The following is a 72089-nucleotide window of genomic DNA, read 5'->3' as shown; positions in this document are numbered from 1 at the left end:
ACCTCTGCTTCTGCTATTGCCTTTGTGGGTGGCCTTCAATGATTAGTAACACTTTCATTTTATGACCTAATTGTGAGTAACGTATTCCACTGGTTTTAAGTAATCAAACTGCAATTAAGTTTAGTTCATTTTGACAGCTCTCTCAACAGATGTGGGCCATCATTTGAAAAAGTGAGAATCACTATTATTTCACAAGGTTGTCATGACAAACAAATTACATTGTTCATTAAACCTGTTATACAAATTAATGAGGAGGAGGAGAATTGCCACAATTCCTTAGATGGTGAAATTCTTAATTTCCCTATTAAATTCACCCTTTTCCTTCTACTATATAGTGCTCATTGTATTGTATTCGTTGCTATGGTTACCAGCTATAGCACCATTCTAGTGACTTTTGTCAACTGTCACTTTAATTATATTTTTCAAGCTTATTTTTGCCCCTTTGTGAGATTTTCATGACTGCCAGGCACCCAGCATGGCAATCGGTACACTTCCAATGAACTGAGTATATTTTAGAAGTGTAACATTCATTGACTTTAATGGGGAACTGAAGGCTAAAATGCTTCTTTGATGGGTAGGGTAAATGTTAGACTCTACATTAACAATACACCAGCAAGACATATACTTGTTAAATATATTCTTTATAAGCAATCATTTCAACATCTACTCTTTGAAACTACAGGGGTAATTTTTTTCTTCTACACATATCAAGTAACATCTCTGCTATGCACTTGGAAGAGCCACAGACAACTAGAAAATTAATATTACCTTGTTATTCTGGAAACAGAAAATGTCCTTGAATTTGAGACATGAAAGAAATGTTGCTTCTCATTATCTTTAAAAATTTACCTGGCTCGTTCAGGTCTTTTCTATCCTATTGCTTGATATGACCACAAAGTAAGTCATTTATTCATGAATACATGTCCATGGGTACCTATGCAAATTTAGACTGATCATAAACAAGTATTGAGGCACATTACAAAATGAAACCAAATTAAAAACCATTTACTAGTTTTAAGACAAAGATTCCTGTTTTAAAATTAAGTGGTAAAAGCTAGGATCTAAATGGCCAAGCCTGTATTTCTTTCTGCTAGAAATATTTAACCTGTCCATTCAAAACAAGCATGAGTTACTTAAAATTTATATTTGCAAGTTAAGTTTCAGCAAAAGTTACCATAACTAAAAAGAAGTCCAACATGGGACTTCCAGTTTGAGCTTCTTCGGCGACAGACCGAAACCACGTCTCTGCGTGGTTTTGATCCATGCTCGCCACTGGAGCACCCCAAGCCGGCTGGTTTCGGGGCTAAGCCACCCTGTAGAGGTGGTGAAGAAGGGGGAGACTGCCTGCAGGGTTGAGGAGAGCCGCATCTCTCCTCCCCAGCTGGCCATTACTCCCTTTCCTGAAGACGGTTGTAGGGTGATCAGAAATGGCCACACAAAGAAGAACTTGACTGGAAAAGAATGTGCAGGAGGAAGATAAGAAGAGAAAGTTTTGGTTGACCGGGTCAAACAGCAAAAGCAACAAATAAGGTACCCTGGAATTGAAACTATTAAAAAAACCCAATATCATTGTTCCCTAAGAAGATTTCTAAGCTGCAAAGGAGAGAGAAAAAGGAAAGGATTTGGGTTTTTTTTTCTCCTTTTCCTATACTGACAGCTAAGAGACTTAAGCAAGAAATTGGAAAAAAATCCACTTTGACATTAATAGGCATTTAATGTTGAAAATAAAAAGTCAAAGGGATAATAAAGATTTCTGGATAATTAAAAGCTTTTGAAAACAGGAAAGGAGAGAAAAAGAATAAAACGGCAGGATCTGGAAGGGAGGAGACTGCCTGGGATTAAAAAGAACTTACAGCAAAATCTCAACAAGACTTCCAAAAGATACATTTTAACTGAAACATCACAACAAAATAGTAAAACCCCAGAAAGAAAAAGTGAAAAAAGAAATAAGAAGAAACAGCTTGGGACTACTTGGATTACTTGGTGATCTCTGGATTCTTGGTTATTGCATTTGAATGACTAAAATCAATCGGATGGTTGTTTAAAACTATTTAAAATGGCTCCACTTTTAGAAGAACTGAAAATGGGACTTAAAAAGTACAAAGAAGATGCACAAGAAGGGAGAGGTTCTTTTGGCTTCATATTTCAGTTCTTAGAAATGGAGATTTGGAACTATGAGAAACAACAAGAAATGCCTGCAGAACAAGAAGATTGGTACAAAGAAGAAGCCATCTTTAATGAACAAGTAATCTTAGGTGGGGGGAAAAAAGGAAAGGGGGGAAAGAGAATGGAAAGAGAATGGAAAGTTTAAGATTGGGAAAAGCAACCCCAAAAAAGAATAGAGTGGAAAAATAAGTATAAAATCAGAAAGCAACAGAAGAGAGAAATGCAGAAGAGAGAATTAGAAGTAGAGAGACAAGGGGTTAAAAAGGGGAGGGAGAAGAAGAGAGGAAAGAAAGAAAGGAAAAGAAGTTATAAAAGACAGAAACAAAATATAGAGAAACAGGGCTTATTTAGAGATAATGGGTGAAAATCTAATTGAAAAAGGGATTCTGCAAAGGTACATAAGATAGTATTGTTATATTAGAAATAGAAATAATTTCAGAAAATATGAAACAATGTATGATTAAAATGTTTGATAAAATAGTTATCGTAACTTCATGAAATGCTTGTCAATAAATAAATGTAACAAAATGAATATTTAATGATTTACAAAACATATGTGAAGGGAAACAGAGGAAAAATTAATTATGGAGATTATATGTGTCTTTAAGGAAGTATGATATTTAATTGAAAAGAAATGTTAAAGATGTTAAGACTTTAATGATTATTGATAGAACTGAATTGGAGTGGAATGAGGGTTTATAATTACATATATTTATAATCCTTTTTTTTTTAAAGAATATAGTGTGTATTATAAGAATGTACCAAGCAGAATTTGATTGGAAGTTATGTATTATGTATTATATTGAAGGTCATAACCTTAAGGTATATATTGAACTTTAAATAAGAGTTTAATGGATATAATTAAAAGATATAAAGATGTCATACTCCAATTAGTAACTACTGGAGAAAATTTGTTTAATGAGAAAAGATAATATGAAATTGAAACAGAACAGACAAACGAATAAATATAATGATTTGAAATGAGATGAGATAATCAAAATAAAATTGAGAAAATTAAAAGAGGGGGAAAAAACCATATAGAAAATGTAGAATAGTATAAGATATGGAATAGAACACAAAAAGGAGCATGAAATTGAGTTTGTGTCTGTATAAAGAAGTTCAACCTGGGACCATGCTATTTTCAAAAAGATGTTTTACTTTTATTTTGTGTGTGTGAAAACCCAAATAAAACTTTATTTAAAAAAAAGAAGTCCAGCATAGCTGTCTGTGGTGTGGAAGACAAGGACCAGTGATCTGTATGTTTGCTCAGTTAGCTGTCCCAGAGGAAAACTTTGGATGGGTATTTTTGACCCTTCCTTCTTAAGTCTTCTTATCTTGAAATTGGATTTGGACTAAAACCTCTGTATGGACTTTATCCTGTCAGTAGTTCCTTAAGTAGGACTGCAATGAGATGTCCCTTCAAACAGATGACATTTCTGGAATCCAACTGGAACTTAGGATACATAGCCATCCTATGTTTCTCAGATCTTTTCTCTTCTTCTTTTCTTTGCCAGGAGACCCTAAGTTGCAGGTGAAGGGCCTCAGATTGGAAATTGAAATGACCAAAGTCATGAATATCTGGACAAATCCTTTTGTCTCACATGGGACTTTTTAGATTTCCAGTCTTTTTGTTGCACCACAGCAGAAGGAGATCACTAATTTTGGGGATTCAAAGCCAATGGACCCCTGCCTGAGGTAGAAGCTGAAAGGATTGGTTGAACAAACCAAACGTTAGTGAAACTAAAGAACACCACCTTACAATACAGACAGAAAATTATTCACATATGAGGAAACAATGCAAGAAATTCAATGCAGACCAAGAGACATTCCTCCACTATTGGGCATCTTGTTCTTATCCATGGCAAATGAATATCCCCCAAATGATTCTAGCAAAGCCCAGCAAAATACGCTGTCTCAGAATATGATTGCTTTATTCAAAATTGCAAAATTAGTGTCAGCCATAGTGCCATATGCTCCATTCCTTTTCTTTGTGTGTATAATGACAGCCCACTGCAAAGCCTCAGTCCAGAGTAGGCCTATGCTGAGGTTGACACGAAGCAAGTTCTTTACAGCTTCTATGTAATTACTCATACTTCTAATTCAGCACATGTATTGCTTTTTTTTTTTGTAGAGGGTTATCAGATGTTTATGTAAGATGGCACGTCAGCCCTGTTAGCAGGACCAAAATAAAAAAAAAACAGACACCAAACAAACAAAAAGCTACTTTTTATTAGAACACATAATTGAATCTTGCAATATGAATATACTATCTACCCTCTTTTATCTTCATCAGAATTGGAGCTGGGGGCTTCTAAGATGTTTTTACAAATTACTTTCTTGGACTGGGCTTAAGTTTGGTTAATCTGATAGTTGCCCTGGCAGTCAGTCCTCCCTCCGCCTTTCAAGCCATCCTCTTTATTAACTATACAGTGGCAGCTTATGCAACACACATTTCTAGCACAGGTGGCTGGCCATGGAGAGGGAGGGAGGGAGGGAGGGAGGGGGGAGGGAGGGAGGGAGGAAGGAAGGAAGGAAGGAAGGGAGGGAGGGAGGAAGGAAGGAAGGAAGGAAGGAAGGAAGGAAGGAAGGAAGGCCTTGAATAGGGTATTCATCATAGCATAGTCAAGTTTAGACAAAGTGATCTACGTTTGGGATAGAGATTAACTTGATATAATACTCCTCAATTGACAATCACAATTGAGACCAGATTATTTTTTTGTTAAGCAAGGGGTTGTTAAGTGAGTTACCCCTAGATTTATGACCTTTTGCCATGGTTGTTAAGGAAATTATTGTAGCTGTTAAGTGAATTGTGATTTTAAACAAATCTGGCTTCCCCACTGATTTTGCTTGCTGGAAGCCAGCTGGGAAGTGGTTCATCTGATCTGTCATGTAACTCCAATCCAGTGGTGGATGAAATGATCTTCCATGAACTAAAGGGAATTTGTTATTGGATTAATTAGATCATTTTTAAGAGGCCTAAGACATTAAGATCTTTACATAAACCCATGCTTATTATTATTATGAATGCTATGTTGATCTAGAAGACAATTTGAAGAAAGGGTGAGTGTATAATGTGTGAACGTGTAAAAAAAAACGTGTAAGAGAATCCATGCGAGTCATAAGAGATACTGAAATAGACACACAGAGAGACATAGACACAGAGCACTGCAAGTGAAACAGTATCTTAGTACTTAACCTATTTCTATAAGGTCAAAATAAGATGGCAGGCAACATCATTCAAAAATAACCCTGACATGGGCTACCATTTAGGAATCAGTTGAAATGCCAACATGCAATGCAATTAGTACTTTTCTTGACAAAATAATGTTCCCTCTACCCCATTAAAGTATTTAAGCCCTTTCCATATGAATAAAGATCTTGGTGATGTAGGGAAGGAGATACAAAGCTAGTTCAAATGTAATTGTGTGCCATGTTATACAGCGATACGTTCAACTACGGCTTCTAATTCAGCATATTCACTAGCAGTGAATAAGCCAATATGTGATTGTTGAATTTTCTGCTGAATATTTTTAGCTGGGTTGTACTAAGGGCAAGTTCCCTCTGATAAAAACCGACATGTAGTCTAATCTTTAACATCTTTGGTGCTCTCACAGAAAGTGTTCTTTATATTCAACAAGGAACTTCATCCCTTTTTCCAGCCTGCCATATGCCGCTGCTAAGAATTATTCTGACCATAATTCAGAATATATCAGTTTGCATTTAAAGCAATTCTTTGCAGCACCGGAGCTATATTTTCCATTTTTCAGAATAACTGAACAATGATCCAGGATTACACGCTCTAATCTACATTGCAGATGGAATGTTCAAATTAGAATAATTCTTTCAAATGACCTCCTGATCTTCTTTAGATGCTCACTTATGACTTTATAAAATACAGGTGTTCATTTGAAACAAGAGCAGCCAGGCATAGCCACAAATAGGAATTCCACTTCCTGGCTTGGTCCCAATTTTGGATGTAATAGGAAATTCTGGTTTTCTACACCTTTCCACTCACAATTCATGCTCACATGATCAATAGGTATAGCAGCTCCTTTGCATTCTGATTAATTCGTTATTCAACCAGTGGTGGGATTCAGCCAGTTCACACCAGTTCAGGAGAACAGGTTGTTAACTTTCTGAGCAGTTTGGTGAACTGGTTGTTGGAAGAAATCATTAGGGCAGAGAACCTGTTGTTACATTATTTGAATCCCACCACTGGGGGGGGGGGGCAGTCATAGAAGACGGGTGTTCTGAACCAGCTCCCAAACACGACAAGTACACTGTTTTTAACTAAATGTTCCCTTTATTAGGAGCACCAGCAACCCTGGCAAAGAGTCTGAGTCGCTCTCTCTCTCTCTCTCTCTCTCTCTCTCTCTCTCTCCCTCCCTCCCTCCCTCCCTCCCTCCCTCCCTCCACAGGCTAACGAAGTCTCTAAGTGTCTGTGGAAAGTGAACCTCACTCCCTTTCCCCCTGAACTGACTCCAACACATCAAGAGTCTCTCTCTCTCTCTCTCTTACCACACTCGTAATGGAAGTCCTGGAAGGTGCACTCGCTCTTTTTCCAGCAGTGGAGACGCACACACACAAACACATATACACGCTCCGAAGGTGCACCCGGCTCTCAGCACCACAGATTCCCAGAAAGAATTCCGAAACAGCTCCACACTGGAGAAGTTCAGCTCCACTCCATACTACAGAAGTTCAGACTATCAGTGGATGACTGACGGGGAGACGAATAGTTGTCTGCCACACCTATTTGTCTCCGCCTCCTGCCTTTTATCCCCCTTTTTTCCAAAACCCAGAAGTAAATGTTGGTTTTTGAGAAACACCTTGAATATCATGGTCATGTGACCATGGGACTCTGTAAATGTCTGTAAATGTGGGCTGGTTGTTGAGTGCTTCAAAATGACCACAGGGGAAGCTTCACTGTTGGAACTTTGGTTGTAAGAACCTTTTTGTACGTTCAATGAAACTTCAAATAGTTGCCAAGTGACTGGCCATAACTTGAGGAATACAGTATTTCTATTTTTCCAATAAATTGCTTATCCAAGTTAAATACTTCTATTTGTTTCATAATTTGCCTGGTGGTAGACAGTGTTGAAGAAAAGTTCGTGTTGATCTGAGGTGAGAGAAGAAAAAGAAGTAACTAAAAGGAACATTCCTGAGCTCAGAACTGGAAAAGTGATATGTTGAGGTTGGGGGAAAAGAGAGTTAAAGAAAGACAAGTAGAAAAAACAACAACAACAGGTACAGATAAACAACATATAAAAGCAAGAACTTGATTAAATCTTTTTGGCAATGTCTCCTCTGTTAGCCTAATTAATATAAACTTCTACTTTATTCACATTTTCATTGCAATGTGAATATATTCTAATTGTGTCTGCTTGTATTTTTTTACGATCTGCTTTTCTAATTCATTCTTTGACTTAAGAGCTGTTGTTGGGGAAATGATTTTTCACTGCTGTGAATTAAATAAACTCAGGTATGTACAGACACTTTTATTCAAAAACAAGGAATTTTATTATGCCGTCCATTCCTTTTCAAAACCATTCATGAGGGGAATAAACTGTATGAGATACCATAACTTTGGATAGATATTTAAAAATATTATTGCTTTTAAATTTTGTCTGAAAGAGACAAAATATGAATGTCTGTGTTTTTGTATACCCGTATTAAGTTAAATATTATATATATATATATATATATATATATATATATATATATATATATATATATATATATATATATATATGTTTTCTGAGGTTCTCGGGTATTTATATGTGGATCTTTGGTTGTTCTTTGGTTGTTTTCTCGCGGAGAAAACCCGAACAACCAAAGATCCACACACTATATATATATATATATATATATATATATATATATATATATATATATATATATATATATATATATAATATAGATAATTACTTCTCCTTCTGGATAAGAATGATGTTATGAAATCTCCTTATTGCTGTAGTCTGGCATAGAAATTCAATGTTTTTTTTCTTCCTAAAACTATTTTTATGATTCACTTATAAAATATTCATAAAGTGGTTTTTATGCAGAAGGGCTTTGTTTAGATATGAAAAAAATCATCTTGGAGTATTCAAGTTTTGAACAATTGAACAACACCTGAATGGATTATAGGTGCATGTGTCCTTGCTATGGCAAACTTGTACCTGGCTATATTACCCAAGAGATTTTTTTAAAAATAACCTTGTTCTTTAATCCTGACTTGAAGCACTTTTGCCAGTTTTAAATTAATAATCTAAAGCTGTGAAATGATAAGGAAGACAGAATTCAATTTGGTGGACAAACCCGTTATTTCTTTTTTCTGCCAAAATTATTTTTATGATTCACTCATAAAATATTCATACAGTGGTTTTTATACAGAAGAATCTCATTTAGATACGAAGAAAAATGTCTTCTGGAGTGCTCAACTTTTGAACCTTCACACCTGAATAGATTATATATGCAGGTTTCCCTGCTATGGCAAATCTGGTTGTATTACCAAGAGGTTTCCTTAAATAATCCTGTTTTTCAACCATGTCGTCAAGCATTTTTGCCAGTTTTAAATTAATAATCTAAAGCTGTAAAATGGGAAGGAAGACAGAAAATAGGAAGGAAGATAGAATTCATGCCATCTTTCTAATTACCTGCAATTAATTATCTAGTCTCTTCTATTAATACGTAACTATTTCAGAAATGTTGCTTGTTCTTCTCAGGACTTTTCTTCCTTTGCGTGGCACAACACTCAACAAGACTTGGGCTTTTTCTGTGTGCAGCAGTTCTTGCCCTGCCATTTATATAATTTCTCTTTCTGAAACACCCAAGGTTTGTGCAGAAGTCTAGGTCAGCAGTCTCCAACCATTCTGGCTCCAGGGACTAGTTTCAGAAGAAAAATTGTCTACCACATACCAGAGGTGGGAGGATGGTTTCATATATGCAACCTAGATCCTGCTCATGCGCAGATCAATCAGAGTAGAGCTGGAAGGGACCTTGGAGGTCATCTAGTCCAGCCCTCTGCTCAAGGAGGAGACTCTATGCCATTTCTCTTCTTAAAAGCCTCCCATGTTGGGGGCACCTGCAACATCTGGAGGCCTTGAGGGCCAGGCTCAAACCCATCCCCCATCCAGAAGCAATGTGGGAGGCTTTGGGCCTGTCCTTCACGCCTTCTTTCTCTCTATCCCTGACCTAGCAGCCTACCTTACAGGGTTGTTGTTGAGGGTTGGGGACCAAAAGGGAGGCACGAGCTCCTGAAGGAAAGGTAGGATAGAAATTAAGTTAATAAACAGATGGGATAGTTATATTACAATTTGAAAATTTCCCCTCACCCAGCCAGGCCTCCAACCAGCCTCCCTGGGCCATCACCCCTCCCACCACCACCTTGTGTGCTTTGGCCCAGTTCCTGACAAGCTGTGGACTGGAACTGGTCCGTGGACCGGAGGTTGGAGAGCCCTGGTTTAGGGGGAGAACAACAGATGTCTGCCATCCTTGCAGAAGTACTACCTATGTTGCAGCAGAGTTTTTATTGGAAAATTATGCCATTTTTGCGTTACCACAAATTGTGTTGAGTTTCTGTGGCAGCCACCTGTCATTGAAGGCAGTATAATGAAATTATAACAAATGGTGGTTACAGTAAGAGATTTTGCTTTTGTATGCTTCTGTGGAAAGCTCTTGTAGCCCCCTGATTAGGAAGAGGCTATATGGTGCGATACCTGTTCTATCAGAAATTGGAGGGTTGGATATAAATAGCTGGTCAAAAGATTTTCACTTTAGACTGATTCTTTCATCCACAGTAAAATAATGATAGACTCAGTAATAACTGTGACAAATGGAAATTATATGCAGACATCTCTAATGCAACTTGCACCTCCCATGGCAGTAGGGACAAATTGAAAGTGGTTCAGTTATTGTTTTGTGCTTTCAGAAAGAATGGGCAAGGTTAGGACGTATAAAGGGGCCAACATGTCCAGCCTAGAGGTGGTATTCAGCAGGTTCTGACCAGTTCTGGAGAACTGGTAGTGGAAACTTTGAATAGTTTGGAGAACCAGCAAATACCACCTATGACTGGCCCTGCCCCCATCTATTCTATGCCTCCTGAGTCCCAGCTGATTGGTTGGGTCTTCTTTGTTGCCCTGCACAGGAGAATGGAACTGGAAAGCAGGTTAGTGGGGTGGGGAGGGAATGGGGATTTTGTAGTAACCTTCCCCCTGGAGTGGGGTGGGAATGGAGATTTTACAGTATCCTTCCCCGTCATGCCCACCAAGCCATGCCCACCAAGCCACACCATGTCCACCAAGCGATAGTAAAAAAATTTGTATACCACCACTGGTCCAGCCCATTACTTAAGTTTTAAATGAAACTACAGGTTTCGACTTATGACAACAATGGAACTCAAAATGTTTGTTGCTAAGTGAGATAGTTATTAAGTTAATTTTCCCCCATTTTATGCCCTATCTTGCTACAGTTGTTAAGTGAATCACTGCAGTTATTAAATTAGTAACACAGTTGTTAAATGCATCCAGTTTTTCCATTGACTTTGCTTCTCAGAAGGCCGCAAAAGTTGATCACACGACTCTGGTACACTGCAACCATCATAAATATGAGTCAGTTGCCAAGCAACTGAATTTTGATCACAGGACCATGGGAATGCTGCAACGGTTGTAAGTGTGAAAAATGGCCATACATCACTTTTTTCAGTGTTGTAATTTTGAATGGTCACTAAATGAACTGTTGTAGGTTGAGGAGTACCTGTACACTGTTTTCACTGGAAGCTGATTCCAAAATATGGAAACATGGAACAAGATCCTGATAGTAATACGTATAATCCTTGACTTAATTATTATAATTGAGCCTGCAATTACATTTGTAAGCCTAATAATCATTAAGAGGGTCATTATGTAACTGCACTGCAAAACATTATTATGTTTTGTGGCAGTTGTTAAGCTAATGGCAGTTGCTAAGTTAATACTGGGCTGTTAAGTGAACCCATTGTTCGCTATGAAGGGTATTTTGCCAGAAACCAGAAGCGAATGTTGGTTTCTTGCAAAGACATAGTAAATCAGAGTCACATGACTATAAGATGCTGCAAATGGCCATACATGCGGGCCTGTTGCCAAGTGCCCAAAATGTAGCCATATGACTGGAGGGGGGCTGATTATTATAACTTCAAATCAGGGTTTCTTTTAAGCACTAAGAAATGTATTTAATAGAAAATCAATAAAAAAATTTTTTTAAAAAAATTAGGGTTTCTTTGAATTCCATGTTGTAAGTATCTTTTGGGGGAGGTCTACCATAACTTAAATGATTGCTAAGCATTCAGTCATTAATCAAGGACTACGTTTATGCAGGAGTGGGATTCAAAAATCCCAGCAACCACTTCGCTACCCAGTTGCTGGGTGGGCATGGCCTACCAGAACTTCCGGGAGGGCTATTTTTTGCTTTCCCAAGAGTCCAGAGGCTTCCCTCGGGTCTCTGGGAGGGCGAAAATGGCCTCCCATAGGCTCTGGAGGCCCTCCGGAAGCCAGAAACAGGCCCGTTTCCGGACTTCTGGAAGGCCCATGTTCCCCCCTCCCAAAGCCTCTGCGTGGACCCTGCACTTACCTGCATCAAAAATGGGCTGTGTGGAGACCCCTGGGAGGGAAGGGGAGGGGTGTGGCAGGCGGGGACAGTCAGTTGGTTCAAATACCAGTTTGGCAAACCAGATGCAAATTTAGCATCAAGTTCGCCCAAATCGGTCCGAACTGGTAGAATCCCACCCCTACGTTTATGTAAAGCTTTAATATATATTCTCTCCTCACTGAGCTGATTTTCTACATTATATACAGTATATATCAGTGGTGTCAAACTCGATTTCATTGAGGATGAGGGCATGACAGGGAGTCAACTACAGTTGGGACAGTGATCTGATTGGACCATGTGATGACCATGTGGGTGCAGGGGAAGGAACTTTGATTTTACTTTGGGTGGGGAAAACCCAGGGGTTTTCAAATTCGGGTTTTCCCAGATGTTCCAATATGACATCTCTAATAAATTCAAGCTTTGAGGGAAATGCCTGCCTTGGAGTTTCAATTCTTTTGAGAATGTTACTTGGAACCCTGTCAGAGGGCCGCATCAGGGTTGTATTTGACCTCATGGGACTGGGATGGGCATGGTCGGGGTAGGCATGGCCAGCATGATGTCATTCGTGTCAGGGGGGATGCCTATGGTGGCCTGAACACTCTGCTAGCGAAAATGGGCTTCTGAGCTCCATTTCTGGCTATGATAGCCTCCTGCAACCATCTGTCAGTGAAAACGGAGCTTGGGGGGCACACACGGCCCTCATGAGCTCCATTTTCACTGGCAGAGGCACCGTGGGCCTCTGTCCTTCACTGTTTCCAGGACAGCCCCGTGGACCAGGTCTAAGCACCCCGTGGGCTGGATCCAGCCCACAGGCCTTGAGTTTGACATCCCTGGTATATATATTGGGCATAACTGGCTGGCTAACTAGGTCAACAGTCCAAATCGCTATGAAAGTATTTTTAAACTGGCCAATCTAATTATTTGGCTGGAGACATTACTGAATACTGAAATATTTTCATATCAATAGATGAACAGCTTGAAGAATCGCCTGGGTGCCACTTTTTACCCAATTAACTTCTGAAAACATGGCTTTAAAGATACTTTAGAGATGCAAGATGTGGCTTCATAGTGCAAATCTGAAGGCTGTTACGGCTTAATTTTTCATTGGCTAAAAGGAAAACTAAGCAACCATACCAAGTTATTCCTGGTGAGCTTCCAGGCTGAACTTTCTAAGAACCTTTGTTTTCAGACATTTGTTTTATCTTTCAACCCATGGGACATAATGTGGGCAGATACTCTGCTACAACCATTTGTCTGAAATGGTGTGAAGGTTTACTTCTTGAGCAGGAGGTTGGACTAGCAAACCTCCAAGTCCCTTCCAAATCTATTATCCTGTTAAAACTTTAAGATTTATCTCTGGTTTGCCAAGTTCAGTGCCTCTTTCTTCTCATTCATCTTGTGCTTTTTTTCTCCTTGACTGAACCAACCTGCTTGCTGATTTATAAGCCAGGTCCAAACAGAATCTTTTCAGAATGCATCTCTTTATTTAAATTTGTGCACACACATACAAATTAAATAATTTGAAAAGAGGATGTGTTTTGAATGGATGGTCACGTTTTATGAGAATCTTACTACTAAAGGTATAGGAGCTTAGTCTTGAAGTGGGATTGAGACTGTTACCTGTAGATTTTTCAATTATGGTGCTAAATTCAAAACTTCTGCAAAGCCATGTTAACCATGATTTAAAGTAAACCACAAAGTTAGTCTAAGCTAAAACAAAACAACCACTTTATGGTTTAGTGTAATATGCACTTGGACCATCTTTATGATAATGCTAACTCATTATCTGTTTTATAATTATTTATTACGTAAACCACAGCTTAGACTACACTTTGAAGCACTTTCATTCACAGGATGGCAGTGGAACAAGTGGATTAGGTATTAGGCATAGCTTGTACATTTGTCATCAAAGAAACTCAGAGCTGAAACAATAGTACTCAAGCACTTTCACAAGACAGGAAAGAATACTTACATATTCTGTTACAAAGCTACCAACATTTAAGGGTTACAATCAGAATTTTGAATTAATTATTTGAAATTTAATCCAACAAAATGAGCAAAATGCTTTCCTTATTAAGATAGTACTAACACAATACGATTTTAAATAAAGGTGTACAGGTATATACAGTGCCTAAAATCTGTTGTCTAAATCAAGGAGCTCAAGAAAACACTGGACATTAGACATGAACTCACAGCAGAATCTTGAGGAAGGTAATTTTATGCAATAAATAAAATCGGTTACATTTAAAAGAATAGTCAAACTCTAAGGCTGAAAAGAAGAACCTTCTTTTCCAGCGAAGAACCTCACTAAAACCAGTTTTATATTGAGACAATTAAATACCACAATCAATCGTATTAACCTTATTAGCTTGACTTGTAATAGAATTGTGTGAATCCGATGCCACAGCTGATGATAATGTTTATAAGTACACTTGAAAGCTGATTTTACAATAGGTTTTTAAAAAATGCCATTTATGCCATGCCCAGAATAAATGGCTCCTTTCATTCATGCTAATGTAATTGTGACTGGAGTTGCTAGATAATGATGAATAAGCAGCGTATATAACGTATATGACTCGCCCTTTATAGCCTTGCAGTTGCTCTCAGGTAAGCTGGGATATATTGCTCATCACGTGGACATTTATTGAGCTTTAAAAGTTTGTTTTTTGTCTAGCATTCAGATCAATGCACACACACACACACACCCCTATTATTTGTTGACCTCTCTACAAACTGAGATCATGAATAATTTACCAATTTAATTAAAAAGATAACTGTTACATGATTTAAATGACAAAAATGTTGAAAACTTGTGTCTAAAGTATTCAAGAAAAATAGCTAATGGAGATTAATTTGATACTTAACCAATAGTATGGGTTGGTTCCAATTACAAACAGTGGGCATAAGTACAAATAGTTGGTACAGATAGCTATGTTTAATTGTCATTAATTAATTGATGTCACGAGGACAATCAAACCTATACAATACTTGATTTTAGATTGATTATATACTTTTTCCAATGAAATGAGAGCACATATTTTCATTTGGCAGAAACTAAGCCCACTATATACACACCAAAGAGCTGTTCCAAATGGTGGTATTTAATTGAAGGAAAAGTGGAACACATTCATCAATTTTTCCAGTTCTGAACAAGATAAAACAAATAACAAATCAGCCCCCCAAAAACTTATCAAATGTTAATAAGCCATATTATTCCATCTTGTTCTGCCTACAAATTACTCAGCATATTAAGGAACGTAAACTTTAAAGCATATTTTGTGCTGAATAACTTGTAGGCAGGACAATATGAAACAAGGTTAATTAGATCTTATAATATGCTGGCTTATTAATATTTAAGAAGTTGGGGTTTAATTTGTTACCAAGGACCACAAATGAGCACGGAATTTCACTTGTAAGTTGTTGCCATTGTTTTAGCAAGATGCCCATGTGACAGCTTGACTCAGTGAACACAATTCTAACTTTCCCAATTGTGGTTGTTAAGCAATTGTGAGAGTTGTTAAGTGGACAGAATAAAAGAATTGCCTGCTAAAATAAAAAGGCCTCCCAGCAGAGGGGGAAACTCCTGTGCTGAATGATCTAAAGAAAGTTTGAAACACAAAGATCCAAACCTTATACAACCCGGCCAGGGAAGGAATTTTTTTTCACAGATACTGTTTCTTTATCTGTGTTGATATCTATATCATTACCTTGATATTTGCAAAATTATTGGGAAGACTACTGCTGTAATTCAGCATCTGAATGGATTTCACATGATTTTACATCATATTTTCAGGTGTTTGGAAACAATCTAGGATCATGAAATATTCTCCCTCCAACTTCCAGGAAGAGACAGGATATAAGACTTATTCCCTTGTTGTCTTGATATCTCACAAACTTCATTAAATTCTTTATGATTGTTGACAATCTTGGAGGCAAGTCAAGGGAGATTATTTCTTTTCTGCATATTCTAATGAACTTGCTTGCCTAGAGAACTGCAAGATATTATCACTTGGGGTTTGCCTAAATAATATTCCTGCAACTATACTCGATTTATGATAAATTGACATCCTGATGAAACCAAGAAAGCTGATTAAATTTTGACAGGGAAATCTCACAAAAACATTATCAGTTACTAGAGGCTGCATTAAACATTCCAATATTTTGTCTTGCATATATAGCAACAGCACTTAGACTTACATACTGCTTCACGTTGCTTTTACAGCCCTCTCTAAGTGGGCTGTATTGCATATTGCCCCTAACAATCTGGGTCCTCGTTTTACCAACCTCAAAAGGATAGAGGCTGAGTCAACCTTGTGTGTGGTGAGATTTGAACTGCCAAATTGCAGTCAGCCAGCAGTCAGCAGAAGTAGCCTGCAGTACTGCATTCTAACCACTGCATCACCAAAGCTCAGTAGCCTTGGATTGGAATTAACTCATCATACCATGTTGCCAAGCTGCTCGGAATGTGATTTCTCAGTCTTTGAGAGAGGGCTTGGATTATTTTATCATGAGATTCAAACATTTTAATTTTATTCTGTGTGGCAACAACTTTTTGTCTGAGTGTATCAATTGTAAATGTTCTGTATCACTGTATTAGCATTCTTGTAATACTTGATTCTGCTTGGTTAAAACGCACCGCGCTTGGATTGGCTGAGTAAGTCGCAGTGATTGGCCCATTGCGAATCACCCGCAATTGGATAAACCGATCGCGGGAGATTTGAAACGATGTCATTGGCCGCGGCGCCGAGGGCAAGTTCAATATAAGCCGCCACCGATCCGAAGCCGGATGAGCTGATGTGAGCACACAATAAAAGAGCTTGAAAGTCACTATTCTCGCGTCTCTCCTTGGAAGCGATCTACCAATATAACAGTAAACATATACTTTGTAAGAGTGATTGATTTTATTTAATCAACCTGAATGCCACCTCAATCACAAGGCAATTCAAGGTGTCTTACACTAAAAACAAAACAAAACATAATGAGAACACTGAAGAAACCTTAGAATGAATGCCTCAAAGTTTGATTATTCAACTCCAGTTCATAATCAATCAGACTGTCAGCCAGGTTGACAGTCCCTTTAAATGGAACAGGATTCTGTGAAATAATTGTATTCATTGGCAGCTGCTGGTGAGGATTTTCCTTCCTTGGTTGCACCCAGTGCCTTTTAGCCAAGGAAATAGAAGGGATGAAATATTTATTGATCATGAAGCATATTTTCTCCCCAAAGTTAAAAGTTTAATACAGTAAAACAAGAATTAATTCTATTTATTTTTAACAGCAATCCAGTTATAGTTTTTAACAACTTATGGAGAGAAAGAAAATATAGCTAGAAACCAAGTGGATCCCTAACATCCAAAGAGACACATGTCAAATAATCACTTTGGACATGATGCATGCAATAATAATGTTTATTTGACAATAATTACTCTGGATTATTGTATATGCAAGAGATTAATATTAATATTCCACTGAATATTCTACTTAGCCAATAGCATCTGTTTGCCAGTCTTGTCTATTCTCAGAAGCTAAGCAAGGTTGGGCATGCAAACTCCTTATATCATAGGACTACAGGGTTATGAGAAAGACTAGAAAGACAAAAAAGCCTTCCTAGAAGAAGCATAATGACAAACTATTTCCATTTTGTTCTATTAAACAGTATAAATGCATATTCACAAACTATCAATCAGAAAATATAAAAAATAGACATGTGCAAAAACTATTTGGGGAATAGAATTCTTCCAGATCAAGCTGGTACTCATATCCCTCACTGGCTCGTTCACACATTTTGCCTGGGTCTACTGATATTCCCTAAAAGAACCTCCATAAATGTTCAAACTACTGAGCAACTGCACTTATTTCCACCTTCTAGTATAATAATCTTCAGAGCTTTATAACGCAGACTTTAACAATACAAGGGAAGAGAATTATCAAAGGCTTCAGAGGAGGCAGTGATATCTGGGGTCCCATTTCAAATATACAGTGGATAATGGAAAATGTTAAGAGACTTCCCAAAAAATGTACTTTTGTTTTATTGACTATACTAACTCTTTTGACTATATGAAACCAACAAACTATAGATAGCCTTTTTTTAAAGCATACTAGACCTCTCCATTAATTAAAAAAAAGTATAAGCAAGAAAATGGTTCTTGCTGGAAAAAGTTTTCATCAAGACTATATATTTTCTATCTACTTAGTTTAGATACAGATTATGAGAAATCTGCTGGAGTAGAAACCTGAATTGGAAAATGCTGTAAGAAATATTATCAACTCCAACTTTGCTGATGATACTATTGGTGGCTGGAAGCAGGAAACTATCCTCTTGTTGAAGATAGAAAATGCAAAAACTAGTTTAATGTTCATCATGAAAAAAAAACCTTAAAATTAGCTGCTAGTGCCACCTGACACAAATAGGTGAAGATGTTGTGGAAAGTATAACTGACTTCATCTTCCTGCGTCAAGACTCCACAGAGATGGTGACTCTAACCATGATGTAAGAAGATGTGACAGACATATTCTGTTCTAGCCATGAGGATCTCTTTTGCTGATTCCCCATTGCCTTTGTGTTTGTGCAAGTGTGAACTTCTCCACACAGCACTTTCTTTTATGGTATCCGCGTCAGTTTTCCTTAAGATGAATTCCGTAAATTCTATTCCCACAGACAGTTTATGGGAAGTTAGGTAGGTCAATGTGTACCTGCTTTCAGAAAAAGATGTGTTCCCCAGAGAGGAAAAATGACCTGAATCGTCAGTCCTGTAAATAAAATTCTCAAAAAGGAGAGCACTCTATTCTGTAGTAGTTAAATTAGGCATGTTTGAGAGAAATATAAAGACTGTCACCTGAGATGATGGCATGCATAAAACAGTTTTCTGAAGTGGGTTTTAAGGACTAAAATGTCCTTCAATGTCATATTCTACCAAGCCAAAAAGGCAAAAAGATTACATATCCACAGTCCTAGTTTTGCATTTTTCTTTGTGAAAATGCTCCTGGGATCAAGGCTGAGGCACCTTAATAGTCAAAAATAAAGTTTCAATGACATGTAGGCTTGACCTTTTTATTAAAACCAGATTTTTAATAGCTACCTCCTATATCTCCGTCAGGAGCAATTTCTAAGGATAACATTCCTCATGCCTTTCAAAATAAAGGTTAAAGTTACTGCTCAAATAGACTACTGGGGAAAAAATGACATTTACACTTCATAATTTGTTAACAATAGTCTCAAAAATATGATGGAAAAGATTCCTCTTATTCTCCGTTTTACTTTTGGGGTATCCATATCTTTTTCCAGCTTTTTAGGGAAGATTGTTCAGAAGATAGTAAGCTTATAGCTCATGGAGGACCCTAGAGGAAATGGATTATCTGGATCTTTTTCAATCAGATTTCAGGTTTCACTACTGAAATTTATTGATCATATGTGTTGATGAGTTCTGGGAGCTCAGGATGAAAGGTACATCTTCCCTCACCATTTTGAATCTTTCAGAAGTTTTCAATACCATTAACTATGGTATTAGGGAGGTGGGAGTGGGAGACAGTTTTGCAGTGGCTCTCCACCGTCTTTCAATGCCAGTTCCAATTAGTGTTGGATGTGAAGAATGATGTAATATTACAAGGCATCTCAGGATTCTATTCTTTTCTCAGACCTATTTAATATCTACATGGTATATTTAAAGGTCATCCACTGGCAGGGAATTAAGTATTATCAGCATGCTGATGAAAATATTCAGTTGTACATCTCTTCCCTGGCCACCCAAATGGTGTCAGCACGCTTTTTCCCCACAGTGTCTCAGGACTGTGGGAAAGCAGACTTCAGTTCAGTCTTAATAAAATAAAAGCAGCTCTGAGTTTTAGGGGCACGGAGATTTTCTATCTTTGATTCTGGGTTGGATGGATTTTCCCAGGGTTGTTTGCTATTTGGAGATCACATTGCTGCTGCTTGGGCAGGTGGCAGCTGAGAGCAGAAGGACCTTTACAGTAACAAATGCAGTTTTGGGCACACCACGTTAACACCACTGCATCATAAGCTGCACTGACTCTAAGTAGGTTTCTGGGCGCAATTCAAGATGTAGCAGTAATCTTTAAATTCCCATATGTCCAGGTTATTTATGGGATTGCCATCTCCAATTGCTTCCATTCATCCTGCCAAATCCAACAGGGTAGGCATGCTCTGGGTCCCTTTTCTGAAATAATATAGTTGAGCAGGGCCCTTGCACTTGCCTTAAAACAGGATTCCGTACCCCCACCCCACCCCACCCCACCCAAATTTAGATGCCTCCAATCGTGTTAGCCTTCTCCAACCTTGGCAACTTTAACCCTGGAGAACTTCAACTACCAGAATTCCCCAGCCAGCAAAGCTGGGGAATACCTTGAAAACCTGGCTTTTTCCTCAGGCTTTCAACCAGGATGTTAGATGAGATCATTATATAAGGATGGATAAGGGGTTTCGGGCCAGTTTAACTATCAGAAATCTTGATTGCATTGTATTAGTTATGCATGTTTATTATGAGCTTTTGTGGTTGTTGTAGGTAGCTACATTATTGCTCTAACTTTTGTATTGTTGGCATGTTTTCATGTATTGTTAGTTCCTCTGAATCAATATGTTGAGATGGACAACAAAATGCTGAAAAATATTTTCCTCTTTGATTAGAAACAAAATAGAAGTACCATGTTTCATATTTTCTGAGCCATATTAGCAGGAATTCAACTGAGTGGAAAAGCCTGAAGCCTTATTGGGATATTTTGAAAAGTTGCTAGAGAAACATTTCATTATTCCCTGAACATCCTGATTCAATAGATCCATTTATAGTTGCAAATTGAGATCAAAAGAACTTGTGTATATTTGAACTGTATTTGTCATAATTATCAACATTATAAGACACCAATAGTTACAAATTCATTATAATTCATTAGACAGTACATAGTGAAGACAACATATTTTATCTTTCATGAAAAAGATAGTAATAGTGTCAATGAGCAAAACAATAAATCTTGGGTAAGATGGAAGAAAAATTATAAATATTTAATTTTGAAGCATCTTTCTCCAATGTGGTATCCTCCAAATGCACTACAATACAGTTTCTATCAACCCCTCTACCCAAGTAAAGAAGATTTATTTTATAATAACTCTATTAAAATGCATATTTATGATAAAGGTAATTCAAAGTATCACTGGTCTGAAATTGTTTTATTAATTCAACTTGCTTTTCAGAATCTCCTCCATCTTCAATGTATTTTTTGTATATTGCCATTGTTCTTCAAATGCTTGGTTGCTTTCCCCTCCATTGTCAACCTCATATTTCAGATCAAGGATCTTTTTCATTACAGTAGAAAATATGGATTTTCTAAGTAGTTTAATGCTGTTTCAATGTAACCAACTTCAGAAGAATATTGTAGGTAGAAAACTGATGGAAAGACTTCTGAATATGACCTCTAACGTTGATTAAGAACCCAGAAGGTTCAAATCCATCCTTAGTCATTGAAGCTAAATGCCTTGAGTCAATTTCTCCCAGCTCAATCTTCCTCAGACTTGTTAGATGTAGGATGGGAGGGCAGGGGTCACTGTGTAAGAACTACGGTACGCACTGCTCTGAGATAGAGGAAGAAAATTGTGGGTATGATTCTAACAATGAACAAATAGCCTATCTCACATGGTGGAGGATAAACTCAGTTGGAAGCAAACACAAGATTAGTTGAACACCTTAAAATTTTGTTTTGTTATGCCATAAGTATACTATGATAGAAAGTACATAGGTTTACTTCCTCTTTGTCGAGCAAAAGGTTGTTTCTCATTAAGTATAACCAATTTTGCCGCATGCCTTTCTTTACAAACTTATGGGATTTTCTCAAAAGTAACTGTATTCAACTCAGACTTTCCACCGAGATTATGAAGATCATTACACCTGTGGGGAATAAACATGAATATCCACTAGAGGCTGAATGCCTATATTTGCTCCAGGCAGGTTATCCCATTTATCATCAAGTGGAAACCGCCCGTACACACACACAATAAATGCACGCACTTTCGGCTAACGGAAGTACAGGATTTTATTGCTCTCAAAAGATCAAAGAGGGTTACTGAGGCCAGCTCCTTTGCACCTTCCCCCAGTCGCGTTTTGCCCCTCAAATTCAGGCGCCGATAAATCCTCAAGCCGTCTCATTTGAAAGTGCTCAGTCAGATTTCGTGCGGCCTTTTCAAAAGAAAAGCCGTAGTTGCAGGGAGTTTTAGCAAAGCGCGGGACAATCCCAACCATCCCCAGCCGCTTTCCCCGGCGCCCTCATCACGCGAGCGCTTTTCTCCGCTGAGGCGCCTGGGCCTCCGTGGTGGCATGGTTTGTCTCGGGCTTGCGTGGAGGGATTGCTGCCGCGCAAACCACCGAGATAAGCAAGGGGTGAAGGTTGGGGAAGTGGTATGGAGGCCCCGGCTTTTCCCTGGATGAAAAACAGCGGCCCTACAGACAGCCTGCCGGCCGCAGGACCACGATCCGCAGGTGAGTGGGCAGGGCTGCTGAAGAATGTGAAGCCCGAGTAGATGGTGGTATGCCCGGTTGCTGCTGCTTTTGCCATGAAATGATGCAGAGGTGCCTGGCCTCGTGTTGAAACCCAGCACCTTTGAAATGTGCCCAAGACTGTCCCAATTCCAGAATAATTTATGTGGAATTTGTTGTCTTTCAAGCGTACTTTTAAGTGGAAAAATAGTTCCCCAGTCAGGCAGGAGGCAGAAAACCAGACGGCCTTGGATTAAATTATGTTATCCAGAGATGAAGAGATAGTCAGGAAGATACTAGATTGTTCAGAAATTGATAGATTGAGATTGAAAATGAAACAGAAATTAGATGTAGACTATTATCAAACATGGAATCTATTTTACCAATGGTTGGAAAAAAAGGGGTGGAGATTAAGAATATAAATTTGTATTGTTAAGCACATTAAATAGTAAGGCAACACGATGTTTATTAAGCTCTAAGAAATCTATTTAATAGAAAATCAATTTTAAAAAATTAATGTCCTGCAGGGCTTGAGGCAATAGGTAAGCATTCTGGTCTAAACCGGATTTCCCTTCTTGGGTAATTTTAATTCTGCTAGTAGAAGTAGGCCACTGATTGACCCTGTCCTGACTGATTTAATGTGGGACAAGATAGGGAATTCCTTGGGCTTGTTTCAACTATCAATCGCTTTACTCAACATGGTGCCATGCCATGTTGGGGGTGAACGCTTGGAATTGAGTGTTCATCCTCTTGTCACATTATATTTACAGCAGGTTGTGTGAGGTGAAGTAAGAACCCCCCAATATTCCTGGTTGCCATAAATCTTCTTCTGTACAGGTAGTCCTTGCCCAAATTTATGTTGCTAAGTGAGAAATTTGTTTAGGGAGTTTTGCCCCATTTTACGACCTTTTTTGCCTCATTTGTTAAATGAATCACTGCAGTGGTTAAATTAGCAACATGGTTGTTAAATGAATCTGGCTTCCCCATGGACTTTGATTGTCAGAAGGTTGCAAAAGGGGATCACATGACCCCAGGATACGACAACTGTCATAAATATGAACCATTTGTCAAGTATCTGAATGTAAATCACGTGACTATGGGGGATGCTGCAATGGTCATAAGTGTGAAAATGGTCATAGGTCATTTTTTTCTATGCCATTGTAACTTCAAATGGTCACTAAGCGAACTGTTGTAAGTCGGGGACTACCTGTACTGTGATTCGACACCAAGGCTGTTTCTGAAGAGACTGCTAGCTTTGTTTTTTTAAAGATTTGGCAATATGTTAGGAAGTCCATCAAGTTCAAAAAACATGATTTCAACAATAGTGACATCCAATTGATTAGTCAGATTATATAATAAAATTAATCAACTAAAAAAACCCCTCACCATTAATTGGTGGAACAGTTTTAGATGTATTGCAATATTTACTTCATGCTTACAATAAACACAAGTTTAAATGAAGCATTCTCCTTTTTCTTAGCCAGAGGAATGGTGTTTCTCTAAAGACCAAAATATATAAAATTATCTCTTGAATGCAAGACACCTTTTCCTTTTAACCTGAATGATATCCTCATTTGGTTTAGAATCCTGGGATAGAAGTATACTTTTCAGAGCTTTGCCCGTTGTTAAAAACCCTATCTGGATTGAGTATTATCTCTGAAATTTTCATAATTAAAAACCACCTATTAGAAACTTGATTCTGGCAAAAGTACAATAGCTGGTTGTCAGTAATACAAATGACTTTTAGTTTATAAATAAGCTCACATTTATGCTAACATTTTAATATTGATTTGTGTTTGGAAATCAAACCTGGATGTAGGAAACATATCATATATGCTCCTTGTAAGGTTATGATGAAATGGACTCCCTGTGCTCTTATTAATTTACCAACTGCTTTATTATTGAAGTTCAGAGTTACTGTTCACTAAATCTAGATGCTCTTAAATATTCTCATGAGACAGCACTGAAGGGGCTTATTTTTCGAACAAGGAAATGAGATTGGGAAGTGAGGTTAATGGGTTGAAAGTTCAAGAAAGATATATATATATATATATATATATATATATATATATATATATATATATATATATATATATAGTATAGCAATCTTACATATTTTAAGTACAGTATCATGAAGCTTATCAATTAAAGCTTTAAAATTATTTGCTGAATTGTAACTTTTTTGGTACATTTGACAATGTTAACTTCTAGCGATGGCCTAGACAAGTTCCTGCAGTTTTCTTGGAAAGATTTCAAAAGTGGTTTGCCATTCCTTCCTTTCTAAGGCTGGGAGAGACTGACTGACCCAAGATCACCCAGCTGCCTTTGTGCTTGAGGCAGGACTAGAATTCACAATCTTCAGTTTCTAGCCTGATGCCTTAATCGCTGCATCAACATGGCTCTAAATTGTAATTTTTGAGAAGAAAAATTCTATGAGTGTTCTATCTACCCTGTGTTTTCTGTTGCATCCCTACCAGTGCCTAAAAATACTTTGACTTCTCTTGAAACCAGAAGACTGTTTTTTTTTAAAAATAAATAGCATAAGTTAATTGATTATGTGAGTTTTTCTCTTGCCAAAGAAAGCACAATTCCTGCTACTGATTACTTTGGCTGTGGAGCCCTAATGAGTGAGAGTGATTTTCCCTTGTCATAGTTATGTCAGCAACTTACAACATTCTTTTCAAAGAGAAAAAAATATAGCAAGACTATAATTCTTCATGGGTACAACCTGTTGTAACTAAAAGTTAATTCAGTTTTCAGAATATACTTTTATTCTTAAAATTCTTGTTCTCTTAACAGCTTAATATGATTAATATAGAAGGCCACAACTATTTTCCAGTTCCCAGAGTTTGCATATTTTAAGGAACAAAATTATGCCATTATGTTTGCAGAGACGCAAGATACCTATTTCACCTTTTGACAAATCCAAAATTCCCTGTGCAAAATTGGAACCTGGCCCTATTTAACTTTTGGTATATGGCCCTTCTTTGCCACCCAAAGCCTGATGCAACCCTTGAACTAATAAAAGTTGGTCACCATCTATCATAGCATGTAGCATAAGCCTGTTTTCCACAAAGAAAACCACAAAGGAAAGGAAATAATACATTTTTAGTCACAATTCTTCATATCACTGCATGTAGTTCTAATCAGGAACATTACCAATATTTGCCAATCTAGAATAAAGAACAGTTACATTTCAAGTAGCTATGTGTCATAAGTACGCTTTATTTTTCTGTCAAGATTATATTTCAATTGTGCAAAATGTTACATTTCTCCAGTTCCAGCGATGGATTTGTAGCTACGGTATCTCTACAGTCTGTGTTCATCGTTGTACATAATATGGTTGGGTATTATGTCATGAATGCTGACAAAGAACCTGATTTCCCCTTCATTGCCTTTTGTTACACTTAGTAACTTCTGTATTTAATAACATATAGGCTATGCCTTTGTGTCTTTCTACTAATTCACCACTGACATTGTGGTGTGCTCACTGAGCCTTAAGAAAAGAGGGGCCATTCTTTTTCCTCCCACTCACCTCCATCTTTCCACACAGACATATAACTCACAGGAATTTATCATTATTTTCTTTTTCTTTTATTGAGTTTCTTGAATTTTATGTGCTTTCTTGATCTTGTATACATTTAAATCTATAGTAACACTCCTCCACTTTACATAAAAATTGGATATAGGTTATCTTTCAAGGGACATGAAGCTAATCATCCAGATAAGCAGAAGGGTAAGATTTGAAAAGCCATTTGAAAGCTGCCCTTTGAAGTCCTTTCCTCTTGAGTTTAAGATTTTGTGGGTAAACTCAGTACAACAATTCTTGGCTGAAATGGCATTAGGTTACCTACCTGCCGTGTGGCAAGATTAAATTCTTAGATCCTGGCATGTGCAGGAATAGCTTCAAATATATTGTTGGAAGCAATAAATGAAAACTGGTATCCATTCTAATTTTTTTATTTAAAATTAATCTTAGCGAAAATAAAATAGCAAGATCAACTAGTGCTAGTCATTTCTATGCAGCTGTGGCATAACATGGATTAGGGATTCTTAAACTGGTTGTGATTTGGGAATATTCTAAAGATAAGAGCTGTGGCGGCGCAGTGGTTAGAATGCAGTACTGCAGGCTACTTCTGTTGACTGCCAACTGCCAACTCAGCTTGAGGTTGGTAAAACGAAGACCCAGATTGTTGGGGGCAATATGTGAAGTGATATATAAGTTTAGATGCTATTGCTATAACTATAATGGAGCACCTTGTAATTGCTTGTTTATGAATCCAAGATCCAGTTTGGGACTGTCATGGATTACTTGTTAAAAACAACAGTGTCTGTCTTTTGGGGGGAAGCAAGGTAATAATATTATTGGAGTATGGTAAAAGGGGTGAACTCTAAGAACCATTAACATAGATGCTGTCATTATTTTATTTAAGGGAAGGGATACAGAACACAGCGTTTTATATCTGGGAGCTTTCTAAACATTTTGTTAAAGTGCCCCATAAGTAAAACTTCCTAATTTAATCTAAATATTCTCCTTAGACCATGTTATTTTTAGTGATCTTGTTCGTTTAGTGCTTTAGTACAAAATTAATGTATTGTATTAATGTCTTGTAAGAAATCTCACTAATTTCAGTGATGCTTAATTGTCAGTTAAGTACAAATGGAATTGCAAGTTAAGAGTGCAACAGGATTTTGATATACATTCTTCCTCTTAATATATCTAGCTCATTTCTCATCCTCTCATTGTTTGCATCTCTGTTGAAATTCGTATTCTTCCCAGTCACTTGTTTTCCCCACATTCTCGAACAGCTATCAGAATAGTAATAGCTTCTATATTCTGGAAATTGCTACTGTACATGTCTATAAAGATGCAAAAGTGAAAGAACCAGAAGAAATAACAAATGAGGTCTCAAAAGAGAATATCAAAAAAGCACCATGTGTTAGGAAGAGCATTCATCTTTTTAAAGGACTTAACCATTGAGGCAAACATATTTAGACCTTATAGATACATCATTAATCTTTTTGTTTTACTATTAAGAATTGTTATATATAGTCTCTTAAATCTGAGGAAAATGTTTAATTAATAAAATTACCCAAATTAGCAAAGTGACATCTATTTTTTTAGTTCAGAAGTTATTAAGAAAATTTAAAAGGTTCAAGCTTCTACAGCCCAAGATATAAACGGATTGACGTCCTCATTTAATACATTATGGATTATGCTTTAAATACGCTGCATTCGTATGTATGCAGATGTGGTAAATATAACTAACATGCTATAATTTTTAAGACAATATTTTTTCTTAATCTTTCTGATACCCCAAATCAGTATCTAACATGATATTCTAGTAAGTAGGTCCCTTTCGTGCTGATTCTGAATGCACAAAATTTGCTTAAATATGTGCACTGTGTACTCCAGGGCACATCCACATGTCTCCCTAACAGGAGTTAATATTTCTTTGCTAATCATTCTTGAATGAAATGTCCTAATTTGGACCTTCTCTTTATCAGCATCCTAGAGCTACACCTGCTAAACTTTTCATTTATTCAATCCATAATTGTTAATAATTAATTGTGTTTATTATCTTTTCCCATCATAGGACTTGCTATATACACAGTGTGCCATATTTTACTTCTAGAAGCTCAGGTTAGCTCAATTCCAATAGACTATTTTCTGTTGCTGTGGGAACCACTCTCCCCTAAAGTCAAAGAGAGGCTATTTTGGCATGGATATTAGGAATATTCAGACATCAGGCATTTGTCTGCACGATGCTTGAGTAATGCTTTACCAAGTGCAGTCAGACATTATATGGTTCTTTTGTCATGTGTGATTACTAGACACGTTAAAAACAATGCCAGAACGTACCTGGATAAAATGGGAAAGCCTCTTTATAGAACCTATCAACCATCCCTATCAGCTATTTCTAGATTCAACAAAAGAGAATATAACAGAAATAGACAAACAAAAACGAGAAAGATGAGCAAGTAAAAAAATGAGCAGAAATGTCAAGCAAAAATGATAGACAGTTCTATCACAAGACAGACAAGTGAAAGCAAGAAAGGGCAAATGAAGAGAATGATAGAAGTGCATGAGTAACCAATACAACAAGCATGAGAACTGATGAATAAAGAAAGACAAGTGGTGGAAAAAGATGAACGAATGGGAGAGAGCGTACAAGTGATAAAATGAGCATTTGAGCAAGAAATAACTTGAAAGACAGACAAGCAAATACGAGACAGGTGAGTTAGAAGGGTGAAAAGAATAATCCACAAATCATCCATGGGATATATAAGGATTTTTGAGTACAGCAGGATAGGTAGAAAACTCCCATTCACCCCCTGGATCAAGTACTAAACTAATGGCTAAATTGTCAGGATTCCGGCAGTTACTCCCATTTAAATAATAATTCTTGAGCCAAACTTCCAAAACTTAAAAAGGATTTATTGGGAGTTAAACTGTCCACACTGCCTGCGTGTAGCCCACTCTGAGACACATAATTCATTGTCATCCTTGAACCTGCTTTTCCCCCACCCCCTGGCTCTATCGTAATTCATATTCTCCAATGGGACACATCCATAGCCAACAGTCATCAATCATGCTTTCCAGTTACAATTTTGTGTGGCAGAAACTTCAGTCACCTAGTTACTATCTTTGAAAGCATTTATGGAATGCAGTTTCAGTTTGCAAACTGCTGCATTACTCCCCCTTCCCTTTCTGTTGGCAACTCTAAAAAGACCATAGAAATATTTTATGAGTTGACATAAACCCAAGACAATAGTCTAGGCATAGATCAGACCTTACCTCTTCTCCCTATGTCTCATGTTAGGGAGACTTATTGGCAGATGTCCTTATTTCCTGCATGAAATCCACAAACCACTGCACATTAACTTGCCTCACAGAAAACTGTTAGGCCAGCACCATCTTTCTCTCAATTTACCAAAGCACAGGAGAAATAGCTGTTGATGGAGGAGCTGTTGATACTGACTTATAATATGCAGTCTCATGGCTGGAAGAGAGCCTGTTAAACTGTTAGTCTGAATGTGCCCTTATATTTTAAGATAGGATTGACAATTTTTTTTCTGGTCCCTAGAGGTATGAAATAGGATTTCACAAAAAGTGTGGGTTGGCTTCAAAATTGTAAGCACATTTTCTACTTTTGTGGTTTTAGAATTCTTAATGTTCCAATCCTTTAATATGAAGTGAAATAGTTTGAGAGAGGAATTTTCAGTTTGTATAAAAAAAAGTCAAAGAATATTTCTAACTTTCCCAACTCTTCATCATGTTCTGACTTGACTAAAATTCTTTTCCTTTTTTGGTCTAGAAAATTCATACAACTAGGTAATTTTTTTTTCCAGCTATGATAGACGGCTAGTTTTTTTCTCTTTAGTTAACTGTACAAGATTGGAAAGCACTAAAAGCATCTAAATTAATGGATTGCTATATTCTGGCCAACCTAGCAGTTTGAAAGCATGCAAATGCAAGTAGATAAATAGATACCACTTTGGTGGGAAGGTAACAGTGTTCCGTGTGCCTCAGGGTATAGTCATGCTGGCCACATGACCATGGAAGTGTAGGACATGCTGGTTCCCTCAGCTGGAAATGGAGATGAGCACTGTCCCCTAGATTTGGACACAACTAGACAGAGGAAATCTTTACCTTTTTTTATAGGGGAATATGGAAATTAGCATTTTTGTAAAATGATTGTATTCACCCAAAAGGAAGACAATCCTGCATTTAAATCAACCTCCAAAACAAAAGAGCAGACAGTGATAAACTGAAACACAAATCTTATCTGGTCTAGTGTCAAGATTCTTTACTCTGTCTCATTTTCATAGAGTTCCTTTTTCATTAAGGGAGAATTAATATCTCTCAGACATATTAAATATTCCTTTAAATAAAAGCCTGATTCAGGCAATTAATTTGTCTCTAGTACTCACTTTGTCTCTAGTACTCTATGAGTACAGTTGCTTGCAAATTTACTGTCCTGCATTAAACATACTCCAGTACAAACATTATTTTTTAGGACTTAAATGATATCTTTTCAAGGAAATGTAGTTTATTTGTTAAAAGCCAACAGAACTCAAGTAATTATAAATATACAATAATATTCATTATGTAGTATAATTTATTTCAAGCAGTTGTTCATAAAGTACTTATTTTGTAATGTATATAGTAGCTAATAAAGCTTTGTGTTTTGAAAATTACTCAGAAGTGGTTTAAATCTCATGTGAATACAGTATCTGCTGTAAATTAAAGCACTAAAATCTTTTTTCAGGCTTCTACTTGACCCTGAGAAGGGTTGTACGCTTCTAACGAATAGAATCATTAAAGTAATCTATAATAGAGCTCTGAAAGCAAAGGGACCTGCTTTCAGTCTTGGGAAAAATTGTAAATAAATGAGAGATGCTGTGCTCACATGAGATCCAAAGCAATTTGTCCAAATTATCTTCATAACATTTATAGCCCTATTGTATATTATTTGTAATGCTGTTCATTTATAGAGATAGTTGAAATCCAAACCTGGTTGGAAGTCCCCCCAAATTATAGGTCTTTAGAGAGCAACATTAGCAAGAGAGAATTGGGTGCTGGGTTGGGTATGGAAGAGCTCTCAGAAAAGGCAACTTTTGCTCATTGATTATTAATCGAGATTAAATATGTTTAAAGAGAAAGAAATATGTTTAGAGAAAGAAATATGTTTAAAGAGAAAGAATCTGGAATGACTATGGATTCAGCTGTTTCTACAACCACTACCTGAATCAGTGGCTTCACATCAGGTAAAGCACAAAGATTCTCTTGTTAGGCTTCACTATTCAGTGTTTTTAAACTTCTCAATCTACTTACCCGTCTGGAATTTCTTGGTTCAAGAACTAGCCAAGGTCAGACCTGATTCACTTTTTTTTAATGTAAGGCTGATGCTGTGGATGCATGTCAGGAATATCCCCTACACATGGTCTCAACTCAGCCATCTGAGAAATTTATATGTGTGTGTGTGTACACACACACACACACACACACACACACACACAAGCTGCTATGGGTGGTTAGTAAAAAGACAAAGTTGTGAATACAAGATCAGCATTTGAAAAATTTGAATCTCCAGTGTTTGAGACAGAGTTGAATATCAACCTTTAGAGGAACTCCTAGATTGGTCTTTTTCAGATGAGGCCTCAAAGGAGCTTAACATAGAGGGAAGTTCTACCTCAAATTATTGATAAGGCCATTTTATGTTCCAGCCACTGTGTAAAAGGAATAGGACACAACTCCTGAATTTTAATTGCATTGGCACACTTAAAAAATATACATAGATAACTATCTAAAGTTTGACCAACCATGTCCTTATATGTTAGCATAGTATGAGAGTCCTTTGATATTCTTGTTTTCAAACATTGAAACTACAATTTGTTTTTGACAACATGTCATTGCAATTTGTAAATATTTAATTTTACTTGTCTTGGATGGTTGAATCTTTTGATTAATATAAGCCTTGCAAAGCTAGAATATTTCCTTTAGATCATTGAATAAATAAAACATAAAGCAACTTTCGAATTGGGGAGAAATACCTAATATGGCTTTGCTTTCATTCTAACAGACATAAAAGATAAAGAAGATGCAACATGGTATTTCAAAACATTGCAGTTGGCACTGGCTTTAGCAATTATCCGCTCCAAGCCACCAGAGAAAAGTAGCAAAGAATATGCAGTGCACCTGGCCAATACAGTATCTGAACAGGGTTCCAAATGGAAAATGAGAGTTGAAGCATTAGAAATGGAAGTTTTTCACTTAAGGCAACAGCTTCTTTTGAATAAATGTTTTTCTGGAATCGGTGTAAAAAACAGTAAGTTTCAAATGTATTTCTAGTAATTATCTCTTTAAAAGTAAGAGTGTTATTCATATATTTGGGAAATTATGAATTGCCTTGCCATTTATATTTGAGCTTAAAGTGAAGTAAAAGCGGAATAGACAGTTAGCCAGCATGGAAGACTGATGCCCAAATCTCTTGCTGGCTTCACTGCCTCTTTGGGCAGTGACAGGCTACAAACTCCTCTAGATTTTAGGATCACAATCTGTGTGAACTCCTGAAGCCTTGAAGGTGCTCTCCAGAGTTTTTCCAAAAAGTGGCTACAGAATTTTATTTTTTATGTAATAGAAAATGGTTAAACATATGATTATATCAATTAAATTAAACAGGTCAAGTTTTTCCCTGCTCTTCTCCACATCTTTGAATTTACACAACTGCCCTAAAAACCAGCCAGGTTTTGGTAATAATACAGACCAGGTGGTTCCTCTTTATCTGTGATCAGATCACAAATAAGGCTAGTTTCAACAGCAACACCCAAAAGCAGGGTGGTCTGAAGGTGTGTTGACTGAGAGATAGGGTTAAGAGCGGGGACTAAGACAGGGCCAATTCCGCAAGAGCCTATTTGTTGACTTCACCATATTCGTCAGTAATAGAGAGGCTTACATGTTATTCCATTAATGGAAAAATACATAAAATGGTTATACCTTTGTTAGACATAGATGAGACTTGCAGACAAAGCAGTCATTTTCTCTACGTAAATGATACTATGACTACTAGATGAAGCCTTTATTATGATTTTTTTAATTGTTCAGTGACATTGATTGACAATAATGGAAGTGACAGGAGCTTTTGAAGCCTAGTGTAATACCTTTAGGAAATTTTGACTCCCCCCTCAAGTCTCTTCCTTTAGTTCTGTTCTCCATCCATTATAATATACTGAGTGTCTAGTTTTCTTCTTGTCTTTCAGGGATTCTGCCACTTACAGGCCAATCTGTGGCAGGTTCTAATGCAACAGAGTGCAGTGACCTTTTTGAAGACTCTGGGTGTGATATCTCAAGTGATTGTACAGAAAACCTGCCTAGTTTAAGCCTCAGGAGACAGGATTTCAACAGTTTGGGCCCTTCTCTTTTGTCAAATGTACTTCCCACATTGGCTTCCAGCAAGAATCAATCTGTGATGCTGCACATGCAGTTCCTACAACATTTCATTGAACTAAGAAATCTGGCAGAGTCCAATAGTGCAAAAATAGATTTGATGAAACTTGGAAGGGATTGCTCCGTGGTATCCAATTCTTTTTCCCAGTTACTTGATGGTCTGGTTACGTCATATAACCTTCCTGAACAACCCTTTCCAGATTTTATGGCTCAGGCTGTTTTTGTTATAGCTAAATTATTAAACGATGCTGATTTTTCTTGTTGGATATTGGGAAGGTGTTTTAAAAAGTTGGAAGACTCTGTGGAAAGACTTATACAAATTATTTTAAACAGCAGCTATCTCAACAGAGTAAGTAAAATAGATTCCAGGAATTACTGTACTTCTAAGTTTGCAAGAATAATGACCATTCGGTTGTATAATGTTTATTTATGTGACATTAAACATTTTATATTGCTGGAAATTCTGAGCTTTCAACCCTTTGCATGAATGAGAGCATAGAAGGCAATGAGTTTGTAAATAGTACACAACCCATATATGTCTAAATCAGGCATATCAACATTTTACATTTACTGTTTAATGGGAAGTCTATATTTATAGTGCGTAGTCTATTGACGAAACCAGGCTGAAGAAACGTTTTCTTCTTAAGTCATAACTTTGGTCCAACTAATCTAGCATTGTCTCTGGAACAGATAACCTTAAAATGTCCTGGGAGTTGAATGTAAATCTGACGTTTAAAAATGATTACTGTCAGCTTGTTATCCCACTAGGTTGCATTACAAAGCTGCACAAGAACAAATTTTGCCACTTACATAGGGATTTGTGGAGCTTGTGCAACTGGATTCATGGATTCATTCATGGACAGATTCTTTTTTTTTTTTAAATAAACTTTATTAGTTTTACTTTTTAAAAAACAACAACAACACAGCTACAAATTATATACAACAAAAAGACGAACAGGTCTTGGCATAGGCCAAGAGGGAAAGAGAGGAAAGCTTGAGAGAGGAAAGAGGGAAAGGGAAGGGAAGGGGGGGGGGAAGTGGGGAAAACAAAAGTAGAGAAAACAATTATAATAAAACCATATTTTTGTGACTGTCTGTAAGGTCTTTTCTTCTTCCAAACTATCGTCGGCAGTGCTTTTTTTTATCTCTGCCTCGGAGGCCTCGGCCTTAGTTTTCTTAGAGGTGATCTATCTTTGATTAAGCCAAATGTACAAAGGATTCCAATTGCTATAATAGGTTGAAGATTCTTTATTTTTTAATGGTTGGGTTAGTTTGTCCATTTCGGCGCATTGTAAAATTTTCTGAATAACCATAAGTTCAGTGGGGATAGAGGGTAGTTTCCAGCACTGGGCAAATGCCAGTCTGGCCGCGGTTAAGATATGGATTGTAATATACTTCGATTTTTTGGATATTTGTTTATCAAAAATTCCTAGAAGAAAGGACTCTGGTTTGTACTCAATTTGTTCCATGGTTATTTCCTCTAGCCAGTGCCTAATTTTTTGCCAGTACTTCTGGGTTTCCTTGCATGACCACCACATGTGGAAGAAGGTACCTTCTATGTATTGACATTTCCAACACTTGGGGCTTCGCCAATCTCGAAGGGGGCAGGTGCCATCTATAAAACATTTTATATAAGTTTTCTTTATAAGCTGCTGATTTCGTGATCTTAATGTTCCTGTTCCAGATCTTTTCCCATTCTGCTAGGGTAATGCTCCGACCCACATTTCTGCTCCACGCAATCATATTTCCCTTGACAATTTCTTGTTCTAGTTCTGTTTCTAATAAATATTTGTAAAATTTAGATATATTTTTTTTACTTGGTCCTAGTAGAATTTTGTCTAGAGTCTGTAATTTATTGTAAATTCCAAATTCCTTAATGTCTTGTTTGTATTTACTATGAATTTGAAGGTACACCCACTGATCAATTATAAATCCTCGCTCTTGTAGTTCTTGTCGTGTTTTCAACTTTCCTTGTGGGTCTAATAAATTTTCGTACTTAATCATTTTGGTTATATCCAGATTATTAGGGTGTACTATCGCTTCCATTGGAGATAGCCAAATCGGTATTTTTAGATAAAGTTTTTTACGTACTTTTTTCCAATTAGTTAATAAAGAGTCCCTGATAAGATGCCTATGGAAATATGATTGCCTGGGTTTCCCAGATTCCCACAGAAAGGCATGCCATCCCTTCTGCATATCGTGGCCTTCTAATACTAGTGTTCTTTTGTTGGTTAGGTTCACCCAATCCTTTATCCATAGTAGGGTGGCTGCCGTATGATATATTTCCCAGTTTGGCAAGGCTAACCCTCCTCTGCTTTTCAGATCTTGTAGGGCTTTTACGTTAATCCTAGCTTTTTTCCCCTGCCAAATGAAATTCAATGTTATCTTGTTTAGTTCCATAAAAAATTTTTTATTTAGTTTGATTGGAATTGTCTGGAATAAATATAGAAATTTTGGCAGAATATTCATCTTAATCAAAGCAATCCTGCCCAATAAGGAAAGTTGTAAATTGCTCCAGAAATCTAAGTCTTTCTTAGATTGTTGGAGAAGTTTGTCATAATTGTTTTCTTTTAACGATTTGCTTTGTGGAGTTAGCCAAATTCCTAAGTATTTAATTTTTTTTGTCACTTGTATTCCCATTGTTGTCTCTAGCTCTTTATTCTGGTCTCCTGTTAAATTTTTAGTCATTAATTTTGTTTTTCCCCTGTTTATTTTAAATCCCGCGACTTCTCCAAATCGTTCTAGTTCTTCTAATAAGTTGTGTCCTTTTTCTATGGGCTCCTCCAGAAAAAAAACCAAATCATCAGCGAAAGCCTGTACTTTATATTCTTCTGATTTGATCCTCAAACCTCTAATTTTCCATAGAGCTGTCTCGAGCGTCCAGGTTGGGAGGAGCTCCAGTCTCGGCTCTCACAGGCTGAGCTTGAGATTGAGGAACGCCCCCTCACCATCACGTGGTCCTCGGGCGCTCCCCAGTTTTTTGCTCAGCCTCGTGGCAGTCAGGCTGTTTTTCTCTTGCTCCAGTCGTTCAGCATTCTAGTTTTTTTCTTATCGCTTCTAAGTGGACCTTCCAGCAGGCAGCGCAGGAACTCAGGTTGGAACTCCCCAGGGAGTGCTTTCTATACCGAAGGAACCGTTTCATTAAGGGGAAAACCGAGCGCTTCGAGCGCAGCCCCCCCCCTTCGTTTGCCGCCTAATCGCTCCGTGCGAAGCCGCTTTCGTTTCCTCCTGCCTTTTTTTTTTCGCTCTAGCCGCCGTTTCCCCCCCGCGAACGCCCTTTAGTCCAGGGAATCACTTCCCTGTTTCTCCCAAAGGGTTTTTTTCTCTTGTTTTCCCTGGGAGTTTACCGCCGCTGGGGTTGCCTCCGTTACTTGCGGCCTCCATTTTGGGCCCCCTGTGGCGTCCGCCATCTTGGGTGTGCCCAGGAACAGCCGCCATCTTGCGAGTGGCCGCATGGCCGTCCGCCATTGCCAGAGGCCCTTTTTACAGGCCGCATCCTTAATTGATCACTAGGCAGCCTGGGACTGCCCACATCTCAGCCTGCTCTTCATCCTACTGACAGGCCTCCTGCAGAAATAAGGGTCCGTTGGCTCCGCAGCCCTTCCCCCAGCAGGCGAGGTAGCAGCTCTGCCACCCCCCTTCCCCGGTCCGTCCGGCAGGGGTAGCTGCCTGGCGTTCACCTTCTGGCTGATTGGCTTCTGGGCTAGGCCCTGCTTCGTTCCAAATCTCTATTTTAAACAAAAAAAAAATTTTTTTTTGACTAAAAGGGGGGCGCGAAACGTGCGCTGGGATTCCCGGCCTCTACGTAGGCCGCATCCAGACGTGCCTCCAGCTTGCATTACTTCCAATTCCATCTTGCTTGTGGCCCCAGGGCCGTCTGCCACCGCTAGAGGCCTACCTGCAGGCTGCGTTGTTTTTGATTCCTGGGCAGATCCTCGGACTGCCCAAATCCTTGCTGGTACCTTGCAATCCTGCCTTGGTACTCCTCTAGATATAAGAATCTCTGGCTCCATAGTCTCTCCCCAGCAAGGGAGTTAGCAGCTCTGCCATTCCCCTTCCCCGGTCCGCCCGGCAGAGGCAGCTTATTGGCGTTCATTCTGGCTGATTGGCCCCTGGGCCAGGCCCTACTTCTCAACAACGTTGCAAAACATCTCTGTTGCCTTTGATAAAAGGGGGGTGCGATACGAGCACTGGGAGTCCCGGCCTCTGTTTAGGCCGTATCCAGACCCGTTAACCGCCCCGCATTAATCAAAAATTTTTCCTTTTCTCCTCTCCAGATGGCAGACGACAATACCTCTCGTGGCACTTCCCTGAAGGCCAAGGCTAAATCCCACCACCTGCGCAAACAGGCACAGGAAGCATCCAAAGCCTCCCAAAGGGATGCCCTCAGGTGACACAGGGCCCTTGAAAGGGAGATTGACAGACGCTCTAAAGAGTCAAGCTCTGTGCCTCTGGACCCTTCCACTCCCTCAACCTCCACCCATCCTCCTCTCCCCTCCTCCCCTGCTTCTGCTTCTTCCTCACAGCCTGGACAGGCCCCTGAGGCCACCTTACCCACCACTGCTGTAGGACTGCGCCCGGAGGAGCCTCACCCACCCCCCATGGTGGAAATCCCCGAAAACCTGAAGCAAGCGATGGAGCTGGCCATCCGGCAAGGGATAGCGCAACAGATTCAGCAGCTGGCCAGTCTGGCTCCTCGGCCTGCGGCCCCGAGGCTCAAGGATCAGCGGCTTCGCATGGTCAGGCAGCTCCCCACGGGGACTTGGACCTTACCCTTGGAGATGGAGGAGATGGAGGCCCAGGAACCCGGGACCCTACCCTCTTTGGGGATGAGGAGGACCTCGAAATGGGGTCTCTCATAGACAGTGAGCTCTTCTCGGGAACAGGCCCCCTAGAAGGGGACATGTCAGAGGACGAGGGCCTCTCTCCAGGCCAGCCTGCGTTTTTGGGGCTCTTTAAACCGCACCTATTCAGGTCCCTCCTGTTCAAGGCCAGGAATACCTCGGGCCTGAACCCCCCACCCAATCCAGCGGCGTCGGGGTTCCTCCCGACTCTATTTTCTCCCAGCCTGTGGTGGAAACCGAAGTGATTCCTGTCCCACCCATATTCTCTGACATGGTCTCAAGGCAGTTAGCCTCCTCGGGCCCCCTCCCCCAATGCCCAGGACAAGCGGTTTTTAATCTGGAACCGCAGTTCTCTACCTTGCTCGATCCCCTCCCTGTGGACGAGCCCATAGTAGGTCTGGCTTCCTGTTCAACTCCCAGCGAGTCACTCGAGGCTCTCCAGCCCGAGGACAAACGAGCTGAACTGGCCCTGCGCCGTGCTCACCTCTGACGCCTGGGCAGTCAGGGCTTCCACTGCCGCGTCTTTTTTCACCAGGTCTTCCATCAAGTGGCTCCAGCAGCTCAAGCAGCATGTTCCCGCAGCTAATCTGAGAGCGCACCAGGACATTGCTAAGATCCTGGCCGCGGCTGAGTTCTCGGCAGACGCCACCTTCCAGGCTGCAAAATTCTCCACCAGGGCCATTTCGTCCCAGGTCACTGCCCGTCGTCTACTCTGGCTCCGCCACTGGCAAGCAGACGTAAAAAACAAGGCTAAGCTAGCATCAGCCCCCATATCTGGGGGGAAGCTATTTGGACCGGTTCTCGATCCATTCCTGGCCAAGACCCGTAACAAACGCAAGTATCTCCCTTCCCTTTCTAGGAGGTCTGACTTCAGAGGTTCCTCTCCCTCTTCTCCCAGGGTTCTTCCCGTTCCTCCTCCTTTTCCAGATACTACCAATCCTCTCCCTACAGGCCTCCCTACCGATCGGAACCGGACAGGTCCGGAGGTACCTCTTCCAGGAAACCCTCCCGGGGATCCGGGAGAGGTTCGTTCCGTCGTTCCCGATAATGCAGTCGCCCCCAGGTGGCTGCCCTCCCCCCAAAAAAAAAAAACGAGAAGAAGGAGAGCGAGAAAGCCAATCCCCCTTCGGCTTCTCACCTAGTCAGTCTCTACTCTGACTTTTAACCCCTGCATGACGCAGGCTCCTAGCCCGGAGCACTCTTGCCCTCCTCACCTTGCCCCAGGGCAACTGGCCGGCAACACATTTACCCCCATCCCATGTTAGCTGGGGTTCCTCTCTGCGCTCCCGATCTTCACAGCCTCATAATCCAGGTACACGGATCTCTAGTCCTCACTACAACCCTTATTCCCAGCCAAGGCGGCCCTCGGCCAGCTGGGCCCTTGAGCAAGGCCGTCCACCTCGCCGTTGGGCGGAACCGAACCTGGCTCCCACCAGGACAGGCCACAGTTTTGGGAACTCGCTACGTCCATGCAATTTGGTTCTCCGGGGTCACCCTGATCCTAGCGGAGGGGCCCCTCCTCCTCTCCTGGGTCATGGAGGTAGCCCATTGCTGGGTCCCCTCGGCCCTTGGATTTTAGGGCACCTCCACGCCTCCCCTCCATCACTCTGACCTAGAGTCCTCTCAGGGGGGCCCTCAACAAGGGTCTATCTCATAATACCCTAGGGCGCCATATCGCTATCCTCGCAACGGTGGCTCTCCGGTCATTGAGGGTTCCTCCCCTCGACCCCGACTAGGTCTCCCTCAGGGAAGATTCCCACCCTTGCCCCTGCCCGGGCTCCTCGACCTGGGTCCCTAACAGGGTCCTGCCTGATCTTTCCTAGTCTCCTTGCTACACGGTCCCAGTAAACATCTGCTGGCGTCCCCGGCAGGGCTGCCTTCTGGACAGCCCTGCCTCCTTCATTAGGCCCTCTTGTTGAGGCATTCCAACCTCCAGGGGGTTCTCCTGTCGGGCATGCCCTCCAGCGGGTCATCAGGGTTCCAGGAGAAGTTCTGTTCCAGACGGGAGCCCACCCGCAGGACTAGCCAAGCTTTGGTATGTCCCAACCTGGACGCTCGAGACAGCTCTATGGAAAAGGGGCGTTGGTTCTTACCTGATACGCTTCTTTCCGTAGAGCTGTCGAGAGCGTCCAGCCCCACCCGTAGGCCGTCTGGTGGGAAACCTTGCTGTTCGACTGAGCGAACTAATATTTTTTTCTGAGTATGATGAGAACAGGACTTTCCTTCTCGTCTTCGCAAAAACTGGGGAGCGCCCGAGGACCACGTGATGGTGAGGGGGCATTCCTCAATCTCAAGCTCAGCCTGTGAGAGCCGAGACTGGAGCTCCTCCCAACCTGGACGCTCTCGACAGCTCTACGAAAAGAAGCGTATCAGGTAAGAACCAACGCCCCTTCTCAAATTTTGCCTAATGTACGTCAGAAGAGATTCTAGGGCGAATATGAAAAGCAGAGGGGAAAGAGGGCAACCCTGTCTTACCCCTTTTTCTATTTTTATCGCGCCAGTTTGTTCCCCATTTATTAGAATGTTTGCCTGTTGAGTGTGGTAAATTGTAGTGATGACATTTTCAAATCTGGTGCCAAGATTCATATTATATATTTTTTGAATTAAGAAATGCCAATTTAAATTGTCGAATGCTTTTTCAGCATCCAAGAACATAAATGCAAATTGTTTTTCCGGGTGGGCTTCATAGTATTCTGAAATGTCTATCACTGTTCTTAAATTATTCTTAATTTGTCGAAATGGGAGAAATCCGTTTTGATCTTCATGGATATAAGTGTTTAAAACCTGTTTTAATCTATTGGCTATTATAGAAGAGAATAATTTGTAATCTGCATTCAGGAGCGAAATTGGTCTATAATTATTAATAATTCTGTGGTCTAGGTCCTCCTTCGGGATCAGCGAAATTAAGGCTCCCCTCCACGAGTCCGGCATCTTGGCTGCTAAGAGTACCTCATTAAATACATCCAGCATCAGTGGTCCAATTTGTTCTATGATAATTTTGTAAAGTTCTACTGGTATCCCGTCCGGTCCTGGTGCTTTATTGTTACTTTGCTTCTCTATTGCTGACTTCAGTTCGGACCATGTTATATTTTGGTTTAATAATTCTATCTCTTCCTCTCCAATTGCTTTATCATTCGCTTCCTCCAGGTATTTCATTATTTTATCCTCAGAGACTTCTTCTTTTTTGTATAATTTCCCAAAGTAATTAAAAGTGATCTCTTTTTTCTTCTCTATCTCCTCATGCATATTGCCCCCCTCGTCCATTAATTGGTGTATCAATCTTTTTTCTTTCGTTTTCTTAAGTATGTGGGCTAACCATCTCCCTGGCTTGTTTGCATGCTCAAAGTAGATTTATTTAGTCATTTTCAGACTAATCTCCAATTTTTCTTGTTCCAATAAATTTAGTTTGTGTTTAGTTGTTATTAACTGGTTCTGTATTCTTTGGTTTTTGGGGTTCTTTTGTAATTGGGTTTCTAAATCCTTAATTTCTTGTTGTAGGTTACTTTGTTGGGCATACTTTCTTTTATTTCTCATAGCATTGTAAGAGATTGTTATTCCTTTTATAAATGCCTTTAATGCGTCCCATATATTTTGTTTCGAAGTTAGATCATTATTATTTTCCTTTAAGAAGAAGTTCAGTTCTTCTTTCAGTTTATTAGTATATTCTTCTTCTTTTATTAAATGAGTGTTAAAAGTCCATCTTTTCTTTGGTTTTCTTCTACCCCTCCAGGTTATTTGAATTGGGTTGTGGTCAGCCCAGTCATTTGGTAAGATTTCGCTATCTTTGATTTCATTAATTAATTCACTGTTTATCCAAGCCATATCTATTCTTGTCCAAATTTTGTGTGGGTTAGAATAATAAGTAAACTGTTCTTTTTTGGGATTTAATTTTCTCCAGATATCTACCAGATTCATTTCATTCAACATATCCTTACATGGCTTAGAGAATTCTCTACTTCCTTTTTTGTTCTTACTCCTATTACTATGATCCTTCCGGTAGTCAGCAATAGAGTTAAAATCGCCAATCAGAATAATATTACCATTTTCAAATTCTGTTATTTTTTGATGGAGATGTTTAAAAAATTTACCTTGATCATCATTTGGGGCATAGATTACTACCAGTAAGAGTGTAATGCCATTAATCGAGATTTGTACCACCAGAGTTCTTCCTACAGAGTCCGCCCAGATTAACTCCGCTTTTAAGTCATCTCTCACATAGATTGCAATACCTTTCTTTTTGTGTTTATCTGCTGGTGCTGTAAATAATTTCCCCAGTTTCGGACAATCTAGAAATTTCTCCTCACTTTTCCTAATGTGTGTTTCTTGTATGCAAATTATATCAACATTTTGTTTTATTAGTTTGGTTAGAATCCTTTTCCTTTTAGCTCTTGAATTTAGGCCGTTTATATTAATGGAAAAAATTTTCCTTCCTTCGTCCATTTACTTAAGTCTGCCTCGCTTTTTGTCTCGTAACTCTACGGCTCTCTTCTTGTGGTTGATATGGAGTTGTTTCTTCTCTTTCTTGTTGTAAGTTGTCTTTCCCTTGAATTTGGACAGATCTTTCTTCTTTGTTCCTGTGGCGGTTACGATCTTCCTGCATATTCCTTTGGATTTTCTCCCTAGTGAGTTGATCTTCCGTGGTTGTTAGCTGTTCTAGGAAGTTTTGTGCTTGTTCTATTCATGGACAGATTCTATCTGGGCAAAATGTATACCTTATTGAAAGTTTGCTAATTATGCAGCATAGTCTAGTTCATTTGTTCTGCCTGTAAAAGTTATCTTTCACAATAAAGAAATGCTCGTGTTACATGCTCACATGCGTTTTGATAGTTTTAGATGAAACTTGCAACAAATTCAGTGAACATGCTGGCAACTTATAGTCTGGTTAAAAAATGCTCAAGAAGTATTCCATAAATATTATACATACATTTTGAAGATTAGCCTGTGTCCTCTAAATTCAAATATTTCATAGTGCAAGAGAATCCAGGTCTTTCCTACTAAATGAGCTCAAGGAGTGATAATATATCCAGGTGGTTCTGCTTTCTGATAAGATGAGAATTTCAGTAAATGTCAGCATTTAAAAATACTTTATAATTTGAGAGATGTGTTGAAACATAGTGAAAATCTGGGAAATATCCAAGGTATAGGTTTTTATAGGTTTTCCCAGACTTTCCTGATTATAGTTTAAGTAGAATAATTACCTTTAGTAATGCATTGTTCAAAAGTAATTTCTTTGCAGTTCCAGAAAATAGCTCTTTTTGGTATTAAATATTTACAGATTGAATTCATAATAGTTAATATTATGGTTTTCTATTAGATAATAGTTGAAAACCCTATTAAGTGGGATGATACTAATAATGTTTAAAAAACTTTGAAAAGGTATGTTATTGAACATTTATAGTACATTTATTAATCTTGAATATAAAATTACCCAAACATAAAAGGTTTACAAGACTTTAATTAGATTTGGCTTTGCTTTGTTTGGAGTACTATAGGTCTGTGACCAAAATATAATATATAAACTGCAAATCACAATAGTAGAACATTCCAGCTAATTTTAGGCAGACGTTAAAGAACTACTTTTGCCCTTGGTTGTGAAATGATAGCAAAGTATTCTTGATTCAAAAAATTATAGATTAGATTCCTGTCGTTCCTCTTGTGGCACCTTAAATGAAGGAAATGGAGAAACAAGTTGCATAACTATACAGAACATTTTGATAGACTGGTGAATAGTAAAAATATGGACAATAGTACTCTTAAATTGCTTTCTTCAAAAGTCACAATTTGATTAATGTTTTCAATTTCAGATCACTTCTATCAAGAGACCTCTTAATGCATTCAGAATAATAAATTTTAAAATGAATTATTTACAAATAGCAATAGTTTTTAGAGGCAAATATGATCAGGAATATGTAATTTATACTAGGCGTATAATTTAAAAACAAGTACAGATTGTCACTATAAAATTGGTTTATTTCAGTCACTCTTTGTTTCCAATAACTATCTTCTTAGATTCAAACTTTATTTTGTGAAGAAGTTAGATTTGATATAGCTTGGAATCTACTTCCTATGTGTATTTAAAATAATGTACTTTTGTTCAGTTGGGTGGCAACAGTATTTGTTATCAAATGTTTCAAGGCTTATAGGTAAACTTAATTTTTGTGAATTTATAGTGAGGAATCTTGCAAAATGGCTTCTGCAGAGATTTACCTATTCATAAAATGACCACCTCGGAGAATATAAACAGGTACAAAAGAGTGATGTTCCAGGCAGCTATTTGATTTTAAATACAATTTTCAAATAATTGAAAATTATTGTTGTTGTTCATTGCACAGTCAGCTAGATGTTCAGACTGGGTTTGGCATTTTTGTCTACCTGTCGAGTCCTTCCTGCCTTTTGCAATTGACTGATGGCGAATTTGTCAATGCCAATGGTGTTCAAGGGTCCTCCAGTTGTTTTGGGATTGCACCCAAGGGGTCTATTTTGGAATTGCATTCAAGGTGCCTGTTGCTGTTATTATCATTACTACAACTACTACTACTACTGTATTTTTAGCTCTTCCTGTTGCAGAACACTCCTAGGTCTGTTTACTTTTGCCCCTTTTCCGGGCAGTGAGTACAGTTCCAAATAGCCATTGGATTGTAGCCACTCCATCCTTTTTTTTCCCTAAGAAAGTTTATAGAAGCTTCTAGGCATTTTGGGACCTAGAATATTCTATGAAATAAAAGGCTTCCTAAAGGTTTCCCATCTTTATACAGGTTCCTCTGGGTATGAGTGTATGTTTATGTCTGGTAGACTTAAAGCACCTGATGGCCATTGGTGTTTAGAATCATTTATACTCGGAGCACCAGGCTGAGCCCTATGAAATATTATATAAAACTACAGTACATGAAAATGTTAATGACTATGTGTTAATGTCTTTTTTTTTCTTGTAAATATGTAGCTAGAGACACCCATATATGTTTCAGTTTATGAAAATGAAGATAATCACCAATGAGTTGGACGATTCTAATAGTACCATTTCAATCTGAAGTTGCAGATCAGTATTTTCTCAATAAAATTTAGAATATAATAGAACTTACCACTTGACAAGTGACTTTACTTGAAGTCACTTACACTTCAAGCATATATCTTCTTAATCTGGTTTGTAATCAGTTTCTGCATCATGGTTATAAATGAATATGTTGTAGTGGTTAGTAAAACAAATTGTGTAGTACTAACCTGAATATGAAGGAGTTTGCCTCCTTGGTAAAGCTCTGAAATTAAAAGCCCCAAATGTTACATATTCCCTTGGAATCATATACTAGCAATAACTTGTGGGATTGAAAAACAAAATATGGCTGAATTGTATCTGTAAGTCATTGTAAACATATCTCTTGAGTATTTTTGAAAGCCAGTAATATTCTTTAACTGCTTTGGAGCCACTAGAGCAGCAGACTAGATTTCCTTTAATCTGTTGGCTAGGGATAAAAGCAGTAAAACATCAGAATTTGATGGGGGGCATTGGGGTTGCTGAAAGTTGCATTAACCTTTTATTTTTTCCTACTTCATTTGCGCTAGAGAAAAGAAACCAGAGAAATCTTGTTTGATTAAGGTCATGATTCCTGGAATTTAAATATAAATAGGTTTAGGATTATTTATTTAGGAGTAAATCCACTAAATAAATATAGTAAAAAATAACTTATTTACACCAGTAAACTTTGAAATGATTACTGTATACTTTTCTCCATGTTTTTTCACTATATTTCTCATCTTTGTCATGATCTGGTGTAGTGCTTAATATTGAAAAGATATGTCTCATTTTCTTCCCAGTTTAAAAAAAAGGACATGGTGATTCTTTCTTTCTGTATTTTATGAAACTGGAAAGTAGTTAAAGTTATTGATTTATAGAACATTAGAAGTTAAATATGATTTAACTTAATGTTGAAGATCTTGTTTCAGTATCTATTTTTTTAATAGCATTGCTCCTTGTATTGAAGAGTGATAACCGTGAGAACAATATTTCTGCGAAGAAAACCCAATGTAGTTAACAAGGACGTGTCTTTGACACGGTATGAAAATGCAAACTAGTGGAATATTTCTGGTTATGCTTTTGGGCTTTGCTGACTTAATCTAGAAAATATGTTAATTTAATCAAATTCCTCTTACTTGTGTTAACAGGCAATTACTCTCCATATAATTGAGTATTAATCATATTCATTCTAATTAAGATTATACAGCCTTTTATATCTTTGTGTTGTAGAAACAAAGAATTACTTTATTGTATTTTTAGGAGAAGTGGGTGGAAGTTATATTTCAGTTACCACCACTCTTACCAATATGGCCAATATCTAGAATCATAGAAATTGTAAGTCAACAGCAGAGGAAAAGGAATATGTGATTAACCCTTTTGTAGATTACATATAATGTAGGAAGAATACTGCAGGCATAATGTTTGGTAAAATTTCAAAGTCCAGTAGCTACATGCTGTGTTGTTTTGTATGAAAGCCAGTAGCTTGTGAACAATCAGTCTCTGTCCTCTAAGTTTGGTTCTTTCTTGTTGCCTAGGACGAGGAATATTTTCCCAGCAATACTGGGAAGGTCAAATAATATTTGATAATGCTCCATATGCTTAAACTGTCAATTTGTTGCCTTCAGCTGAAAGTTTGCTTTCATCAGTGTTGAAATTTCAACTATCAGAAATGTGAAATTATAATGGCACTTTATCTGTTGCCCCAAACTGTCAGATATCATGATGTGATTATATGGAGAGACCTAAAGTTGTTTTGAAAAATAGAACAATCAAATTCAGCATTAAAAAATGTACTCAGGATATTATTTCAGATACTTATTTCATATAATAGAAAACCTCTCTTCTGGAAACAGTAATGTTTGTAACCTTCTAAGCATATTTTTTTAAAATGCCCAAGGGACTGAATGTAAATATATTAACATAATCAGTCCAGGTAAGATTTGTTAAGTGAATGAACATTAATCCAGATGGAAGAATGTATGTAGTTGTCAGTAGTCCTTTGCTAGTTAGCTTACTGATATAAAAATGGCAATATATCATGGTTGTAGGATTTGCTGAATTAATCACTCAAATCCTCTTCATGCCTCATTTCATAATTTGGGTATTAACTTTTATATTTTGTACCCCTAATTAATCTCTTCCTTCTACATTTCATTGATCTTTTTCATATATTAATTATAAGCATCACTGAAAGGATTTATTGGTAAAATTTTAACCATGATTTATCCTTAATGTTTAATTTCTGCTAAGTGGTATTTTATTAAGCATTATTCTTTGTAAAAGTCTAAGTTAATACTATGTGTGAACTTTTTGGCCCACTCTTGTTTATACATATTTTGAATTAGCAGTACATTACCTATCCCTAATTTTTTTTAAAAAGGAGGGGGGTGTTTCTGTGTATTATTATGTCTTATCCAGAAAGAGAAAAAGAATCTGCTGCTATAATATTTGTATGGCTACAAACTTATGCAGGCTTTAGAAGTAAGCCTTATTGAATATACTAAGTCTTGAGAATCAGCAAATAGAATTTTCAACAATATTAACGTATTTGTTAATACTAATTGGGGGGAAAGTATATTTAATGGATGTTCTAGCTCAGAGGTATCAAACTCAAGGCCTGCAGGTCAGATCCAGTCCGCAGGGTGTTTAGATCTGGCCCGCAGGGCTGCCGTGGAAACAGCGATGCCTCTGCCAATGAAAACAGAGCTTGGGAGGGCCACAGGAGCCCATTTTCGCTGGCAAAGGACTCAGGGGCATGTTGGTGCGCTTATGCATGCCCCCTACAGACCGCTTAGAAAAGGGGTGAGGTCAATAGTAGACAGTCTAAGGTTAAAGTTTTGGGGGTTTGGGGAAGAAACCACAGAGTCAGAGAGAGTATCCAGACATTGACCACTCTGTTGCAGAAGTCGTATTTCCTGCAGTCAAGTTTGGTGCGGCTAACCTTGAGTTTGTATCTATTGTGTGCTCTTGTATTGTTATGGTTGAAGCTGAAGGACATTGACAGGTAGGACATTGCAATGTATAATTTTATATACCATACTTAGATCACACCGAAGGCGGCGTAGTTCTAGGTTTTCTAGGTCTAGAATTCCAAGTCTGATGGCATAAGGTATTCTGCAACAAGTAGAGGAGTGGAGAACTCTTCTTGTGAAATATTTCTGGACTTTCTCAACTGTGTTAATGTCAGATACGTAATGTGGGTTCCAGACCGATGAGCTGTATTCAAGTATTAGTCTAGCAAATGTTTTGTATGCTCTAGTTAGTAGTGTGATATTACCAGAGAAAAAGCTACGTAGGATTAGGTTGACAACTCAATGCCTTTTTGGCTATGTAGTTAAAGTGGGCTCTAGCACTTAGATCATTAGAGATCTAATTACTAATTGTTCATATGTAGGCTGAAATTAAAAGAAACAAGGAAAAATGTTGATGTTGACAAATCGTTATTGGCAATTCATTACCTCAAATTTGTTTTAGGCTTATGCTTCCAGTTTTATATAACATTGTTTTGGGAATTCCAAAAATAAACAAAAATGCCATACAATTCTGTGCTAGGAAAAGGGGAGAGGGTAGACTACTTTTGAAGGCAGGAACTGAACTTTCCTATTTTGTATAGCTCTGAAATCCTTGCATCAGAATGTATGGCTTGATTGGTCAACCATTTGTTGGGCTGAGCTATGAAAGGGTTTTGATGACCCCCTGAAAGTGAATATCCTATAAATTGATAATTCTAGTTTAGTGAAGAAAATAAATTTATTAAAATTTCAGTTCTTATCATTATACATATAAGTGGTCTGCAATTATTTAGAAGGTACTAATCTTGCAATTCTTACAATGTCCCTTGGGCTTATTTTGTTAGGAGCATTCATATATAGATTGAACAAAATTTGAAAATATCACTTTGAATTTATTTTTTTGTCTTGGGTGGAGGGAGAAAAAGATTGCACTTCTGTGTGCATTGGTACTGGGTTTTGCAGGTAGTCTGGAATATTGGTCATTATGGTTGTTTAATGGGTCACTACCTGCCCAGGTATAATATTAGAACCATTTTTACAATGGTCATAAAGCAAACGAAGTGGTCATTAATCAAATCTAATGGGTGTTTTTGCCGAACAATGGCAAGGAATATAGTAAAACATAATCATGTGACTAAGGGATGCTAGAACTGGTAGTAAATGTGACTTGATTGCCAAGTGCCCAAAATGCGATTATGCAACCATGGTAATATGTGTGTGTGTGTGTGTGTGTGTGTGTGTGTGTGTGTGCACATGCAGTAATTATAAATTGGAGGACAGATTGTAAGTAGACATTTTGAAGTTTGTTATAATGTCAAACAGTTATTAAGTAACCAATAATTAAGCAAAGACTACCAGTACATGCATTCCAGAAATCATTATTTATTAATAATTGATATATTTGAACACACTATTGACCTAATAGAGGATTGTGGTAGTCAACCCTATAAGCATGCCAAGCACCTACAGTTTTAAGACATCAAATCAAGTTATAGAAGTATTTATTGCATTCTGATTTTATTCGTGTCAGATATCAACATAAACTTTGAACTTAAACTCTCCCTGACACCAGGTAAACCCAGATATTAAACTCTCCTCAGACACAGAAACATATTGAGTGACTCTGAACTAGTTTTTTTGTATTGGCCCAAAGCACCTTACAAAGTTATCGTGGAGAAAATAGGAGGTGGAGCATTATCTATACTGCCCTGGATTTCTGAAGGCAGGATAATCTAATAATCTAATAAATAAATCATATTCAGCAAATTAGTATAGCTTCACTGCATGGAAATTGTTCTAAAATTGGTTCATTGTCATGAAAGGCAGACGATTTAGCCTGCTGTTTATGATCAAATAATATTCTGACTGTATCTATTTTTAATGATTGTAAAGTATACAAAATGGTTATATTGATGCATAGTATATTTCAATAAAATGTGTTTGACCTGCATTTTTAGTCTCTACTAGTCCTTTGGGTGTCCTTTAAATGTTTTAAATATATCTGCACAATTTAGTTAAAACTATTTTTAATAGGATGAAATTTAATGATATTTTTATTCAGTTTCAGATTCAGGATTCCATTTCCCGTACCCTTGTTCTGTTTGGGCAATGTAACCTACTGAAGCGTTCTACAATATCCCTGCTTTTCAGAGAAATCAATCAATTTGCTAATAAATTGCAGCATGCAAACAAGGTACAATTCTGTGATTTTATGCTGTTATAAATGTTATAGATTTTAACCTTGCTACTATTATTCCTGAAGGTTTCTTTTCTGACTTAACATCTGTAGTTTATTAACTAGATTTCAATATAGGTAGGGATGATTAATACAGCCAGTAGTGAAATTCATCTCAGTAATGAGCCTGGGGAAAGCAGCCATGCACATGCATGCATCCAGAAACAACTGGGGAAAGCTATTGAAAGCAGTTCCATTGAGTGACATGGCTGCTTTAATGTTTCAAGACAGGCTGGTTCACTCATACCAGTGGTTCTCAACCTTCCTAATGCCGTGACCTTTTAATATAGTTCCTCATGTTGTGGTGACCCTCAACCATAAAATTATGGCTCGGTTCCTAAGACCATCGAAAATATGTGTTTTCCGATGGTCTTAGGCGACCCCTGTGAAAGGGTCGTTCAACTCCCAAAGGGGTCGCGACCCAAAGGTTGAGAACAGGGGTGGGATTCTACCACTTCATACCTATTTGCTAGAAACGATTGTTAACATTCTAAGCAGTTCAGAGAACCGGTTGTTAGAAGAAATTACTGGCCCAATCCTGTAAGGAAGGGAGGAAGGAAACATTCTGGTGTTGCTTACAGAAACTGCCTCTCCCTTAACCCTTATTACATTCTTGGCAGGACTAGGCTTCCTATCACAGGAACATCACTGGAGTTTTTTCCCCCTCCTTTGCTGGTACTTTGCTTGTATGGAGTGACCATTTAAAGTTACAATGGAACTGAAAAAAGTGACTTATGATCATTCTTCACACTTACAAGTGTTGCAGCATCCCCACAGTCATGAGAGGCCAGGCGAGGAGATGCGTGCCTCAGTGTGAGTGATATTGAGTTGGCCACGCCCAGCCAAAAACATGACCACCAAGCCATGTCCATCCAGTCACATGACCACCAAGCCACACCCACCACCTAAGCCACGCCCACAGAACCAGTTGTTAAAAGTTTTGAATCCCACCCCTGGTTGAGAACCACTGACTATGGGTGCTATGGGTGTCAAACTCAATCATGTCACGTGATGTATCATGACATATCATGAAGTTTTTTGCTTTTGCGGAGCCAGGGTGGGTGTGGCCTGCACATGACACATCTGGCCTGTGAGCCTCCACTGTGACTGGCCTGACTTACATTAACATGCTTTGCAAAGTGGCTGTTTTGAATGCTTTATACTAGTTGACTATAGTGTTTAGATAATCAGATCATGTGGCTCAGTGCCCTTAAGATGAGGAAATCAAAAGATACCTAGAAACAAAATGAAAAGAAATTAGGTATTGTTAAGAATGATTTGATTCCCAGAAATGGAGCAAGTTCACTAAACTGCTTCTTAGAATCTTATACCACAATTGGCAGTGGTATATGAGATGAAAAGATAGTTCCTTTATCTTATTGTAAGTAAGTTAAAATATAAATGATTTTTAATCCATTCTTGTTACCATTCCTCCATCTCCCATTCCTTTGTTATGCTCCTGTATCTGTTTTGAGCTTGTAGGAATAGAGCGCTGTCATAACATGCTCTTTGTAAAATGTTCTGCACATAGAGAACATATAAATAATGCAGAAGAAAGCATGAATTGTCACCCACAGAAATATACTAGGGGCACTAGAGATATTCTTATGCACTTGACTCTGTGCTTTCAGCTGAATTCTATGATGTTCCTTGTATTTTGTCTCAGTTGAGGTATAATAGTTCCTTGCTGATCAGAGCTTTCATTGGCTGTAAGTCAACTCTAGAAATGGCAAGAAAGTATTTAAAAGTGTGAGCTGCCAGTCAACCTGGTGAATGATCAATGGTTTAAAAAAAAAAAAAAGAACCAGGGCTCTGCACATTAGAAGCAGATGTTTGCTGTTTTCTCTTATTGTACAACAAAACTGAATGTGACAATCAGAAAACAAAAAGTTGTTTTTTTCTTCAGCTGAATAAATGAAATTGATTTTGTGAACATGAAATGATTTATTATAAGAAGGTTTAAGATAAAATGCATTTAGGGCATCTTTATCTGCATGTTGAGAGTCGGCCCCATTTGTCTTTCTGTAAAAATAATTGGCAAGTCTCTGTAGTAACAATTGTATGACAGTTCATTGTCTGATGAAAGATGGTGAGAAATACCATGGATTGTTTCTTGAATCTTTTTAATCTTCTATGCGTTCTGGAAGAGAAAAAAGAGCCTCCAAACATTTTGGGAAGTGGCAGTTGTTGCTATTAAGAAAATACATCCTGTATGATTGTAATTGTGACTTAGCCGGCACAAGTCTATCATTCCAGACCCAAAATATTGTAGTAGCAGGGTTTCAGGAAAAAAATCAACAACTTAGAGCAAGCATGTCTAACCCATGGCTTGAACTACTAGTCATGTAGGCACACATATCTGTCCAATATATTATTGACAGCAGATATGGATTATAATAATAAAAAGCAGCACAGAACTGTAAAACAAACAGAAAGCCATTGATGGAGAAAATCAGATCTGATATGCTCGGCTGAAGATGATTTAACTTGTGGAAAAACATGCTGAGATAGGTACTTGTCAGGAGAAAGACTTATGGTAGCCTTTGCTTCACACTTTCTTCTGGGCTGTCAAATAACAGGTGGCTGCAGAAGGTTTGAGTGAGTCCTGAGAATTCCCTGAAGCTGTGCCAAAAAACCACTCAAACATATCCACATACCAATAATATGATGGTAGGACTCATTTGTTTTAGAGCTGTTACACTCAGTAGATATGTACTGTACCCTCTCATGCTACAGAAAAACAAAAACAAATTGAAGTACACTTCATTTATAATGTGGGTCAACACTTCTATCAGATAAAATCAAATAATTATGTACCATGGATAACAGCTGTTAAAGCACTTGCATTTACTATTCCCCTCTTGCTCTGAGTAAACAGAGCAACATGTTTATTCAGTTTTTAACAAATGGAAGTTCTCTAGTTGCTTTTACAGTTTTGATAATCCCATTCTTATGTCGGAGGTGCAGTTTAATTTTATATGATTTTTGGCATGAAATAGCAAAACCTTGGGAAGCTTGTCCACAAAATACATTGCAGGTACGACCACAATTTCAGTCCAAAATTTCCATTGCTAAGTAAGACAGTTGTTAAGTGGGTTTTGCCCCATTTTGTGAATTACTGCAGTCAGGTGAATTACTGCAGTTGTTAAATGGATGGTCATTAAGTGAATCCAGATTCATTAAGTGAATCTTGACTTCGCTTGTGGGAAGTTGGGTGGGAAGATCGTGATCACACGATCTCGGGACAATGCAACTGTCCATTAATCCATTACAGTTGTCAAGCATCTGAATTTTGATCATGTGACTATGCAGATGCTGCAACGGTTGTGTGAAAACCAATCATAAGTCTTTTTTGCAGTGCCATTATAAGCAAATAATTGACTGTAGGTCGAAGACTACCTGTATACAAAGTTGAAATGCTGAATGGCCAATCATGCTGAATCAGTCTTTTTAGTTGAAACATATGGAATCTCTGATAGTAACGGTTAAATGTAGAATTTGAACCTGAAAATCCAAAATCTATGTAGAAATCAGATAAATAACAACTCTGGAAAAGAAATTTATTTAGATGGAAGTAACTAAATGGAATGAAAACAGCAAGGTATTGTTGTTCCAGAGTATGAGGAAGTAGTAGCTATGGAATGAATAAGAATGTGTTTTAGAAATACTGATGTACATTTTTGACATAGCTGATCACTCCTCTATCATCCAAAAAGCAAGCTAGGGTATTAAAATATGTTTGTATTCAATAGTATGTTCATTAGTTCATCTAATCCCTATTTACATCTGATAAATCCATAATACTACAAATTCATCTACAGGCCATTCTGGTTTAGGGACTGCCTCAGTTTGTAGTTATGATGATTGATAAAAAATCCCTTTGTGACCAATTCATGCCTTTATAACCTTTGCAGCTTTTCTGAATTACCTGTTCAGCATTACAGTCTGTTACTAGTCATTGTCCTGTGCTTGACCCATTTTTCCAGAGTGGAGCAATTGCTTAAACCAGGGGTCACCAACCTTTTGGACTTCAGGGACCACCAAACTCATCATTTTAAATCCCGCTGACCAGAGACCCTGGGAAAATCCCAAAAAATGTCTGCAGGAAAATTCCCCACCCCATTTTCCTACGGATTGATCATTCTTTATTTGGGATCACAGGATACCGTCTCCAGGTCGGTTCTCAGGGAGAGAGAGAGAGAGGAGAGACTTTTGGCTTCATGCAAGGAAAGCAGCAGAAGAGCAAAAGTCTTTCTTTCTCTCCCCCAAACTCTGCCAGAAATGAGTCTTTGTGAGACTTGTCGCGTTGGCGCAGCCTCTTGGAGCAGGATGCCTTGCAGGGTCCCAAAGACTCATTTCTGATGAAGTTTGGGGGAAAGAAAGCTGCTTTCCTTGTGTGCAGCCAAAAGCAGAAAGAAGAAAGAAGCTAAAAAAGCAGCCCGGAGGCCAGGCCAGGTGTGTGGGGCAAGTGGGATAAGTTCCCCCTCTCTGCCCTTTCCCCTCTCTCACTACCTCGTGTTGTTCGCAATGCAAGTGACGCAAGCCTTGTGTTCCCGCGGGCCATGTGGGCGGCACAGCCTTGTGTTCCTGCATAGACAGAATTAATTGCTTTGGGGTGACATTTTTCTGCGGACCACCAAAATTTTCTCGCAGACCTCCAGTGGTCCCCAGCCCACTGGTTGGCCACCACTGGCTTAAACTATTACCTTCTTGAGCTTCTTCTGGTAGTAGAGTTCCTCTCTGAAAGCGCTAACCCCAAATTAACAATCTCAGCTCTGTGACCTTAACTAGCCTGTTACTATCTGCTGCCTAATATTAAGAAGGCCCTAATCAGTTTCACACTAAAGGCTTTTAATTTGGTTTCTAAACTGCCAGCCACAAGTCCGCTAGGCAACTAGGCAGTGCTAGCTTATTCCTTTCATTGTTAGGAGGAGCTTGAAACATCAGGCTAGTAACACACCTTTCACAACTCTCCTATCCCTAATTATATTAACGTATGTTAGGACTCTTTTTAAACATAAGTTACACTATTCTGAGTGAGACAAAGAGCATAGTTTTCTGTGGGTTTATACAATATGTAAAAAAGAAACAGCACAGCAATGGCCCTGGATCTTTCTCTCCATGGACGTCAACTAACCAAACATAGGGTAACTTTTTACATGAAAAGGTTCTAAATAAAACAAACCTCCCTCTCTTTCCAACAAATTTGAAGTTTTAGAATGGGATTTGCAAACACAACTGGGGTGGGGGGAGAGAAAGATGGCTGTTAGAGCTTTCTTTATCAGTCAGGATGTTAGAGATAAGCCAGGATTCCCTTATAGGCTGTTGTGATCTGAGTCACACAAACAGCAGCAGGTATAGTATGTTTATTGCCCAACTATATTGTGTCAAGCTGTTTCTCAAAGCAACCCGACAGCCCCCAAACCTTTCTGTAGTCAGGCTGCTGAAGTTTGGCCCCAATCCACAAGAGCCTAGTTCCAAGGACAAGGTCCAATTCCACCAGGCAACAACAAAGCTCCAAATCCACAGAGCAGGGTCTGCAGTCCAAAAAGCAAGAATAAGGTTCAACATTAACGGATGTCAAAGAGAGTGCCTTATAGAAGTAAATGGTCGTCTCCAATAAACTCACCTTCTCCTGTGCCTGACTAAATCTCCCAAGTCCAGTGCTTTTCATTAGGAAACATAAGGCTGCTTCCTTGCAAGTAGTCTCACCGACCTCTGTGCTTCTCTATACTCCACTCTTCTTTTTGTGGATTGGGTGCAGGCAGCAGCTGTTCCTCAGCTTCAACCATAACAACACAAGAGCACACAATAAATACACACTCAAGGTAAACCACACCAAACTTGATTGCAGGAAATACGACTTCTGCAACAGAGTGATCAATGTCTGGAATACTCTACCTGACTCTGTGGTTTCTCCCCCAAACCCCAAAAACTTTAACCCTTGACTTTCTACTATTGACCTCACCCCTTTCCTGAGAAGTCTGTAGGGAGCGTGCGTAAGTGCACCAATGTGCCTACCGTCCCTGTCCTATTGTTCCTTTTTATTTTCCTTATATGTATCCATTTCATGTATCCATAACTATGTTTATACTTATACCTGTTATCTTGTAAGCGATTGACAAAAATAACTAACTAACTAACTAACAGACAATCCTCCCCTGCTTCTGCTAGTGTAGGTTGCTGACTGCAGAGTGAGCAGTCCAGTCGACTGCTCACTCTGATGCCAGACAGGCCCAGGACTGCATTTTCCTCAGACCACGGGCTCTCTGAGCACTTCTGGGGATTTATGCCAATCCCATCTGAGGGCTCCAGTTCCAGCATCTTCCTCTTCCAAACTGGCATATAACGGGGACTCACTGTATGTCATCATTGCAATTAAACAGTCCAACCATCAACCTCAAGGATATGGAAAATAAATTTGAAGATAAATAGTGAAATCAGTTCAGAGAGGAACTCCCTTGAGAAAATTCAAAGGAGTTAAAAATTCAAAGGCAGGTTAGTTCCATTAAACATTAGTGCTTTTTAAAAAAAATCACGTTATTCTTTCCCACTGGAAACCTGGGTTATATCAGAACTGGGCTTGGATTGCTATTGGGTTAACCCAGTCCTAGCTACAACTAGCAAGACAGCAGAAAAACCCAAGGGCAGCATTTTGACTTGTTAGAATTGCCTTACAACTCAAATGTGGGCTGTTTCCTCCTTTGAAATCATGGTTATTGGCCTTCATATTTTCATCCAATCGAGCTGAAATCTTGCTTTATCCTTCTAACACTATAAAGCATGGGTGTCAAACTTGTGTCATCACAGTGTTGTCATGTGACGTATCACAACTTTTTTTCCCCTCTGCTAAAACGGGCATGGCCTGCGCATGATGCATTTGGCCCTAGGGGGTTGAGTTTGATACCCCTGCTATAAAACAAAGGAAGGCTGAAGTAAAATTGCAAGCCTATATCCAATCATGTGGTTTTTACTTAGCAATTGACTCACTTAATCACTGAGTTGCTAGTTCCAATTGTTACTAAACAAGGACTTCTGGTATTTATTTCTATATTTCTCCTTGGGGTGCTACTTTTTAGAATATGTCTGCATACACAGTTCATAAAAGCAATAGAATGCTCTATGCTAAGGCTAGTTGTCAGTTTCATGCCAGAGCCAAAAGAATACTTGGCTATTTATCAAAACTTTTCTGTCATTAGGAACCATTCTTGCTTTTTTTTTTATAATAGTGCATTATAGAATTTGAAGCATTTATTGTTGTAGATTTATTTTGGCTTATTCTAATTCCTTGCCCAGAAATAAAGTAGGTTGTAAATAGTTTAAGTGATAAAGTGAGTCCCCACATGAAATTCTACAGACAACAGTGTAATTTATTACATTCATAAGAGAGCAAACACTAATTTTCTGGAGCTAAGACTCATCTGTCATTCTTAGCAAAATCAATCTTGATAAGTATCATATGGATTAAAACTTTATTTTATAATTTGCCTAGCATGTTTTACAGTTAAAACAATTTTAAAAGCACCTTGTTTAGAAATCAGTATTTTCAATTCATCATCACATCGAAGTCTTTAAGGAAAATAAGAGTTAGGGAAGATGAGTTGATTAGAAACAGTTAATGTCTCTCTAGATTTTTCCAACTGCAAATCAGTTAGGAAAAATTATACCACAATTTAATATCCACAGTTTAACAATATACCTCTCATTGAATTATTCTTCTAGAGATGCTAATTATTACTAATTATTCTGGAATATGATGCTAGCTTAAAGAAATAGCAAAGTGAGGATCAGCTGCTGAAGAGTAAGGTTTTGTTGATTTTGTTTTTGTTTTGTCCCTGAAGATCTAGAGTTTATAGTACCACAAAAATCCATTTCCTTTTCATCCTTGGTTTTTTACTTTACATTTTAAAGGTAATTGCCAAAAATGCTACAAAAGAGAATTTCTAACTAAACCACATATCAGAAGTTCAACAGAACAGTTCCTTTACTTCTGATAAATGGACTGCATTTCAGATGTGTTTGATTTACTGGAAATAAAGCAAAGTCACGTGGTATTTATTATCAACTGGTTCACCTTCTATTTGGAAAGCAAAAAAAGGTGAAGTGCTTAAACTATATGATGCATTTTTTTATGTTAAGGCAAGATTCCTTTGTAGTCTAATCAAATGAGGAATTAAAAAATGTATAGTTTCGGGCTTGGGATGTTTGCTTTCATTCTTGAATTATTCCATTGTACTGCATAATATGTCTGTGTGGATAGCATAGCGAACAAAAGATTCAAAAGTTTATTAACTTGGGCAAATCACTGATTGGAAGGATCAGTGATTTGAAATGAGATTTTTGTGTTATGGAAGGGGATGTTATTTTTAACATATATTTTGGATGAAGGGATCAGGTTTTTCTTAGTCTTGCAAGGTGTTGACATATATTCCACATATTCTTTAAACTAAAGTATTGTGAATTTAAGAAACTTGGGGCAACTTATGTATATAAAGGTTGATGTAGCACCGAGGTATAAGGAGGTATTTCACTATATTCAGTGATGGAAGTAACTCAAGGAAGATCCTGAATAATGTAACAAAAACTAAATCAAGACTACAATAAAGAGGTAGGCATAAATAATAAAACATTGCTAGAAATAGAATCTTTGGAGCACTTGAGAAACATTTATTATGCATTTATTAACCACATGGAATGGGCAACTACGTTTTTTAAAAAGATAGTAAGTTTCATCTATGGGTCTGAGACATAAGTTTCTCAAACAGAAAAGACGATCTAAAAACAAAGGCATATGTGCATTAAAAGATTCAAATTTGCTGATCAGCTCATGGGTCTGAAGGGAACCATTTCAAGAGTTAAAGTGCAAGCATGGATGTAGCACAATTTAGTGAACAAGTTAGAATGCACTGACACTTTCCCAGGTGTCAGTGTAAAACTGTTGAGATTTCCATATTTGGAGTTAATTGTCAATAAGAGAGCATTACTTTGGGTCAGCTTAATAATTATAGTGCTTCAGTTTCCTTCTTCCCAACAAAGTATCTTGGGCACAGGTGTGAGCATGAAAAAGGACCAGTAATGTTTTAAATATCAAATTATGAAAGGAAAATATATATTTAGCATCCCTCTCTAGAATAGCATGCTGGTCTAATCTATCCACATATTGTTTTTGGTAAACAGACATAATTACCCCTTTTCTGTAATAAAATTGAATTAAATAGCTGTCTGCCCACCCTAGAGATGGAAAGGTTGCAAGTAATTATCAGAGAGCACAGGCCATTGTCCTATATCAGGTTACAGAGAGAAATAAAACTTTATAGCCTTCAACCATAGTTCTGATTTTGATATGTGTTAAATATTTGGTATTCTCAATGAAATAAGTTTCTATCACAATTCTGTACATCATTCTTAACTGGGGCTCCACAGAATCTAGAGCAGGGGTGACAAATTGGTGGCCAGCGGGCCGGATGCATCACGTGTAGGCCGTGCCCACCCCAGTTCTGCAAAGGGGGGAAACATCACAATAGTCACACGCTGGCCACAAGTTTGATACCCATGATCTAGAGTTTCATCAGAGATTGTAATAAAAAACAAAAACAAAATATTTTTGGACTTCATGTGCCATACAATGCTGGTTCTTGCAGTGGTGGGTGTCATAGCCCAAGCTGAGGACTCGGATTCAGAATATGAGCCTGAAGAAGCTGCTGTGGCTGAGCCTGTGGAATGCCAGCTTCAGAAGATACAAAGCCAAGAATCACATGAGACTAATTAATTATAGGCACCACTTCAGCAACTGGAGAAGTCAGATGAGAATGTTGTAAGGCCTCCTATCCTGTTCCCCGATGAGTAGAGAAGAGACCAGAGCAGTGGAAGTCTCTTCATCAAGCAAGAGAGTAAATCTCTTGATTAGTGACAGCTGGCTGCAGTCTTAGCTGACCAAGTTTTTGAATTGAATCAGTGTCTGACCTCTGGCTTTTATGTGATGTTCCTGTTTGTAAAAGAAACCTTGAACTTGTGACCCTGGATTGGCTTTGGACGATTCTTCTGTTGCTCTATTTCAAAGAAAACACTGTGAGCAAGCTTCTGCTCTGTTTACATCCTTTTCTTCATTGTTAACTCTTCAGCTTTGAAGTAAAACTGATAATCTTCAGAGCACCATGTTTGATAGAAGCCTGAAACAGGACAGGTGGGAATTTTTTTTACATATCCAGATTTGGCTGCCTGTCAGAAAGTATCCATGATATCAATCACTCCCAGACGTTATCTCTCCAATTGATTTATTAGAAATGGATCTGGCATGTCCAAAGCAATTTCCCACGTGAAAGTTTTTTCAGGTGTTACACAGAATCCACCTTTTCTCCTCCCACTTCTACACTTCATAAATCACGAGAACCAATTAACTGCAACTGGAAATTCTTAATACGACATACAGAATAACCTTGAACTTTTCAACTCCTCTAACTCTCTGAAAAAAATGTGGCAGCTGAATTTCAAAGCTGACACTGCCAGCCTTTTTCTTTGCCATTGAAAACATTGTAAAACATGGATTGTGTCACTTAGAAATGAATTATATTGTGAAGTTTTCATAATTTTTAAAATATGTTCTCAGATACTGAAAATTATTTCAAAGGCTCCTTCAGCATAAAAAATTGAGAAAGGCATATAGACTATATAATTTTGCTCATAATGGAACTTGTGAGCTATACTCTGCAGCCTTATGAATTGATGACCTAGGGTGGGATACAAAATAAACACAGTCACAAAAACCAGGTGAAGCCCCTTTTATTCCTTCACTTTGCTTCCAAGCTCCCAATATCCTTGACTGGAGACAAAAAACTCCCAGTTACCAGAAGGAGGAAATGCCGTTTAAATTATAAAGAGTAAAAAACAACACAAACCAGACAAGATAAGGGTTGGAGTATGTCCACAGATAACAGAACACACACTGGAAAGGACACCAAACTCAGGAACCATAAACTAGAGATATTTCCACACTTTGTTTCCAGCACTCAACCGTACGCATGTCTGTCCTCTTATTCAGTTGTCACAGCTGCAGCCCATGAAGAGGATCAAGGCCCTCTCCTCCCGAGTAGACCACATCTCTCCCTTATCCACTCCTCCCTCCGTGCCCTAGGATGGAGAGGGGATGGGTCTGGATCCTCCCCTGACTGCCCAACCGGCCTCTGCCCTCCCCAGCCTCCTCCACAATCTCCGGAGCCACACTTCCACTCCCTGTCAGCTATTCCTCCCCTCCCTCAGAGTCAGTCTCCACCAGGGGCAGGACATTATGTGAATTGTTCACTGTTACTGATCTCTGTGACAAAGTTGTCATTTTTTATTTTACTCAGAAATAGGCTATGGGTATAGCAATGCTTGATGACCTCAGTTGGGCCAGGCAACTCCATCACAAAGCAGAGTGGTTGCTAAGTGGGAAATCATGTGATAATGCTTTCCAGTTGGAAAGAGACAAAACTATTTAGTTTCATACTTTCGGTTTTTCTGGAAGGTGTGAAACAGTGACCCTAATGACTCCCCCTCCCTTTGGAAGGCTCAAAATACCTGCTTACTATTTTGTACACATTGAAAATAATGTGACGCATCAGTAGCCCAGAGCTGGGAGCCATGGGCATGCTATAGAACAGCTTGCTCTCTTGAAATCTTTCTCTCCAACCTCTTTGAGCTGCAAGGTGGGAGAGAGAAAAAAAAAAGCAAACAATTCCTTGTAGGTCAGAACTGTCAACCTCCCGGCCCAGATGCGTCACATGCTGGCCATGCCCATGCCCAGTTTAGCAAAGGGGGGAAAAGTTGGATATGTCACGTGATGATGTCATGATGATGTGTGTTTGACACCCCTGCTGTAGGTAATCTCCTATGCCTGATATCTTTTCACTGCCACCACAATTGAGTTTTTTTCAATATGGGGAAAAGCAAATGGCTTACTCTTTTGAAATCTCTTCTCCTATCTTTTTGTTTGGGGGGGGGAGAAAAGGGGGAGGAAACCAAGTCAGGCACAAGACAACATGTACTGACTGTAACAGCACTCATGTGACTAAGGGACACAGATAAAGTGGTAAATGAGTATCAAATGGCCATAAAGTTATTTTTTCAGCACTGTCTTAACTTTGAACAGTTGCTAAACTAGTAACTGAGGACTTCCTGTACTCTCATAATTTGTACAAAAACGTGGAACTGAAGGCTTGATCAGTGACTGTTTAAAAAGTTATTCTTTATGGAATGCATCCTAGGTCAAAGCTTGTTCTGTCCATAAGGAATTATTTTTGTAATGATTTTTTTTTAACATGCATCTGATAACTTGATAACTGATTGCTTTGATAACAGCATAATGCTACATATTGTGTTTTGCATGTATATAAAAAAAATAATTTCTTTGAAAGGCATGTGTTTAAAAAGGCAATATACAAATATGATCTTTTATGTGAATCTGAATCTCTAGTAAGTGAAATTGTGCACACGTTTAACTGGGAAATATTGCAGAGTGAATGGGTGTGGTCAGTCATGGCTGACTTTGTCACAGTAATGCAATTCTCATGCAATGAGTTCCCTAGAATAATCATTTATCTAACAATTCAAGCAACACAGCATTGGGAGAGAAACTATTCATACAGTGAACATAATATATTAAATATAGCTCATATTAGGAATACCAAAGTAGAAAAAATTGTTTATTAGAAAATTGGGTATGATAATGCAAATTACTTTTAAAGAACAACATGCTGAAAAATTGATGGAATGAAATAATAAGAGAATTGCTTACTCTTCTAACAAAAATCAGATTTAGACTGAACTCTGAAATATTGTTAAGTACACATGGTAGATTATGCAATAAATTGAATTCACTTTGTCATGTGAGCTTGAGTTATGAGTACCTTACTGTATTTGGTTGTTAACATTGGTTTTGGATTCAGTGACTTGTATTTCACCAAAAAAAAATTTGTGGGTACTCACTAAAGAAAACGATAATTTGTTATTTTTACAAGCTGGCAAATTCTTATTTTCTCTGGATTTTTTTACTTATTTATAATGCCACATATGGAGAAAAAATAGTATTAGTGGGAGCTGGATTTTCTCTTGTAGAAATATTGGGAATACCATTGTTCTACTGATACACAATGATGAACACATGTATGATGCAATAATCTAAAGCACATTTTTTTCATTCCCTGAACAAGATTAAAGATGGAATATTCCCAGATTTTGGTGGTCTAATATGCACAGCCACTTTATTTTGAGTTGGACATGGTTCCCTTCTCCATTTAAACCCACATAGCTTTTGAAGGATTATTATACAGGTGAAACTCGAAAAATTAGAATATTGTGCAAAAGTTCATTTATTTCAGTAATGCAACTTAAAAAGTGAAACTAATATATGAGATAGACTCATTACAAGCAAAGCAAGATAGTTCAAGCTGTGATTTGTCATAATTGTGATGATTATGGCTTACAGCTCATGAAAACCCCAAATCCACAATCTCAGAAAATTAGAATATTGTGAAAAGGTTCAATATTCTAGGCTCAAAGTGTCCCACTCAATTCAGCTAATTAAGCCATAACACCTGCAAAGGGTTCCTGAGCCTTTAAATGGTCTCTCAGTCTGGTTCAGTAGGAATCACAATCATGGGAAAGACTGCTGACCTGACAGTTGTGCAGAAAACCATCATTGACACCCTCCATAGGGAGGGAAAGCCTCAAAGGGTAATTGCAAAAAAGTTGGATGTTCCCAAAGTGCTGTATCAAAGAACATTAATAGAAAGTTATGTGGAAGAAAAAGGTGCATAAGCAGCAGGGATGACCGCAGCCTGGAGAGGATTGTCAGAAAAAGGCCATTCAAAAGTGTTGGGGACTTTCACAAGGAGTGGACTGAGGCTGGAGTCAGTGCACCAAGAGCTACCACACACAGACGGATCCTGGACATGGGCTTCAAATGTCATATTCCTCTTGTCAAGCTGCTCCTGAACAACAAACAACGTCAGAAGCGTCTTACCTGGGCTAAAGAAAAACAGAACTGATCTGTTGCTCATTTCTGATGAGAGCAACTTTTGCATCTCATTTGGAAACCAAGGACCCAGAGTCTGGAGGAAGAATGGAGAGGCACACACTGCAAGATGCTTGAAGTCCAGTGTGAAGTTTTCACAGTCTGTGTTGATTTGGGGAGCCATGTGGTCTGCTGGTGTTGGTCCACTGTGCTTCATTAAGTCCAGGATCAACGCAATCATCTACCAGATGAGCTTTATGGGGATGCTGACTTCATTTTCCAGCAGGACGTGGCACCTGCCCACACTGCCAAAAGCACCAAAACCTGGTTCAATGACCGTGGGATTACTGTGCTTGATTGGCCAGCAAACTCGCCTGACCTGAACCCCATAGAGAATCTGGGGGGCATTGCCAAGAGAAAGATGAGAGACATGAGACTGAACAATGCAGAAGAGCTGAAGGCCGCTATTGAAGCATCCTGGTCTTCCATAACACCTCAGCAGTGCCACAGGCTGATAGTTTTCATGCCACGCCATATTGAGGCAGTAATTGCTGCAGAAGAGGCCCAAACCAAGTACTGAGTACATATTCATGCTTACACTTTTCAGAGCTCCGATATTGTTCTAACTACAATCCTTGTTTTATTGATTGCATGTAATATTCTAATTTTCTGAGATTGTGGATTTGGGGTTTTCATGAGCTGTAAGCCATAATCATCACAATTATGACAAATCACGGCTTGGACTATCTTGCTTTGCATATAATGAGTCTATCTCATATATTAGTTTCACCTTTTAAGTTGCATTACTGAAATAAATGAACCTTTGCACGATATTGTAATTTTTTGAGTTTCACATGTGTATGTTTTGTCCATAGAAATATGTATGTCTATAAGCAAACTGTTCCTGAATTGCAAGTAGCATCAGGTCTTCAAATCACTGAGGAAAATTGCATTTCCAGTATTGAAGGGCTATCTCTCAGCAATAAGAACAACAAAGATAATGAATTTCTGTATTCCCTCCTGTCAAATTTTCATGGAATAAGTGTGTAGTTCAAAAGAAAATGGGCATCACAAAATATTAAACTTTGTTTCAAAGTCTAAGTCAAATTAATACATGTAATTATTTCTTCTTTGAATAGAACTTTAGGAACATTTAATGAAACATTATTCTGAATGTACAGTATATCTAAAAATAATTAGTTAATTTTATAGCAATCTGAATTAATATTATACATAATGTTTACATTTTGTATAATTGTGGTTTAACCAACTTTGGGAAATGGGTACTTTTACATTATAATCCAAAGGTTTTATGTGTGGTCAGTATAAATGATATTTTAAAGTTTAAATGAAATGCTGTCTGTGTGATAACCTATTGATCCTTTATTCTTCCACCTTAAATGTTATGGCTTATGGTTAAACAACTAAATTAAACTTGACTTAGTTTGACATTTATACTTCACCATCTCAATAAAAAAAATGCAGCTCAAATACTAAGCTCTTGATAGAAGAAATGATGATGTTAAAATAAAAGGCTGTTTTGTACCTCTGTCAGTTTTAGTAAGCAAATAATCCTAACTTTGTATATATTTTTATACATAGAAAATATATCCTTTTTATACATTTTTCAATTTGCTTCTATTGATAATTTAAATTATAAATCATTATAAGTTATACTTCTATACTTAAATGAAAGTATCAGATTATTTTTAAATACTGTTTTTCTTCATCCAGAATTTGGTAGACACTGTTCATTAAAAACACCATATGAACAAGTCCCAGAGAAACAAGAGGGTGCAAGAATGGACATAAATGGTCCTTTATGGTCTATATAGATCTAAACATGGTTTAGTATTGGTTATAGACCACAATCTAAAACCATGGTATGTTTGGGTTTACAAATTATAAGTTTATATAAGATTCATCAGGCAAACATAGCTTTTGTATCTCTATTTTAAGAGCTATCAAATAATTCTTATTAAACCTTGAACATGAAGAAAAGTTGGATAAGTAAGAAACCTCAGATTCAGACTCTGACAGGGGCATGACAGGTTGTTAAGCTACTGAACATAAGTCAATTACTACCTGTAATGTATCTTTTGCAGTATGTATACCCTGCCCAAATCTATGAGGACTCTTAAGTACAACAAAATTGAAAAGAAGTTTAAAGAATATGGATAATAAAAAATAATAAAAACGACAGTATCAAATGTGTTCTTCGGGATCAAATGCCCATTGTGATAGTGCTACTTTAATTTTAGAGTCCCATACTTGTACAGTAGGGCATTTTCTGTACTTCCAAGGGGAAAATTTGCATAAAATGGAAGCTATCAGCAGGAGAGAACCATAGCAAGCAATCTCAAATGTATTGAATTGGGCAGGTTCAATTTTAACAAGTTGTTACCTGATGTATCCCAATGCTGTATAGTAAATGTGATGTTCAACAGTTTGAATTAGAAATTTTAAGGGAAACTAAAGCTGAAAATAGTTAAATGCAGATCTTGGACTTCAGAAAAGTAAATTTTAATAAACTAAGAGAAATGATAAATAGGACATGGGAAGAAACTAATGAGAAAAGAAGCTTAAGGTTCCTTAGAAGCTTAGAGTTCCTTAAAAAAGATAAAAGCATAATTGCAAGCAATCCAAATGAGGAAAAAAATGGAGGACAGCAGAAGAAGCCAGTGTAAATGCACAAAATGTTTCTTAAAGATCTGAAAACAAAAGTAGACATATACAGAAGATGAAAAGAAAGTCAAGTCATCAAAGTAACCTGAAACTGTGATCTAGAAAGTTAATGTTCCACATGATATGAAGGTAATGAAGGAAAACTAAGACTTCTTTAGATAAGTCCAAAATAAATGGAGAAGAAGAAAATATATTTGCTCCTCAGCTAAGAGAGAGAAATACTAACAAAGAAAAGGCAAATCTATCCAACCTCTACTTTGCTTCAGTCTTCTTCAACACTTTAGTTTACAGTCTGTCAGAAAACTATAAATAGCAACATTGCGCTTCACAGGTTCCAGACTGAAAATTTGACATGGTCAAATTTTAATGTATTTCTTTGAGAAAATCCTGGAGAATTGGCAGAGTGCTCTCTGTAAATGGAAGAAAATAATGTCCCTTTCTTCGACGGTTTATATTGTCAAGGCTCTGGTTTTTCCAGTTGTAACACAGTATATGCTGTGAAAGTTGAACCATCAGTAAAGCTGAAGAAATACTGATCCCTTCGAACTATGATGCTAGGGAAAATTGTGCTTCAATATCTTGAACCTCAAGAAACAAGTTACTTGATATTAGATTAGTATGTTAGAAATGCTAAAAGTGAAGTTAATCTTTAAATGTTTTAAACAAAGCACAAATTGTTGGAGAAAAAACTGATACTTGAAGAAAACCTAGATAATCAAAAAATAGGCTGAGGTGGCTAGATCATATGACTCTTGGAGTATTGTTATGGTTGGCCACACAGCCAGACATTTAGATTGGATTTGGCATTTTTGTCCACCTATCAGTTCCTTCCGAAGACCTGGCATATCATCTTCATCATCATCAAACCTTCAATTTACCATTCTTACTAATAATGCATTATTTAATGCAATACTTATACAATAAGTCCCTCTTTTGGGGTAGGGAGGATTGTATAAGAATTTGGCTAAGAAATACGGAATTTGCAAATTCTGTTTGGCTATCATTAATAGTCTCCTTAGGATGGAATATTCTTGACAGCCATAACAAAATATTTGAAACACTGCATTAGTTCAAAATAAGGGGAATATAGTTAATGTAATCTTTTAACAGCAGCCAATTAATTATTATAACATTTCATAAAAGGAGTCACCAACCTTTTTAGACTGATAGGCCTATTTGGAATTCTGAAGATAAGTTATGGGGGCACTCACAAAATGGCTTTTGAAAGGCTTTACCTATTCGTAAAATAGCTACCTTGGGTTAGAACCCAGTTAGAAATTACCAGTTTACCTTAATGTTTTCATATATATGCATAAGTGGTTTTTCAAGTCCGCAGAGATTTTGCATGAGTAGCAGAAACTTTGTGTCAGGCTTTTGTTCCATAACAATTGGAATTAGAACTTTAATCTAATTTCAACCACCTGGAATCTTTTAATAAAGAAAATAACAGGAGGACAGGAAGCTTAAATATTAATTTTCACAGGGTCTGTTTTCATTTTTATTTGTTCAATGGGCTCATTAATCATACCTTCCTTTCAGCATTTTTTAATGCACTCCAAATGTTCAACTATAAATATATGGGTGTGCTGCATATGCCTTTCCTGTAATATTGCTGTGTAATTCAAACTCTTGTGTCAAAAAGTAGGTTAATTGTTCTCCACAAACGGATAATACGTGTAAAATTTCATGAATGTTGTTTCATTTTAAAATGGCTTCCAATGTTTTATTTAAACCAGAAAATTTTAACAAATAAATAGTGTCTGGCAATGTAACTGTAAATAAAGAGAACTTACTAATGTGTATTTTGTGTCCATGTTTTATTATGAGACATTAATTAATATAGGCTGGTAAACCTTATAGCAGATGTTTTTCTTCAAGAACTACAAGCTTTTCTAGTTATCCTTTTGGAGTCAATTTCATATAAGTTTACGTCATGCTATCTATCATCTTTTATACTTATCTGTTCAATCTTCTTTGTTATGGAAAAGTGGATAGCCATGCCTTTCTCTACCAGAGGTTTAAGATGTATGCTAGGGGTTTAATTGAAAGCCATAGTTTCGGGGCAGAGCTGTCCAAGAGCCACCCAGCTTCAAAGTCAAAAGGCTCAAGGAAAAATATTTGTTAACCTATGAGAATTTAATTGCAATGAATACAGGAAAATACTGCAGCTTTGTAACAACAGAAGACAATCAACTGTTTCAAATAATAACATTTCTATAACAGAGATAAGGAGTATGATGAAACTCAAATAAGACCCCCATGTTAGGGATTATATTGTGATGATAAGAGTGGTTAAAAACATTTTTTTTCTGCTTAAAATCACATCTCCAGATAGCTGTCCAGCAGATCTTTTTAAGTGACTCCTACTCTGCTAGGGAAAAATGAGAAAAATGAGAAAGGGAAAAATGAGTCTTAAGAATATTATACAGGGCAATAGAGTCAGAATTGGACTCCAACTGCTCAAGACACATCAAAGTGGTGTTATACGGTTACCTGAGACAAGTGTTCTTTTTTTAAATTTTCTATTGTTTCTTTTATTGTTCTATTATTTTACTTCTGTTTCATTTGGACTATTTTCATTTCTTCCTTTTTATTGTAAGTTGCCTAGAGTAGCACCAGGGTGAGATAAACGGCAAATAAATTTAGATAGGTGGCAAATAAATGTAATAAATAAATAAATGTAACAAATTAATAAGTTAGAACCTGCTAACTCCTAAGAGATAAGCAGAACCCCCAAGACTGCTAATCCAACCACCTATTTATTATATCCGTGTCCCTTCTGTTTGTGAAGTCAGCCCAGGGGAAGCCATGAGGTTGGGCCATGTTGTAATATGTGTTTTGTAGAAGGAGGGGATGGTCCCTGCTTTTTGGAAGGAGTGGTGTCATGCCCCCTCCTCAAGAATATTTCTCTAGATCTAACTATATTTGGCAGTTTTTATCCAGAAGATGGTGAGGATGTTATCACTGAGGCCTTGGATTGAGCTGATTATATGCATCCTTTTCAATGAGGTGTTCAGGCTCAAAAATATACTGAGGCAGCATTGATTGCACTTCTTTATGGCTATGGGGACAACCAACATGGCTGGTGCAACCATTTTGGTTTGATTTCTCAGATGCTTTCCATATCATCATCCATGGTATTCTGCTGGCTTACATGCAATGGTTAAGAAACTTGGTATTTTGATGGTTTACCTTTCTCTGGGATTGAATTCATTCAATTTTGGCGTTAGGGAAAAGATTGCATCCAAATTCTACACAGTCACATCTTTTATTTAACTTTGGCATGAGTTCTCCGGGTGAGGTTGAAGTCAGGTATTATTCCACCCCATTTTCAGCCCGTTGGATTGTCTTTATGGAAAGTGAAATCTGTATTCAAAGCATTTGCTTCATTGCTGTTCAAGAAAAGCAAACGTTGACATCTTTCAATAAAACAATACATTTACATTAATTAAAAAAGGATGTTGAAATGAAGGCTGAAAAATCTATGCATAAATAGATTAATCAGGGTATTGATGGTTTCCTCATTTTTACTTTAATTTGATACGGCCAATTGTTTTCATCGATCTGTTAGAAACAAAGAAAATCAGACCTGTCTCCTGTGAAGCACTGTGATTTTTTTTCTTCTTGTTTAATGAATGCATTGTATCTGCACCATACATTTTTCTAGGGATTATTTTCAATCTACATTTGTTTATTATCATTGATTGCAACAATACTAACAATGTACTACTACTACTAACTACTAAGTACATTGATGAATAACCCATCATAAATGAAAACCACCAGTAGATTAGACATTATTTCAATCAGGATTTTTTTGGTGCATTCTGTGCATATTACTAGTAATGTACCATCAAGTATTGCATAATATAATTCCAGCTGGCAGGATCCAGGAGAATGGCCTTGGTTCCAGCCCTCTGGAACATGCCCCTTGAGGTGAGATCCTCGCTCACCCTCTTGGCCTTCTGAAAGAGCCTCAAAACCTGGCTTTGCCAATTTAACTGGGATCCCAATGAGGGCATTCCACACTGGGGTAGTGGACTAGGAAGAAGATCCCATCCCGACTCCATTGAGCGTGAGATGGGCAGAGCCTTGGTGGCGCAGTGGTTAGAGTGCAGTACTTCAGGCTACTTCTGCTGCAGCCAGCTGCTGCAATTTGGCAGATCGAATCCCACCAGGCTCAGCCTTCCATCCTTCCGAGGTGGGTAAAATGAGGAGTCAACTTGTTAGGGGCAATATGCTGATTCTGTAAACCGCTTAAAGAGGACTGTAAAGCACTATAAAGTGGTATATAAGTCTAAGTGCTAAATGCTATATAAATTAAATAAATAAAATAATGCATGTACAAAATAATCATATATATTTTTCTTTCAAGCTACTATATACATTATTTCATACTGATGCTGCTCTTTATCTTTTTTTCCATCCCAGATTCAAGCCAAATACAATGTACAGTATGAAAATATCTTCTTTCTGTGTAACATTTTGGAACAGCTTCTTGAAACACACACTGAACAAAAGAACAAAACCAGTCTTAGTTATGAAGAAAAAGAGAAGAAAAAGTTTTTGCAGGACATTGATCAAGCTGTCCTCCATCTCTCTGATGAATTTCCTTTGTTCTGTATTTATTTATGGCGCTTGGGTACACTTTTGAAGGCAGCACAAATAGAACTTGAAGGAAGAAACTGACCAGCTTTTATTTAGAAAGAGACAGGCAGCAACTAAAATTCTCCACTGAATGAGGATGAAGCTCTGAAGAAAGGTGTTAATAAATTTTTATTTTATTGGTGTCAGATATTGCTTGATTGGGTGTTTGGCAGTTTCATGATTGCCACTTCAGTTTTTGGTGGCTAAAATTTGAGTAACATTTATAATATGTTCCTTTGAATAAAGCAGATCTGATACTAAAAATTAGCTCTGAAATTGTGAATTCAGATATTAGAATTTTTAAAATTGTAGTGCAATGAAGGGTGCCAATTTATGAGCCTAATTATGATATTTTTCAGACAATTTAAGCACACAGTTAAGTTTTAGCTTTCTGAATAGACTTCATGATTAGGAATTGTTATTTGTAGGTTATATTTTCCCACCCAGC

General features: G+C 38.0%; 1 protein-coding gene and 1 long non-coding RNA gene across 2 annotated transcripts; one reads left to right on the top strand and one right to left on the bottom strand.

Moving 5' to 3' along the window:
• Window positions 1-22192: 22192 nt before the first annotated feature.
• Window positions 22193-71683, top strand: MEI4 (meiotic double-stranded break formation protein 4). Its single transcript, XM_026726540.2, has 5 exons — window positions 22193-22271; window positions 31856-32101; window positions 33033-33568; window positions 50146-50277; window positions 71426-71683. Exons 1-5 carry the CDS (start codon window positions 22193-22195, stop codon window positions 71681-71683), a joined length of 1251 nt encoding a protein of 416 aa, XP_026582325.2.
• LOC148127778 (uncharacterized) lies at window positions 52317-56102 on the bottom strand. Its single transcript, XR_015739865.1, has 3 exons — window positions 55949-56102; window positions 55745-55856; window positions 52317-53049 (listed from the first exon to the last, which is right to left on the bottom strand). It is a non-coding gene; the product is annotated as an uncharacterized LOC148127778 (long non-coding RNA).
• Window positions 71684-72089: the final 406 nt, after the last annotated feature.

This window comes from Pseudonaja textilis, chromosome 1 (genome assembly GCF_049901715.1).
Source record: "Pseudonaja textilis isolate UNSWEBS1 chromosome 1, rPseTex1.2, whole genome shotgun sequence".
In the NCBI taxonomy this organism is placed as follows: Eukaryota; Metazoa; Chordata; class Lepidosauria; order Squamata; family Elapidae; genus Pseudonaja; species Pseudonaja textilis.
Note: the sequence above shows the minus strand (reverse complement) of the source record. Positions and strands in the feature narration are given on the sequence as shown.

What these genes read in the sequence shown, in the direction of transcription:
- MEI4 (XM_026726540.2), top strand. Translation starts at nt 22,193, where the DNA reads ATGGAGGCCCCGGCTTTTCCCTGGATGAAAAACAGCGGCCCTACAGAC. An exon ending in TGGAATCGGTGTAAAAAACA is followed by an intron (nt 32,102 to 33,032) that starts GTAAGTTTCAAA and finishes CTTGTCTTTCAG; the next exon opens with GGATTCTGCCACTTACAGGC. An exon ending in AATTGCAGCATGCAAACAAG is followed by an intron (nt 50,278 to 71,425) that starts GTACAATTCTGT and finishes TTTCCATCCCAG; the next exon opens with ATTCAAGCCAAATACAATGT.